At 46.3% G+C, this 72,089-nt stretch overlaps 1 protein-coding gene and 1 pseudogene across 1 annotated transcript; one reads left to right on the forward strand and one right to left on the reverse strand.

The window, feature by feature from the left end:
* The first annotated feature begins 27,735 nt into the window (after window positions 1–27,735).
* LOC123170485 (respiratory burst oxidase homolog protein B-like) lies at window positions 27,736–44,981 on the forward strand (annotated as a pseudogene).
* Window positions 44,982–48,101: 3,120 nt separating this feature from the next.
* Window positions 48,102–49,375, reverse strand: LOC123170496 (uncharacterized). Its single transcript, XM_044588362.1, has one exon. It carries the CDS (start codon window positions 49,169–49,171, stop codon window positions 48,452–48,454), a length of 720 nt encoding a protein of 239 aa, XP_044444297.1. The 5' UTR covers window positions 49,172–49,375; the 3' UTR covers window positions 48,102–48,451.
* Between the last annotated feature and the right edge of the window lie 22,714 nt (window positions 49,376–72,089).

Genomic DNA, 72,089 nt, shown 5'->3' on the forward strand with positions numbered 1-72,089 from the left:
GTCCATTTTGAGAGAAGGCGCACTCGAATAATGACAGCCAACAAAGGCATTTTGAAAAAAATGGCTGGCACTTTAATATGTCAAACGTTTGTATAATTCAAACCGTGTGCGTTCGGTTAACCATTCACGTGACGCCAGTTGTCTTGTTTTTAATGGCTATAGGAGGTGCCGTGTGGATAGCTGCATGATTGAACAGGAGGCGTGCAAGCGCAGTCCGGTGCGTAGGCTCACCGGGAAGCGTACAAGCTGTTCAACGTAGGATCTGAGCATCTCTTCAACGCAAACGGTTCAGATTACGGTATGCAAATTAAAGCCAGACTTCGGCACTAAGCCAAGAGACACTGCGATTTGTCAAAATATGCAGCTAAAAATCAATAGCACTATCTATTTTTTGCAACTAAAATTCAGTAATTAAGCATAGATTTGATTCATCCTAGAGATTAAGCAGTCGTTCTCACCGGGAAGCGAGACAGCCTTGGACCGCCGCCCGCCTCGCTCCCACTGGTCAATATTAATGGCGCCGCCGAGCAGCCGCACCCCCCATCGTCGCCATACACACAATTCCTCTCTCTCCGCCCGCATCCTCGACGCCACTCTGAGTCCTCAAAGCCGTCAATGTACGAGGATGCCGCCGAAGCGCCCCATCGGAGGGACTGGCAACGCCGGGGCTGCTGAAGCACCGGAGCACGGCGTGAATATGGAGACAGAGGTTTCCGTCCCTGCTGACGAGGTGGAGAACGAGGCTGCCAACAAGCGGAGGCGGGTTGAGAAAGAACCGCAAGCGACTCCAGCGGGCCTAGACTTCATCAACAACCTCCCCGATGATATGTTGATAGTCATCATATCCCTCCTCCCAATCAAATATCGGGCGAGGACAGCCGCCCTTTCCCGGCGGTGGCGCACCCTATGGCTCCGCACCCCTATTGACCTCCTCGACGCCCACAAGCTCTGCCATGGCTATCGGCAAAGCTTGGATGCGTTCTCCCAGATCCTCGGCAGTCACGATGGCACAATCAAAGGCCTTATCACGGGCAAGTTCCGTTCCAATGGCAAGGAACGCGCCAAGCTTGACGAGTGGTTCTGATCCCGCGCCGTAGATCAGCTCGAGAAGCTAAGTTATAATGATGGGCCTATGCGCTTGCTGCCAACGTCCGCGCTCTGCTTCACGCCCACGCTGCGCCTCACCAAGTTCATGAACTGCCATCCCCCCTTAATGACGCGCCCGCTCTTTTTCTACCATGACTAAAGCACCTCGAGCTCGTTGTCATCCGCATCCCAAAGGATGACATGGAGCGCCTGCTCCGCCGCTGTACTGCACTCGAGTTCCTTCGCCTTCAGGTGATGAATTGGTCGAGTACCTTGCACATCACCTCCAGGACTCTCCAGACTATTTATGTGTGTTGCTGGTGCTGCAACGAGAGATCACAAAGGTCGACCACAGTATGGTCATCCAGGACACACCTTCACTTGAGAGATTACTTGTAGTTGATCAACAAGCTCCAACAAGAATCAATGTCATTTCTGCGTCAAAATTGAAAGTGGTGGGCTATTCGTCTGTCAAATACTACAACTTTCAGGTACAACAGTCGCCTTATATACCTCTCCTTCTTGATATCAACGTTATTTCTAGTTTCGAAGATGTATGTTCGTCTGTCATCCAGCGAATCTTCACCCAGACTCTGGACACAATGAAGGTCTTGGCACTAGAATCTGTCATCCCCAACCTGGACCAAGTTTTCAGTTGCCTGAGATGCTTTTCGTGCCTAAAGAAGCTGTATATCGAGGTGATGTTCCTTTCCTGTTAAATGTTAACCATAAGGGAGTTCAATTTTTTGCACCTTTTCCCAAGTTTACAATGACAATGTACTACGATTTCTGAAGGAATTTTGGAGGATTTTAGGACATACACCCCCACCCCATATTGGTTGCTTCATTCATATGGTTACAATCGTCCATAAGCATTTCTCCTTTGGATTCATCTGTACTAGTTTTCTTAGGGAATTTTTCATCCAATCCAACCTCTTGTGAAGAAGGCTACATGTTTCTAGATTCTAATCAAATGCCCATGTTAATCATGCCAGATCGAAGATGGCACGTTGGTGCATTTTATGAATCCTGCAAACCAAATGGGCGTGTAGCAGTGTTCAAAACTGCATGCAGGCACTAACACGTTCTCTTCTTTTGCAGAGCATATTAGGTCCGGTGGATGATGTTTATAACGAAAATCACATCGAATGCCTGGATCTGCATCTCTCAAATATTACTTTGAACTCCTACCGAGGGACCCCACCGGAGATTACACTCGCCAGATTCTTTCTTGCCAGAGCAAAGGTGCTGAGAGTACTGAGGTTGAACACGCATTTAATTAGGAAAGATCAATGGTATGATTATCAGAGCCGGCAGGTACTGCGGAATGGAAGTGCCTCCAAAAATGCCAAACTTTGTATCGGAAGAGCATATGGCAAAGCAATTGGAAGTTATTGTGTCAAACCCATACATGAATTGTAAGCGGCTGATCCCTTTTCAGAAATGACGCAGCTTGCAATGTTTGAATTTGGGCATTGTAATCTTTGAATTTGAACCTTGCAATATTTATGGTATTTGTTATATTGAACCGTTTATGTTCTCTTGTCTCAACGCAAACAGTTCATCCGAGTGAACCGCATGTCGTACATCGCACACACCTTGATCTGGCTGACCATTTCAATTGTGTTGCCTAATCACAAACAGTTCATCTGAGTGAACTGTATGATGTACATCGCACACACCTTGATCTGGCTGACCGTTTCTTTTGTGTTGCCTAATCACAAATAGTTCATCCGAGTGAACGATATGCTATACATCGCACACACCTCCATCTAGCTGCCCGTTTCTTGTGTTCCTCCTCATCAAAAACGGTTAATTGAACTGAACCGTATGCCATGAATCGCACACGCAACTAAAATCTGAACCGTGTTTGATGCATCCGTCATCGCAAACATTTTGCACCTTTTTGACGGTTTTTACACCACCGTTTGCGATTATTGCATCGCACACAGTTTCGTCGAAGGGTCTCTGATCCTAGTGTCGCGTTAGCAGCATCCTGCAGTAGTGAAGATCTATAGAGATAGATCAAGACGCTTAATTGGACTTTCAATACCTTGATAAAGTTTTGAAGAAGTTCAAAATGGATCAAGCAAAGAAAGGGTTCTTGCCTGTGTTAGAAGGTGTGAAGTTGAGTTAGACTCAATGCCTGACCACTACAGAAGATCGAGAGAAAATGAAAGTCATTCCCTATGCTTCAGCCATAGGTTCTATCATGTATGCAATGCTGTGTACCAGACCAGATGTGTGCCTTGCTATTAGTCTAGCAGGGAGGTACCAAAGTAATCCAGGAGTAGATCACTGGACAGCGGTCAAGAACATCCTAAAATACCTGAAAAGGACTAAGGATATGTTTCTCGTTTATGGAGGTGATAAAGAGCTCGTCGTAAATGGTTACGTCGATGCAAGTTTTGACACTGATCCGGATGACTCTAAGTCACAAACTGGATACGTATTTATATTGAATGGTGGAGCTGTTAGTTGGTGTGGTTCTAAACAGAGCGTCGTGGCGGGATCTACGTATGAAGCGGAGTACATAGCTGCTTCGGAAGCGGCAAATGAAGGAGTCTGGATGAAGGAGTTCATATCTGATCTAGGTGTCCTACCTAGTGCATCGGGTCCAATGAAAATCTTTTGTGACAATACTGGTGCAATTGCCTTAGCAAAGGAATCCAGATTTCACAAGAGAACCAAGCACATCAAGAGACGCTTCAATTCCATTCGCGATCAAGTCAAGGAGGGAGGCATAGAGATTTGCAAGATACATACGGATCTAAATATTGTAGACCCGTTGACTAAGCCTCTCTCACGAGCAAAACATGATCAGCACCAAGACTCCATGGGTGTTATGTATTAACCGGAAACTTAGTACATGTGTGAATACATACACAAACAGAGTGTCCCTAGTATGCCTCTACTAGACTAGCTCGTTAATCAAAGAAGGTTAAGTTTCCTAGCCATAGACATGTGTTTTATTTGATGAACGGGATCACATCATTAGAGAATGATGTGATGGACAAGACCCATCCGTTAGCTTAGCACTATGATCGTTTAGTTCATTGCTATTGCTTTCTTCATGACTTATACATGTTCCTATGACTATGAGATTATGCAACTCCCGAATACCGGAGGAACACTTAGTGTGCTATCAAACGTCACAACGTAACTGGGTGATTATAAAGATGCTCTACAGGTGTCTCCGATGGTGTTTGTTGAGTTGGCATAGATCAAGATTAGGATTTGTCACTCCGATTGTCGGAGAGGTATCTCTAGGCCCTCTCGGTAATGCACATCACTATAAGCCTTGCAAGCAATGTGACTAATGAGTTAGTTGCAGGATGATGCATTACGGAACGAGTAAAGAGACTTGCTGGTAACGAGATTGAACTAGGTATGGTGATACTGACGATCAAATCTGGGGCAAGTAACATACCGATTACAAAGGGAACAACGTATGTTGTTATGCGGTTTGACCGATAAAGATCTTTGTAGAATATGTAGGAGCCAATATGAGCATCCAGGTTCCGCTATTGGTTATTGATCGGAGATGTGTCTCGGTCATGTCTACATAGTTCTCGAACCCGTAGGGTCCGCATGCTTAACGTTCGATGACGATTTGTATTATGAGTTATGTGATTTGATGTACCGAAGGTTGTTCGGAGTCCCGGATGAGATCACGGACATGATGACAAGTATTGAAATGGTCGAGACATAAAGATTCATATATTGGTAGGTTAGATTCGGACACCGGAATGGTTCGGGTCGTTTCGGATAAGTTTCGAAGTACCGGGGGTTACCGGACCCCCCCCCCCTCGGGAAGTTACTGGGCCTCATGGGCCTAGTGGTGGAAGAGACGAGGCGGGCCAAGGAGTGCCCCCCCCCCTAGCCCAAACCGAATTGGACTAGGACTAGGGGGCCGGCCCCCCTTTCCTTCTCTTCTCCTCTTCCTTCCCCCCTTCTCCTCGTGGAAGTAGGAAAGGGGGGATCCTACTTGGAGTAGGACTCCCCCCCTTGGGCGCGCCACCCCTGGCTGGCTCCTCCTCCCTCCCACCTTTATATACGGGGGAGGGGGGCACCCCATAGACACACAAGTTGATCTTTAGCCGTGTGCGGTGCCCCCTCCACAGTTTTACACCTCGGTCATATCGTTGTAGTGCTTAGGCGAAGCCCTGCGCCGGTAACTTCATCATCACTATCACCACGCCGTCGTGCTGACGAAACTATCCCTCAGCCTCAACTAGATCAAGAGTTCGAGGGAGGTGGATTCGTTCGTATGGCCACAAGCCGGACTCCTCTGTCGTCCGCGTCCCTCTACTTTGATCCGCCTTGGCGGTTTCCGCGTCCACGACCCGTGGCTGGTCTGGACTCCGCCTCCCGTCCGAGACGTTGTCGCGCCTCATCTCCCGTCCGAGTCGCCGTCGCGCCTCGCCTCCCCTGGGTCGCCATCACCAACCCGCAGCCACGCCTCTCCAACCCGCCACCGGTTCAGTCGCGCCTCGCCAGCCGGCCGCCTCGAGCTGCCCTCGCCATGCCCCCTCGCCTCTGCCTCGCGAGCCCCAGCCTCTGTCGCCGGCTGTTTTTCTCGTTGTGCCTCTGAGCACTTCCTCGACCCGCTGGAGCTACTCCCTTGAGCCGCCACTCCATCTACACTACGGCGGCGGGTCATGAATCACCGCGGCCTTGAGCCGCCGTCGCCTGCAAGTCTCTCATCTCCGGGCCACCGCGGATTCGCCGTGCCTCCCAGCATGCCGTCGCCACCGAGTCTTGCCTCACCACGAGTCCCCGCAGCCGCAGGCCACAGCCACTGCAACCTTGCCGAGCCATCGGCGGCCTCGCTCCTCTGTCACAAGTCGCCACCAACGCCGCTGGGTCAACAACGCGCCTCTCCGCTGGCCTCGGCCTCAAGCCGCCGTCGCAGGGTTGTCCTGGTCTCCGGGTCGCCACTCCGCTAGAGGATCTCCAAATCGATGTCGCCGTTGTCATCACCTCTGTGGCCGATTCTGCCCTCCGCCTCTGCCACGCATGGCCGTAGCTTCGTGCTGAGCCGCCTTTGAAGTCCGGCTGCTCTGTTTTCTCCAAACCGAGGCTGCTGCCGGCTTGCCTCGTGCTGGAGTTGCCGGAGAGCCGGCCTGCTGCCGTTTCCGTGTAACACGCCACTGTGAGCCGCCGCTGGAGAGCCGCCTCTGCCTCGTACTACATGCAGGCAACTCCTCTCTGTCGCTGCGATGAACCACGGCCCAGAGCCGCTTCGCTCTCGTTGCTCCATCTGTGAGTCGTCGTTCCGTTGGGCGTCGCTTCTTCCTTCAACTGCTCGCCTACGTGCTGCTTTAAGCCGCCGTTGTGGCCGTACCGAGCCGCCCCGTCCAAAAGCGGCCTCGCCTCGTCGTCATCTGCCTATGAGCCGCCGGCCCACATTGGACCACTGACCGTTGTGGAGCTACCGGCCCTGAGAAGCCCTTGGGACCTCGCCGGGTGCGCCTTCTCCGCCTCAGCCTCACTGGCCATGCGGCCCACCTCTAGGTTGCCTCTGCTGAGACCCGTCGTGTCGTCCCTGCCTCGTTGCCAGGGGCTCGCTTCCGCCGTAGAGCCAGCTCTGCCGTATCCACATCGGTGCGATGAGCCGGCCACACCTTTGTTGAGCCGCCACACCTCCACTCCCACGGCTTCGGCAACCCATCGCCGTGGTTCACCTCTGCCGCCGTGGTTCTGCATCAGCCGTTGCCGTAACCCGCTACGGGTGAGCCGTCGCCGTTGACCCACTGTGCCTCGCCTCCCCCAAAGTCCGAGCCGCCTCTACCGGCTTCAAGACGCCGCCGTCGACCCGCGGCCTATGTAGACAGTGAGTCGGCCCAGTTTTGCGCTCTCCACCCACCGGCGACCGTGCCATGAGCCGCCCACCCCTGCCTCCGTTTTGGCTGGCCTGAGCCGATGCAGCCGCGAACCGCCTTCTATCCTCTGTTGTAAGCCGCCACTTTGCTCCATTACAAGTCGCCGCCTTGCTACAGGGGTTCCACCCGTCGAGCAGCCGGCCGCTCCAAGCCGCCGTCGCACCAGCGTTGAGCCGCCCATGCCGCGCGTTGGGCCACTCCCACGACATGTTTGAGCCGGTTCTGCGCCGGATCGAGCCATCTCGTGGGCCATCATCTCTGCTTGGCCTTGCTGCGAGTCGCTTCGGAGCCGGCCCAGGCCACCTTGCCGGTTTGCTCCTTCTGCCTTGAGTCCGCCTTCCTGCTGCTTCTGCCGTGGTTGTCCACGAGTCGTCGCCTGAGCCGCCGCTCGTCGCTACCTCCACCTCGGCAATCTACTGCAGTAACGCGCCGGCGACTCCCCGTATGTTCCTCTGTAAAAAAAGGGGTCAACATGACCCGGAGGATCATTTCTGAGCCGCTCGATGCCGCGTTTTAAGCTGCCACCTCTGCTATCATTGCTGCAACCTACGGCTGATAATTCTTTATAAAACATATCAGGTGAAATCCATCCTGTCAATTTTCTATTGATACATCTTTATTTTCATCGAGAACAATTACTCTTGTTTGTGCTAATTCTTATGCATAATTCATAATTGCAAAGGAGATAATCAAACTATGGCCCTTGCCTACATCAGATGGATCAATTGACAGGGTCATTTATAACCCGTCGAGATTCAACATATTTCAGTAATCCGCTGTTCAACTATATGCCATTTCATATCACGGTCAAGTATGAAGAATCTCAAGCCAACTCCTCGAGTCGTCTTAAGACTCGGGGGCTATAATGACATGACTCGGCAGAATCCGCCGGTTTCAGTGAATTCAAGAACTCCGTGTCATTGGAGGGAAAAATGACCCGATCCCAGAGGCTGCTGTTATATTGAATATATTTAAAGGCCGTCAGAAAATTTTCGGCCCAAATGAAGATTCTGGTTTAAAATCCGGTTCAAGGGAAATCCGTCTCCCACAAATCTTTGAAGCTCTCAATATTCGGTTTAAAATTCTGGTTCAAAAAGAATTCATCTCACGCAAGTTCGAGTTCTCAGAAAAATTAAAGGTTGCCAAAGAGAACTTGTTGCCTTGATACGCGGTTCAAACATGGGTATCCTGCCTTATGGGCTCATCTTATTATGGTCTCTTGGGGGCTTCCTACTTAGTGAGCATAGCTATGCTTACCCTCTTGATCCGGCTTACACGCCTTGTTACAAATAACATGGGGGCTTCCTTCTCATTGAGCATAGCTGTGACTACCCTTTGATCCGGCTTATACACCCTATTACAAATTACATAGGGGCTTTCTGCTCACTGAGCATAGCTATGACTACCATTTGATCCGGCTTATAGGCTGGGCCGTAAAAATCACTTGGGGGATTCCTGTTCAAACATAGGTGTATTCACCAAAGAGAACATATCATTACTACCCTCTTGACTGGCTTGGAACACCAGGTGTATTCACCAAAGTTTCCAGGTTATCCTGTTCAAACATAGGTGTATTCACCAAAGAGGACATAACCTTTTAACTGGCTTGGAATGCCAGGTGTATTCACCAAAATTTCTGGGTTATCCTGCTTTGTAGAGTCTGTCACTCTGCCCAGGTAATCCTGGAATGACCCGCCAAACTCTTGACAGTCAATCTTATAGACCCTGAACTTGTCAACGTTAAAACGGCGGTTTGTCATGTGAGGCCCGATTTACAAGGTGTAAAAGGTTATCTCAGTGGCTTGGCGGCCCATGAAAGCATTTGAGATTTAGGCTTGGCGGCCTATGAAAGCCTTCTTTTTCCTGATTTGTTATTTTCTTTGAACATTTTTTGGATTCATCAACCACGTTACCAAACACTTCTGCTTTCGGTCTACGAGGGTACGTGGACACACTCTCCCCGCTCATTCCTATGCTTCTCCTAGATAGATCTTGCGTGATCGTAGGCAATTTTTTTGAAATACTACGTTCCCCAACAGGTACGACCCCCCTCGGCGGCAGGCCCAGCTCCCCCCGGCTAGTCCCAACAACCGCAATGGCCGCGGGGCTTCCGCGAAGAAGAAGAAGAAGAAGAAGAAGAAGAAGAAGAAGAAGCGCGCCGCTCAGCAACAGGTGACCGCGGCGTCTGGCCCAGCGTCCTCCGTGTCCAACCGGCTCCCCGGCCACCGGCACCGTTGGTGACGTGCTTCAACTGTGGCGTGGAGGGGCATTGCCAGGTGGACAGCAAGCAGCCCCCCGCATGCTTCAAGTGCAAGAGGTCCGACCACCCCGCCGCGCTTTGCCTGGACCATCAGGCTCCGGGGTGCTCGGCCTCTTTGGCTATGCCTTGGACGACCTTGGTTTCTTTCAGATGGACCTTCCTGTACCAGTTGCCTCCTCTGCCCTGACTGCTCTCATCTCGGTCCTCGACGGCAAGACGGCGTCCCCTACAATCATCTCTAAGGAGCTCCGCCACCTGTTCAGGCCGGACTAGGATTGGGAGGTCACCCCCATCTCGGACCGGGAGTTCACGGCGGTGTTCCCGGATGCCGCGAGCCTCCGCTTCAGCACCCACAGCGCCCAGCTGACCTTGGCTCTCAACCAGCTTAAGGTCCACATTTCTGTGCCATTGGTGGATCCGCTTGTTGTGGCCTCCTTGACCTTGGTCTGGATTCAGATTCGTGGGCTTCCTCCTATTGCCCGTGCGGAGAGCGTCATCCAGGGTATGTCCCGGCTCCTGGGCAAGATCGTGGCGGTGGATACCCTCTCTCTGGTCAAGGGGCCAGCTGTTCGTGCTCGGAACAAGACTCCAGACCCCTCCAAGCTTCAGACGACTCTGTGAATGTTCTTCAACGATGCGGGATATGACCTGCACATCTCGGTGGAGGATGATCTCTCTGCCTTCCCTGCCAATCCCGGTGATGGCGCTGACTCTGATGGGGAGGATGGTCCCAGGGAGCCGGGCGACCACTGCTCACGCAGCCGGTCCCCGGGCTCGGATCGCTCCGATGGCGACTCGGGGGACCATGAGGACCCCCCGCCCCAGACCGGCACAGCTCCTCCTCCGTTGTCCAAGCCGCGCGACGCGTTGATACGTCTCCAATGTATCTATAATTTTTTATTGTTCCATGTTGTTTTATTATCAAACTTGGATGTTTTATAATCATTTTATATCATTTTTTGGTACTAACCTATTGACATAGTGCCAAGTGCCAGTTGCTGTTTTTTCCATGTCTTTTACATCACAGGAAATCAATATCAGACGAATTCCAAATGCCACGAAACTCCACAATGATTTTTATGGGCCAGAAGGAAGAAGTTGGGCCCTGGTTGCACTTGGGGGGAGTCCCGAGGAGGGGACAACCCACCAGGGTGCGCCAGGAGGCCCAGGCGCGCCCTGGTGGGTTGTGCCCACCTCGGGTGACCCCCGGACCGCCTCTTTGTTCTATAAATACCCCAAAAATACCAGAACCCTAGAGGCGTCGACGAAATATTCATCAAGCCGCCGCAGAGTCCAGAACCACCAGATCCAATCTAGACACCATCTCAGATGGGCTTCACCACCTCCATTGGTGCCTCTCCGATGATGCGTGAGTAGTTGTTTGTAGACCTTCGAGTCCGTAGTTAGTAGCTAGATGGCTTCCTCTCTCTCTCTCGCTGAATTCTCAATACAATGGTCTCTTCGAGATCCATATGATGTAACTCTTTTGTGATGTGTTTGTTGAGATCTGATGAACTTCGAGTTTATGATCAGCTATATCTTTTTGTATCCATGAAAGTTATTTGAGTTTCTTTGATCTCTTATATGCATGATCTCTTATATGCATGATATCTTATAGCCTCGTATTTCTTCTCCGGTATTTGGATTTTGTTTGGCCAACTTGATCTATTTATCTTGCAATGGGAAGAGGTGCTTTGTAGTGGGTTCGATCTTGCGCTGCTTGATCCCAGTGGCAGAAAGGGAACCGACAAGTATGTATCGTTGCTACTAAGGATAAAACGATGGGGTCTATCTCTACATCGATAGATCTTGTCTACATCATGTCATTGTTCTTATTGCATTGCTCTGTTTCTCCATGAACTTAATACACTAGATGCATGCTGGATAGCGGTCGATGTGTGGAGTAATAGTAGTAGATGCAGGCATGAGTCGGTCTACTAATCTTGGACGTGATGCCTATATAATGATCATTGCCTGGATATCGTCATAATTATGTGAGGTTCTATCAATTGCCCAACTGTAATTTGTTTACCCACCGTTTGCTATCTTTCTCGAGAGAAGCCACAAGTGAAACCTACGGCCCCCGGGTCTTCTTCCTCATATATTTGCTTGTGATCTACTTTTCCTTTGCATTTTTATTTAGATCTATTAAACCAAAAATACAAAAATATTTTTCTGCACTTTATTTATTTGCGATCTATTATTCCAATCTACTATAATTTTCTGGCATCGCTACCCGAAAGGGATTGACAACCCCTTTAACACGTTGGGTTGCGAGGTGTTGTTATTTGTGTGCAGGTGTTGTTTACGTTGTGTTGCTTGGTTCTCCAACTGGTTCGATAACCTTGGTTTCTTCACTGAGGGAAATACCTACCTTCGCTGTGCTACATCATCCCTTCCTCTTTGGGGAAATACCGACGTAGTCCTAGCAGACAGGAGCTTTTCTAGCGCTATAGTCAGAGAGCGATCAAAAGGAATTTCTGGCGCCGTTGCCGGGGAGGATCTTCAACATATACGAGGTTCCTAATCACAAATCTCATCTCCTCGCAATTTACATTCTTTGCCATTTGCCTCTCGTTTTCCTCTCCCCCACTTGACAAAAATTTGTCGTTTTATTCGCCCTCTTTTTCGTTCGCCGTTTTCTCGTCAGATCTAATGTTTTCTTGTGTTGCCATGTGTCTTCTATTTGCTTGCATCTTCGCTTGCTAAAAATCTATTGATATGGATCCCCATCCACTTGCTACTCTTTTTAAAAGATCCAATCATGATGAACCAATTGCTAGTGAGTTGAGTGCACTAGATTATCTTTATGAAGTTTTGCTTGAGAACCGTGAATCTGAAAATTGTGATGAAGAAATTTATGAAGTGATTCATGATAGCTCCTTGAATGAAAATCACGATTACAATGATTTTACTATAAATTCTATTAATGTCAATTATGCTAATAATATGCGAAACCCCAAGCTTGGGGATGCTAATTTTGCTATGTCCACTACTTGTTGCAATGATCATGATTGGGGTTATTCTTCTTATGATCTTGGAAATTTATTTAAGCCGCATGGTGAATATGTTTGCAATAATATTGAAACTGGGTTTGGAAGAGCATCAACTTTAGGTAAAATTAATCCCACTATTTTGGAAGAGTGACAACTTTGCATGCATGTGGATCATAAAGAGAATATTGTTTATGATAGCTATATTGTTGAATTTGAGTATGATCATACAGGTAATTATTATGAGAGAGGGAAATATGGTGGTAGAAATTTTCATGTTACTAATTTTCCTCTCGTTATGTTGAGATTGTCTATATTTTATTCTTCTTCCTTGCATATGCTAGTCTTTGCTTGTTTTGATAACTTGTTTGCCTATAAAATTTCTATGCATAGGAAGTATGTTAGACTTAAAAGTGATTTTCACATGTTTCATGATGCTCTCTTTGTGTTTCAATCTTTATCTTTCGTGTGAGCATCAATAAAATTCCAAGCCTATCTTGATGGCTATAAAGAAAGAGCTTGTTGGGAGGCAACCTAATGAATAAAAATTATTTTTGCTTTCTGTTTTTGGGTGTTAGCACAGTTATGTTACTGTGATGATTGTGTTTTGTGTGTTTTAATTAGTGTTTGTGCCAATTAGAACCAATAGGATCTTCTTGGGTGATAGTTGTTTGATCTTGCTGAAAAAGACAGAAACTTTGTGCTCACGAAAACAATTGTCAAAATTCACCAGAACGTGATAAAATGCCAATTCTTTTTTAATAAGATTAATATACAAATTACCCAGGTTGTCCTAGTTTTTCAGAATGTTTGGAGTTCCAGAAGTATTCTAACAAATCAGATTACTACAGACTATTCTGTTTTGACAGATTCTTTTTTCTTTGTGTTGTGTGCTTATTTTGATGGCTCTATTGTTTTCTTTGATGAGTTTTTTCCATACAAAAGCTGGAATACAATAGATATAATACAAAAAAATATATGAATTGGATTGATACAGCACTTATAGTACTGATTTATTTTTCTTATACTAACGGATCTCACGAAGGTTTTGTTGAGTTTTGTGTGATTGAAGTTTTCAAGTTTTGGGTTATCTTACGATGGATGAAGGAAGGATAGAAGATACCACCTAGCAGCTGCCACATGATACGTCTCCAACGTATCTATAATTTTTTTATTGTTCCATGCTGTTATATTACCAATCTTGGATGTTTTACATTCACTTACTACCAACGTTATATCATTTTTTGGGACTAACCTATTGACATAGTGCCCAGTGCCAGTTGCTGAGTTTTGCTTTTTTTACTTCACAGAATATCCACATCAAACGAAGTCCAAATGCAGCTAAACTTTTTGGAGATTTTTTCTGCCCAGAAGACACCCAGGAGGCCCAAGAAGTGCACCAAAGGGGCCCTATGGGGCCCACTAGGCACCAGGGCGCGCTAGGGCCCCCAAGCGCGCCCTGGTGGGTAGTGGGGGCCCACGGGCACCCCTCCACCGCCTCTCAGCTCTATAAATACTATAATATTCCAGAAACCCTAGGGGAGTCGACGAAACACAATTCCAGCAGCCGCAAGTTCCAGAACCATGAGATCCAATCTAGGGGCCTTTTCCGGCACTTTGCCGGAGGGGTCAATGATCACGGAGGGGTTCTTCATCGTCACCCTTGCCCCTCTAATGATGTGTCGCTAGTTTACCACAGACCTACAGGTCCGTAGGCAGTAGCTAGATGACTTCTTCTCTCTTTTAGATCTTCAATACAATGTTCTCCTCCATGTTCTTGGAGATCTATTTGATGTAACGACTTTTTGCGTTGTGTTTGTTGGGATCCGATGAGTTGTGAGTTTATGATCAGTTTTATCTATGAATATTATTTGAGTCTTCTTTGAACTCTTTTATGCATGATCTTTATAGCCTCGTACTTCTTCTCCGAAACTTTGGTTTGGTTTGGCCAACTAGATTGATTTTTCTTGCAACGGAAAGAGGTGCTTTGCGATGGGTTTGATCTTGCGGTGCTCATTCTGAGTGATAGAAGGAGACATGACACGCTTGTATCGTTGCTATTAAGGATAAAAAGATGGTGTCTATTCCTACATGAATAGATCTTGTCTACATCATGTCATCGTTCTTGTTGCATTACTCCATTTTTCCAAGAACTTAATACACTAGATGCATGCTGGATAGCGGTCGATGCATGGAGTAATAGTAGGAGATGCAGGCAAGAGTCGGTCTACTAATCTTGGACGTGATGCCTACATGCATGATCATTGCATTGGATATCGTCATGATTATTCGCTTTTCTATCAATTGCCCAACAGTAATTTGTTTACTGTCAATCCCTTCACGGTTAATTGGAAGGATGAGATCTGATAGAGATAGGTATAAAAGGTAAATAAAAAAGGCAAAATAAAGTAAAGTTAAATAAATTGCAGCAAGGTATTTTTGTATTTTTGGTTTTATAGATCTGAAAACATATGATGGGAAATAGACCCGGGGGCCATATTTTTCACTAGAGGCTTCTCTCTTGAAAGAAACATATGATGGGTAAACAAATTACTGTTGAGCAATTGATAGAAAAGCGCAAACATATGACAATATCTAAGGCAATGATCATGAATATAGGCATCACGTCCGTGACAAGTAGACTGACTCCTGTCTGCATCTACTACTATTACTCCACATATCGACCACTATCCATCATGCATCTAGTGTATTAAGTTAACAAGAACGGAGTAACACCTTAAGCAAGATGACATGATGTGGAGGGATAGATCCAATAAATATGGTTAAAAACCCATCTTTTTATCCTTGATGGCAACAATACAATACGTGCCTCGCTACCCCTATTGTCACTGGGTGAGGACACCGCAAGATTGAACACATCACAAAGCACCTCTCCCATTTCAACAAAGATCAATCTAGTTGGCCAAACCAAATCAATAGATCGAAGAGAAATACAAAGCTATCTTAATCATGCATAAAAGAGTTCAGAGAGGACTCAAATAATATTCATAGATAATCTAATCATAAACCCATAATTCATCGGATCTCAACGAATGCACCGCAAAAGAAATTACATCGAATAGATCTCCAAGAAATCGAGGAGAACATTGTATTGAAGATTAAAGAGAGAGAACAAGTCATCTAGCTACTAACTATGGACCCGTAGGTCTGTGGTAAACTACTCACACATCATCGGCAGGGCAGCAAGGTTGGTGTAGAGGCCCTCCATGATCAAATCCCCCTCCGGCAGAGTACCGAAAAAGGCCCCAAGATGGGATCTCACGAGAACAAAAGCTTGCGGTGGCAGAAAAGTATTTTTTGCGTGCCCTTGGTATACGGAGAATATTTGGGTATTTATAGAGCTGGAATTAGGGTTAGGGGAGCTGCAAGGGGCCCACGAGCTTGCAGGGCGCCCCCCTGGAGCGTGCCCTGTGAGCTTGTGGCCCACTCGTGGCTCTCCTGGCCTCCTCCCGGAGCTTCGTGGTTGTCTTCTGGTCCAAGAAAAATCCTTAAAAAGTTCCATTCCATTTGGACTCCGTTTAGTATTGATTTTCTGTAAAATACAAAAACAAGGGGAAAAACAGCAACTAGCACTGGGCACTAGGTTAATACGTTAGTCCGAAAAATGACGTAAAATAGCATATTAATGCATATAAAACATCAAAGTTAGATAATATAATAGCATGGAACAATTAAAAAATTATAGATACGTCGGAGACGTATCAAGCATCCCCAAGCTTTATTCCTGCTTGTCCTCAAGTAGGTAAATGGTAAAAACAGAATTTTTGATGGGGAATGCTACCTAACATGTTTATCAATGTATTTTTTCTTGTTGTGGCATGAATATTCAAACCGATAAGATTCAAAACAAAGGTTTAATATTGACATAAAAACAATAATACTTCAAGCATACTAATAAAGCAATCATGTCTTCTCTAATATCATGACTAAAGAAAGTTATCCCTACAAAATCATATAATCTTGTCATGCTCTATCTTCATCACACAAAGTATTTATCATGCACAACCACGATGACAAGCCAAGCAATTGTTTCGTACTTTTAATGTTCTCAAGCTTTTTCAACTTTCACGCAATACATGAGCATGAGCCATGGATATAGCACTATATGGGAAAAAAATATGGTGGAGGTTGTGATGAGAAGACAAAAAAGAAGAAAGTCTCACATCAACTAGGCAAATTAATGGGCTATGGAGATGCCCATCAATGGATATCGATGCAAGTGAGTAGGGATTGCCATGCAATGGATGCACTATAGCTATAAGTGTAGGAAAGCTCAAAAGAAAACTAAGTGGCACTACAAAAATAAATACACTTCCGTGATGATACGTGTTTGTCACAGTAGGTCACGTTTTCTGTCGTGCATGTACATCCATGACAATTTTATGACAGAATCAAGATAGTCATACATGTGTTGTCATAGAAATGTTTCATGACGTTACCAAAATTATCATCACGGCAGTGTCCACTTCCATGATGATAAATCGCGCGTCATAGAAGTGCTTTCGTCAAGGGTGACTGAGACGTGGCATCCACCGTAATGGGTCGTCGTTAACCTATCGAGTTCTGGTTTGGATTCGATAATCCGTTAACAGCCCCGACCAATGGGGATTTTCCAAGTGTAAAATTATCATTGGCTATAATAACCACGTGTCAGCACCCGAAAAGGACAGTTGTCAACCGCCCAATGGACAGGAGGCGCCTATGATACGTCGACACGTGGCAAGGCCCAACAACGGCCCATTTAGGTTAAAAAGGCTAGCTCGGTCAAAATTAGCGGGCTGGCCCATTAACGACTTGCCCTCTGTGATGCATTCTTGCGTGAATAAATCTACTATATGTTATGCTTAAGCTTCCCTTACTTATGTGATCTATGGTCATGTGAATTTATCTTGGTCAATCAATATTGCAAGCTTATAATTATCGAAAGTAACCATGTGCTTGCTGTGCTGCAGCCTCCCGAAGGTACTGATCGACGGGCCGTACGGTGCGCCAGCGCAGGATTACAAAGAGTACGACATCGTGCTCCTGGTGGGACTCGGAATTTGTGCAACGCCTATGATCTCGATCATCAAGGACATCATCACCAATGCAAAGCGGCTCGATGGGGACGTCGAGTCCGGCAACGGCAACAACGCCGGTGACGCAAGTCCGTTCCGGACCCGCCGGGCCTACTTCTACTGGGTCACCCGGGAGCAGGGCTCCTTGGAGTGGTTCCGTGGGGTCATGGACGAGGTGGACGAGGCGGACGAGGCGGACGAGGCGGACGAGAAGCACATCATCGAGCTCCACAACCCTGCACAAGCATCTACGAGAAGGGCGACGCCCGGTCGGCGCTCATCACTATGCTCCAGTCCCTCCACTATGCCAAGAACGGCGTCGACGTCGTCTCCGGCAGTCGCGTCATGACCCACTTCGGTCGGCCGGACTGGGACCAAGTGTAACGTACCAGATCTTAGGGAGAACTGGGAGGGTAAGGAAGGGAGAGCGCAGAGGAGGAAGAAGGGGGTCTGGATTAGGAGGAGGGGGTAGGTTTAGGAGATCAGCTCCATCAGGTCATATTACAATGCATAACCCTCACACACGCACCCACTAGCATATAAGAAGCGCCCAGGCCACGCTGGCAGATTCCAGCCAATCCCCGTCCAGCGCCTCGTCATTCTCCTTGGTTCACGCCTTGTTGTCTTCATCAGGCCCATCCTTGCAGGTGCACGGGTCCGTTGAGGCTCTGCCCCATCACCAGGTTGCCTGAGTTGGTCAGGCCTAACATTCTCCCCCTGCCCCCTTGGAACAGGGCTTGTCCCCAAGCCTGTGTAGCTGGAAACCGCCGGCCCAGCTCTATTTTGTCTTCCCAAGTGGCCAAGGAGGCTGGCAATTTCTCCCAGCGCACCAGCACCCGTAGTTTGTTCCCTGTTGCCGTCTGAACCATTTTCTCTGCTAGGGGCGCCATCGGCCAGTGTTCCAAGCGGAGAACTTCAATGTTTGGAGGCAGGTCTGTTTCCACGAGCACGTTGTCTCCAATTGCTTTCTTTAGCTGGGACACATGCACCACAGGGTGGATCTTGCTGTCGGCTAGCAGTTGTAACTTGTACGCGACTTTCCCCACGCGCGCCATGATCTTGTATGGACCATAGTACTGGAAGGCCAGCTTCTGGAAGGGTCGCTGCGCCACTGATGTTTGAATGAACGGCTGGAGCCGAAGAAAAACTGCATCCCTGACCTCAAATTCTCGATTCGTGCGCCTTTTGTCTACTTGTTTCTTCATCCGGTCTTGAGCTTGTTTCAGTTGTTGTTGAAGCGGTTCCAGCAATACTTCGTGTTCCTTGAGCCAAGTGGCTAAATCCGGAACAGTACTTGCATCAATTTGATTGACCCCAAATTCCCTTGGCATTGTACCGTAGATCACCTCGAACGGAGTTCTTCCCAATGCAGAGTGGAAGGAGGTGTTGTACCAGTACTCAGCCAGAAACAACCATTTGTACCAGTTCCTCGGACACGCGTGCACCGAGCACCGAAGGTATGTTTCAAGACACTGATTCACCCTCTCCATTTGCCCATCCGTTTGAGGGTGGTACGAGGAGCTCATGCGCAGCTGAGTCTGAGCCAACTTGAACAGCTCCTGCCATAGTGCACTTGTGAAGATTCTATCCCGATCTGATATGATTGCCATCGGAAGGCCATGGAGCTTGAAAATGTTCTGCATGAATGTGGTTGCTACTGACAGGGCTGTGTACGGGTGTTTCATAGCCAGGAAATGGCTATATTTCGAGAACTTGTACACCACCACCAAGATGACATCAAATCCTCCAGACTTTGGTAGCCCTTCTATGAAATCCAGTGATATTAGTGCCCACGGTCTTTTGGGTATGGGCAGCGGTTGGAGGAGCCCTGCTGGAGCGATTCGCTCAGTTTTAGCTTGCTGGCAAGTTTGACATTGTCGCACAAACTGTCGCACCATGTTCTTGAGCCCTTTCCATGCGAACAACCGACGCACTTTGTGATATGTTGCATGGAACCCGGAATGCCCACCGGCTGCGCTGGCATGTAGAGCTGAGATGAGAGATTTCTGAGTGTCAGGGTCCTCACCAATCCAAATGCGACCTTGGAATTTAATGACTCCGTCGTTGATCTCAAAACCCACGTCGCTGTTTTTGTCCAAGGCCAATCGAGTCATCAGTTGTTGTGTTGCTGCATCCTGTTGATAGCTCTCGCGTATTGCTGCCAACCATGCTGGCTGTGCTATGCCAATTACTGCTAATTCTTCTGCCTGCCAGTGAACTCGCCTGGACAGGGCATCTGCTGCTCGATTGCTCACTCCCGCCTTGTGCTGGATCTGGAAGCGGAGCCCTACCAACTTGGTGAACGCTCTCTGCTGAATGGGTGTATTGAGGCATTGATCCGTCAAATTGAGCAGGCTGCTTTGGTCCATGCGAATAAGGAATTCGGAGTACTGCAGGTATGGTCGCCAATGGTCCACGGCAAGAAGAAGCGCAAGACACTCCTTCTCGTACATAGACGGGCCCAAATTGCAGGGAGCCAGGCTCTTGCTCAGATATGCGACCGGGTGACCAGCCTGCATCAACACCGCGCCGATGCCCGTTGCGCTGGCATCAGTTTCAACTATGAATTGCTTCGAGAAGTTGGGCAATGCGAGCACTAGGGCTGAGGTTAGTGCTCTCTTGAGAGTTTGGAAAGAGGCTTCTGCCGTCGGCGTCCACACATACACTATGTTCTTTTTGAGCAAGTCATTCAGAGGTCTACTGATGGGTCCAAAATTCTTGACGAACTTCCTGTAGTATCCAGCCAACCCTAGAAATCCTCTGAGTTGTTTGACATTAGTGGGCTGCTCCCAATCTTGCACGGTCTGAATATGCTCTGGTAGGGTGGCCACCCCTTGTCCACTGATCTGGTGGCCTAGATAGGTGATTTGGTTCTAAGCAAATGAACACTTTTAGAGCATTTGGCCACAAGCTCGTTATCCTTGAGCAATTGCAGTACTTGCCGCATCAGTTCTAGGTGTCTTTCCAGCGTGGCCGAGTGCACCATGATATCATCCATGAAGACCAAAACTCCCTTGCGCAAGAGTGGTGACATCACTATGTTCATGCCTCCTTGGAAGGTGCTCGGACCCCCTGTCACCCCATATGGCAGTACGCGGAACTGGAAGTGCCCTTGATGAGTTTTGAAGGAAGTTTTCTCCTCATCCTGCTCGGCCAGTCTGATTTGATGGTATCCCGCCCGTAAATCAAGCTTCGAGAACTAGTAAGACCCCGCCAACTCATCGAGAAGTTCGTCAATGATGGGCAAAGGATAACTGTTCTTAACTGTGATGGCATTCAAGTGCCGGAAATCCACACAGAAACGCCGTCTGATCTTTCTTCTTGACCAACAGCACGGGGGAAGAAAAGGGGCTGGTGCTTGGTACTATTAGTCCTTGCCTCAACATCTCTGCCACTTGTTTTTCAATCTCATTCTTCTACTCCGGTGTATAGCGATACGGCCTAATATTGACCAGTTTAGTGCCTTCCAGAAGCTGTATTCTGTGATCCCATGCTCTATGATGTAGCAGTGTAGTGGGTTCCGCAATTACCATCTCAAATTCCTCCAATAATGCTTGCAATGCAGGGTGCTCTGAATCATTTGAATCACTGTCCGTAGTGGTCGAAATGCCATAAAGGAGCACCATGTGGGCAACCGCATGTTGGCCTTCCAGTTCTTGTAATTGGAGTGCTGAGATCTGCGGAACAGCGGCCATCCGCGCTTGCACCCCCACCAGTTCCACCCACTGTCCATCATGTTGGAATTGCAGCAATTTCTGTTCCCAATCCACCCACATTGGTCCACAACTTTGGAGCCAGTCCATGCCTACCACCATATCGTAGCAGCCGAGGTTCAACACCCGGAGATCAGTTGTGAAGGTTTGCCCTTGTGTTTGCCACGAGCATTTTGGAACCATACTGTTGCAAGTGAGCAACCCCCCATCTACTATTTTTACTGTCGAACTGGGCGTTTGCTATACTTGAGAGGGCATTGCAGCTGCCGCGGCATCGCTGATGAAGCTGTGTGAACTGCCCGAGTCAACGAGAATCAGCACTTCTTTGTCCTGGATTCTGCCCACCAATCAAACGGTATGAGGTGTAGTCTGGCCGGTTGTGGCTAGCTTTGAAATTGACATCAGTACCTCGTCATTTGAATCTTCTGCGGGTTGTGCTTGGAAGTGATCATCGGCTTGCAGTAGGTCAAGCAACTCCTCGACCACGTGAAGTTGCACCGTGGCGGCACATTGATGCCCTTGCCCCCAGCGCTCTCCGCACTTGAAACAGAGGCCGCGGGCGCGTCCATAGTTCCGAAGCGCGGCCACGCGATCATCTCCAGCCCGGGTGCGATCAGGGGGATTCGCCGCCTCGATTCCCCGTCGATCCTCTGCAGCGCGAGCTGGTGGTGCTCCCAGCGCTACAATTGGTCTTGCTGCCACTCGGGGCGGCGGCGCCCTGCCTCCTGTACTCGCGCCGAGGGAGCGCTTCCAACAGCTCTTCCTGCATAGAAGCCAAGGAAAACGCAGAGTCCAGGTCCTTTGGTTGATGTAAAACGACACTAGCATGAATTTCATGTCGCAATCCTTCTAAGAATTTACGACCAGATGTAACGTACCAGATCTCAGGGAGAATCGGGAGGGTAAGGAAGGGAGAGCACAGAGGAGGAAGAAGGGGATCTGGATTAGGAGGAGGGGGTTATGCGCGAGTAACTGATGCATAAGTTCCTCAAACTGCAGCATATACTGATGGACTGTGCTAGTCTGACGGAGCGTGCGAAACTGTCGCAAATGGAACTGATATTGCTCCCTGCCAAATTTCCCACTCAACGCCGCACATAGCTCTTCCCATGACATTGAAGCACTCTGTGCTTCGTGCAATTGCAGCCACCTTGCTGCATTGCCGGAAAAATGCAGAGTGGCCACTCTCACCCATACTTCAGGCGGAACCCCATGCACCGAGAAGTATTTCTCACAACGAATCTTCCAGAACTGTGGATTCTCCCCATCGAAGGACGGGAAATCCAGCTTTGGAAGCGACCAACTAAGGGGAGTGGCGTGCAAGGTGCGCTGATCGAATTCGACTAGATGCGATGGTGTAGGTTTGAGAACTGCAGATTGGAAATCAGTCAGGGACGTATCCTTGACCGGAGGTGGCACATGGGTGGTGACCACGCCATATGCCGGACCCCCGGTGTCGTTGATCTCGCCGCGGCCTCTTGGCCCGTGGTGCTCGGGGGCGTCGTGGTTCGAAGTCGCCTCCGGCCGCACCACCGCGTCGCCCTCCGGGATCGGATCCGGGGGCACTGCCAGCACGGGGTGAAGGGCGATGTGCCCCACCTGCGCGCGCAAGTCGTCCACCTGCTTCTGGATGTGGGTGACGGCAAGACGACAGAGCTCCAGGGAGGTCTGGATCGCATTCAGCCTCGCCTCATTGGCGATGCGCCTGTCGTTGACCGCCTTGGCCAGGGCTGCGATCTGCTCCTCCATCGCCATTGCTTGTCTCGCTTGCTTCGTCTGATAGCGGGGCTGGGGGTAGGCGGTCTCCAGGTCGAAGGATCGCTGGACCTCTAATACCAGATGTAACGTACAGATCTCAGGGAGAATTAGGAGGGTAAGGAAGGGAGAGCGCAGAGGAGGAAGAAGGGGATCTGGATTAGGAGGAGGGGGTAGGTTCAGGAGATCAGCTCCATCAAGTCATATTACAATGCATAACCCTCACACACGCACCCACTAGCATATAAGAAGCGCCCAGACCACGCTGGCGGATTCCAGCCAATCCCCGTCCAGCGCCTCGTCATTCTCCTTGGTTCACGCCTTGCTGTCTTCAGCGGGCCCGTCCTTGCAGGTGCACGGGTCCGTCTGAGGCTGGGCCCCATCACCAGGTTGCCCGAGTTGGTCAAGCCTAACACCAAGTCTACCAACGCATCGCCGACGAGAACAAGCAAAAACGCGTCGGTCAGTACCATACCATTACCGAAACTACCTTCCATTTTGCAATACAGCCATAGCAACTTTTAGCACCACACGCTTTGTTTGGATAGCATGACTAGCATGCTCAAGAAGACGAGAAGTTGCGCCTTTGAATCCTCAACCACTGCAGAAAATTTGTTTACTGCTCCTTCCGTTTCAAAATAGATGACTCAATTTTGTACTAATTTGTACTAAAGTTAGTACTCCCTCTGTAAACTAATATAAGAGCATTTAGATCACTAAAGTAATGATCTAAACGTTTTTTATTAATTTACGGAGGGAGTACAAAGTTGAGTCATTTATTTCGTCATTTATTTTGGAACGGGTGGAGTACTTGCCGGTGGTTACGACCACCTCTGAAATTTGAGCTGTCAAGTGTAGATAGAAGCATCAAGGTTCTCCACAAATTAGTTGAGCTCAGTTATATATATGCATATATATAGGACTCCTAGATTATTTTCCCTTACCTAATTGAGTCATATCAGTCAAGGCATGATAATCTTCTCGCCTCATTCCACTCAATAAGAACAGCAGAATCGATCGGTCAGCAACATTTTTAGTGCATGCATAGCATTACTTTTCTGAACTAACACTAACTCTGTGTTTCTCAGATATCACAGGAGTGTTCTATTGTGGCGAGCCGGTGCTCACGAACAAACTGCGCGGCCTCGCAAAGAAATTTTCAAGAAAATCAAGCACACAATTCGAGTTCCACAGCGTGAATTTCTAGTTTTGCAAGCCATCCAGCCAGAAGAGCTTTCTCCTTCTTTTTTCCCCGCCAAAAAAAGACAAGGTTCCTCCTTTTGCGGAACCCGTGTTAATAATGTTGTGGCTTGCCTTACTGTGCCTACCATCCTTTTTTCTTTGCGAGAAAATTTCCGATCTATTCATCTTCATTTAACATCATCTACAGTTTTCTTTTTTGCTAATTAACATCATCTGCAGTTCTGCACCATTGTGAACAAACTAAACTGACCACTGGACGAATAAATTATTAAAGGGCATCATTTTCCCGTTTAGTGCCTAGATTAATGATAAGGCACCATGAGTGAGCATTTGGATTAATAATAAGGCACCATGAGTGAGTATTTGGATTTCGTTTCTTTGAGAGACATGTATGGCTCTTGAAGCCCATGACCAAAGGCTCTCATGTTCTCTCTCAAAAGACAAGATACAATAATCACCTCAGACAGCAATTTGTCAATCTTCGTCATTGTTTTTTTCTTCTAAAATGGTGGCAAAAGATTTGCACCATCTACAGATTAAGAAGAGAGTTATGCAGTTAATTAACGAAAAATCGGGCAAAAATCGTCACAAACACATAAGATACCCCACAAACACCACTGTGGGAAAGGCCTCGCCGATGCAGCACGTTGGCGTCATCATCATCACTTCTCCTCAAGCAAGCATCATCCCGTCCCTTCTTCCCAGCAAACGACTCCGACTTCACCAAAAATGACCGCCGACCCAACACACACCGAAGTGGTCTTGCGAAGCCACATGAAGACCATGCCAAACTCTCAGCCACCCACAACGGAGACATCGCAGCTTAGATTTTGACGGGGATCTGCGAAGAAGTATGCAAGGTTTGGCGCCACGAAACATTTGTGACAGGTTTTGAAAATGGACAGCCCATATTAATTAAAGGGTGTCACGCACATAAAACATCTTTTTTTAATATATGAAATTTTGCAACCATATGCACACAAATTTCCTTCGGTGTCAATAAGAACGAACCAGACATGAGGCACCACCAAATTGGGACTAATCAACTCAGGTATAACAACCCCCAAAAAAGAAAAACTCAGCTGTAACAGAAGGTTTCCCAATCAAATGGCAATGAGATCCGCGTGCCCTGTAGAGCATGTAAACCGCGTACCACCTTTCTTTTATTTCCGAAAGCATCACGTAGCTTCCTCCTCCTAATGAACATGATTTTCTAAGACGCAACAAGACTTGTTTCACAGCAAGGACTAAAGGAACAAGACTGATGAAATGGCATCATCAACTAAAAATTTAATCTTGAGATAGCAAGGTGCGGTTTCACGCGGGGAACACAACGTCCGGTATTCAAATCTTGCAGTCGTATGAACAGGCATGATGATGGATTAAAATAGCTTAGTTACTTATCAGATAAGATCATAAAAGATGCTTGTTTTGACAGAAGTGCAGTTGACTCGACCGCTCTTGATGCCGATGCTCAACAAACTTGCGAAGCAGTACACTTCCACGCATCGAATTGATGGTTGTTGTGTTGCGGATTGAAATAATATGATAGCTTAACCGGCCTGCAGTTGGTACTACCCAAGTCCAATATAGGATGCGGTCTTAACCAACGTTATAAATTGAATAGGAAGACTTCGCATAACACTCAAAGTCTTCAAGTCTTCAAGTATAGTAGCTGCTGCTAGCTGTCATCTATAAACAACAAAATCTTTCAGAAACTCTCAGTTGTCCTCTCTGGCTTTATCTAACTGGGAAGTGCTACAAAGCAGGTGCGCATGTCAAAATGTTCTGAAGTTGTTGTATTTGAAGAGTTTAAGACATGTACTAGTAGCATTATGTAATCACTAAGCAATCAATTCTAGCTAGCTTGAAAGACATACAGGAAAGGATCAAAGATTTAGAGAAATGCTATGTGTATTAGCAGCTAATGTTATTGGGAAACTCTTAAATGGCTGTACAGAAATGTCATATTGCTTAACCAAAAGTTATAGTTTCTCTGGTTAGAATAATGCACGACAGAACGCATGTTTGTGCAGGTAGGTTGCAACTGTCGTAGCAGAAAACCATATGAGTCAACGCACTGAGAGTCTGGGACACTTGTCATCTAAATGGCAGAAGGGAAAGTAGTGGCTGAACCCCACATCGGTGCACCCACGATGCACCCACGCAAGAAAACATACCAAAACATTTCGAAAAAATCTGAAACTTGTGGAAATGATCATCAACAAATGTTAGAGAAGCTTGTCAGAATCCTAAGGTAATGCACTTTAGGTGGATTTTGTCATCGGCTGGGTTTCTTCCATTTGCCTCTGTCCTTTGGACTGAGACTGGAGGAGATGCCCGCGGTATGAAGAACCTGCTTGGATGTCAATAGGATAGTTTGCTATATATCCTACCTTCAAGAAGTTATTAGGGCTTGCTCTTTTGGCTTTCCCTTTTATGGTGCATGTTTTAACAGGCATGTGGATGTGTTACAAATAGTTTCTAGTACTCCCTCCGATCTGGAGGGTAAAAATGGAATCACAAAGGGCAGTTAACGTGTTAATCTTTTATCTGACCTACAATTCGTGAATAAACTTAATCCTTAATTAAATGGGACGACTAGATCATGTGATGGACATGCAGCGACGGCCAGGTTCGACGGAGCCATCTCTTTCTGTATATAGTACATACTATGGACCCCGTTTGATGTATATCCATGAATTGAAATATTCTTCTTCAGAGATTTATAAAATTGGATGCTACTCCAGAGATGCGCATAACTGGGCTATGTGAGACAGAATTGTGCCGCTGGCGACATGGGGGTGTAACACGCCGCCGACGGCGGCTTAGATGCAGCATGGTTGAAGTTTTTCTTTTTTTGCAGGGAGGAAGAAGATGATGATTGACGGTACGTGCGCATAAACAGGAAAGACAGTTTCCTATTACCCCGATTACCGGAGTATATTAAGGAAATATTATTAGATATAGAAAATACTAAACTACCCTATCAAAGGAACGTCCACATTTACTCGGTACTCCCATCTATGCTCGGGGAGTACCAAGGTACAGTAAAAAAAACTCCCACCACTTCATCGCTGCCTACCCATTTTTTCTCACTGTATCAAGTTGTTGGTAGTGGTATTACATGCTTTCTGGGAAAACCGGCAAGTAAAATAATACCGTATCTAAATAGGGATTATTAAAAAATTTCTTTATTTCAGGAAATTGTGTAAAAATCTAGTAATACGCATGCTAATTCTAGACGCTATTTTATGGGGAGTTTGTTTTACTGTACCTTGGTATTCCTAGAGCTGCGGTTTCAACATAACTCATGGGTGTGGATATAAAATACATATTCCCTCCGTTTCAAATTAGTTGACTTGAATTTGTCTAAATACAATGTATCTATAGTTGTTTAGTATTTAGATACATTTATGTTTAGATAAATATGAGTCAAGTAATTTGGAACGGAGGAAGTATGTGAACTAAAACACGGATTATGCCACTTGGATCATGTACTTTATTCAAGCCAGTCGGAACATTCCGTTGTAATCATGAAGCAACAAGCAACAGACCACAACGACGGGTCAGCATCCAGTTCCAACCAACAGTTCACACCGTGCCACTAAGCTGCACCATGGCTAGCAGGTCAAGCACCCGTTCCCTATAAATAGCCATCTCCCACCCGTCCCTTCCGGTCTCGTCACACGCATCCAAGAAATCTCCGCATCCAATCCCTCTTCCAACTACTGCTTCGGCTGCTGCTGCCGCCCGAGCGGAAACCAAACCCCCGGCGGCGAATTTCCGGCGCGCGTGCGCTGGCTGAATTCTGCCTCCGCATTAGCTGCGGTTTCTTGGAGGCCGGGTGCGTGCTTCCGTCCGCTGGCTGACTTCTTGGGGACGAGCTAGAACCGGCGGCCGGACATGCCTAGCCGGGTGGGCGCTGACGACACCGGGGGCGGCCCCGGAGTGGCGGAGATCGTGGAGGCCAGCGGCGGCGCGCACGAGAGAGCCGTGCCTCCGGGGAGTCGTTCCGCGGCGCGGAAGACCGCGCGGTTCGCCGAGCCCGTGCCTGCGCCGCGCGGGGGCGGCCCGAGCCGCCTCGACAGGTCCATGTCGTCCGCCCCCGCGCAGGCGCTCGAGGGTCTCAAGTTCATCAGCGAGACAGACGTCTCCGACGGATGGACCCGCGCCGCCGGGTTCTTCGACAGTAACTCCCAGAATGACCTCCTCCCCCGGTCCATGTTCGGCGAGTGCATCGGTACGTAAAACACGTCGCCTCGGTCCGCCTTGTCTCAGTCGAAAACACAATTCGCTCGTGCCTGATTAGTTGTGCATCACTGTGATCAAACAATAATTTTGCAGGTATGAAAGAGGTCGCGTCGCCGGCGAGCTGTTCGACACGCTGGCAAGGCGGCGGGGCATCTCCGGGGACAGCATCGACAAGGCGGAGCTGCGTGAGTTCTGGGATCAAATTTCAGACCCCAGCTTCAAGAGCCGCCTGCAGCTCTTCTTCGACATGTACGCTAATTATAAACTACGCCCCACCGCATTAGTTTTTTTTTTTTTGAATCGCCCTCCGCATTAGTTAAGAGTAAACCTGATCATTCACCGGGCCCAAAGCAAAAATCACAAGCCCCGGCCTGCCCCGGCCTGAAACACATGAACAGTTATACTTACCAATTAAATAAATAATATCCGGGGTATTAACGTAACAGCATATACCTATATTTTAAGTAAAATATACATTCATGATCATTTTGGGCTTTTGGGCTGGGCTTCAAGCAAGAAAATGGAGCCGGAGCCCGAGCCCGACCTGTATCCACATGTCTCCGGGCCGGGTTGTCTATGCACAGGTCTAGTTAAGAGAACTCTTAGTTCATCCTTCGCACTTTACTTTCAAGTTTAGGTTGCTGATATAAGTTAGTATAAAGTTGAGTCACTTATTTTGGGACGGAGGGAATACTGCTTATGAAATATGTTTTACAATGTTTAAACATTTTTTGAAATGTTATGTGCCTTTTTTTGTAACACATTTAAATGTCACAAACACAAGAATATAAGTTGGTTTCTTACGTAGAACAAGAAGGACTAACAACATGAAAAATGTTATCCCTTTTGGACATGTTGTGTTGTTGTAGCATGGTGGTAATCTTAGTTAACGTTTACCACGAGGTCACACGATCAAGCCATAGTGCTCCCTTTTTTCGGGTTACATTTCTTTTAAAATTTATTTTTCGGTCTGTATTTATATAATGAAGGAATTAACCGTGCTATCATAACAAGAATGATCATCGGTCTCACGGTCTGGTGTGGTTGTCCACCCGGCCCTACTAGGGGCAGGTTGCGGCTTTGAAACCCCACCATTCATGTTTTTCTTTTTATTTTAGGGGTTTAATACGTAAATAAAAAACCTAAGGGCTTTTCTGTAAATCTATCATGAGACAACGGCTGACAGCAAGCCCTGGCCACGCTAGCATGCCATGTAGGCCACGAATACACCCACGTATGGGAAATGTGACCGTATATGAATGCCCGTGCAAGTTTGATGGCCAGAAACATATATTTTGCAAGTTTGTGCACTATACAGATTATCGCGTGCAAGTTCTACGACTACCGGTCTATTTACCTCTTTCGGGTGCATAGTGTATATGTTATGAATTTAGATAATTTTATTTATTGTCATGCATGATATCAAGTAGTGCAGATTATTTATTACTCCCTCCTTTCCATAAAGTAGTTCACATAGTTTTTCTAAAAGTCAAACCTTACCAAGTTTGACCAAGTTTATGGAGAAAAATATTTACATCTAGAATGCCAAACACATGTCCTTAAATTCCTCATAACATGCAGTTTCATATTTTATTTTTTATTTTTTTATTTTTTTGAAACGGAGGCATAAGCTTTGGCTCATCTATTAATTAAGGAGGAGAAGAGTTTGTGTTACGAAAACACCCTTACAACCCAAATTGTAACTCTCCCAAAATGAAACTCCCTAACTTCTTTGCTCCCGCTTTGGCCCAAAGCTTGGCCTCATCTTGAATTAAGCATAAAGGATAGGTGGAGGAGCGCTTTTTTGTCGGAATATGCAGGTATTACGCTCGTTCCAAATCATCCAACACACAATTAAGCATGGTGAGGAAAGCCATAGCTTTCCGGTTAGGTATGTTATCGCCCGAAGAGTTGATCCACCAATCCTTCACGAAATCTTATAGGTGCCACAAAGAGGTGTCAATGTGTCCAAGTTGCAGCCAAGCCTTGACAAGGTTCCAAAGGCGAAGGGTGAAAGGGCATTTTTAGAAAAGATGTGGCTCGGATTCTTGTTCCCACCTACATAGAGGACATAGACCGCAATTTGGCCATCCCCGCTTGGCCAAGCGGTCGACGTCCCAAATCCTATCTTGGATTGCCAACCATGCGAAGAATTTTGCCTTGGGGGAGCCTTCCAAACCGCATGCTCCATAGGTGAGAAAGTGAAAGTGAGTCCCAAGAATTGGGCATTGTAAGCGGACGCCGCCGAGTAATGGCAACTAGCGTGTGTCCTTTCAAGAGATATCATCCTCCACGAGCTCATCCAACTGAACGCCATGTATTAGGGACCAAAGCACCACAAACTCATGTTAGTGGTTCCACGAGAAAGCGTTGTTGAGCTTGTGATAACCCACAAGTATAGGGGATTGTTTGTAGCCCTTTTTGATAAATAAGTGTGTCGAACCCAATGAGAATCTAAAGGTAGAACAAATATTCCCTCAAGTTCTATCGACCACTGATACAACTCTATGCACACTTAATGTATGCTTTACCTAGAACAAGAATAAAACTAGAAGTACTTTGTAGGTATGAAGGGATAAGTTTGCAAGATAATAAAGAATGTAAAAGTAAAAAGTATGTGCTGCTTAGATAAAGAAACAGTTAAATTAGTATAACGAGTGTGGATTAGTGTGGTAGAATTTGATGAATTGTCCCTTAGCAATTGACTACGTTACTAGACCGATAGCAAGTTTTTATGTGGGAGAGGCCACTGCTAGTATGTCGTCCCTTACATGGAATTCTATGCACTTATGATTGAAGCTATTAGCAAGCATCCGCAACTACTAACGTTCATTAAGGTAAAACTCAACCATAGCATTAAGATATATATTTGTCCCCCTTCAATCCCATATGCATCTATTTCTATGTTTAGGAAGAAGCTTCTCTCACCCTTGACCTCCAATGCATAGTCCTATCAACATACAATTAACCCCATGGCGTGATCCACACGCGCGCTCATATGATGGCCACCAAAGGACAGCAACATAACCACAAGCAAATTAAATCAATCGTAGCAATTCACCAATTACCGGTAGGACAACAAAAATCTACTCAGACATCATAGGATGGCAACATATCATTGGATAATAATATGAAGCATAAAGCACCATGTTCAAGTAGAGGGTACAGCGGGTTGCGGGAGAGTGGGTTGCTATAGATAGATGGGGGAAGGTGATGAAGATGTTAGTGAAGATGACGGAGTTGTTGGAGTAGATCGCCGTCACATGATGATTGCCCCGACGGCATTCCGGCGCCAACGGGAGAGAGGGGGAGAGAGCCCCCCTCCTTCTTCTTCTTCATTGGCATCCCCTTTAGATGGGAGGAGAGTTCCCTATCTGGTCCATGGCCTCCATGGTGGCGGAGGGGCAGGAGCCCCTCCGAGATTGGATCTCCCTCTCTGTTCTCTTCTGTTTCGCACTCCCAGATCTGGCCAAAAACCGTTTCTTAAATATCCGGAGATCCGTAACTCCGATTGCGCTGAGATTTTAACACGGTTTTTTCGGATATAAGCTTTATTGCGCCCGAATTAGAGCTCCAACCGCCTTACGAGGTGAGCACAACCCACCACCCCGCGCCTGGGCCCTGGGGCGCGCCCTGGTGTCTCGTGGGGGCTGTGAGCCTCCTTTTGCATTGATTTCACCTCCCAAAAATCACATATATTTCAAAATAATTCTCTGTAAAATTTTATTGCATTTGGACTTCGTTTGATATGGATATTCTGCGAAACAAAAAACATGCAAAAAAAAACAGGAACTGGCACTGGGCACTGGATCAATATGTTATTCCTAAAAAATAATATAAAATGTTGCCAAAAGTATGTAAAAGTTGTATAATATTTGTATGGAACAATCAAAAATTATATATATGACGGACACGTGTCAGCTTGATTTTTGAATCCAAGCATTGTCTTTGAGAGCTTCCCGAACTTTCTGTGTTTTCCTTGTCGACGCCTCGAAAATATGCGGAGCTATATCCTTTGGCTTGATCCCAAAGTCCCAAAGGGAGTCCCAAAAGGGGGTCTTGGCGACGTTCCCAACGATGATGATGGTGGATGAATAGAAGAAGTCAAGGTCTCTCTCATCACAAGGGTTGCACATGCCCACCCAAACTTTGCTCGGCTCTTTCCATTCATACCAAGGCCATCGTAATCTAAGTTCCTGCGCGAATTTGTTGATGTTGACGACTCCAAGACCCTCATAGAACAAGGGGTGGCACACGTTGTTCCACATTACTTTCATTTTGCTCCGGTTGTCTTGCCTGACCCGGACCAAAGAAAGGCCCTCTCAAGCTTGTTAGTGTTGCGAAGCGTGCTTGGCAGAACGATTAGAGGTGTAATAAAAAACACCACTTGGGAGGTAAGCACTGACTTGACAAGACTCGTGCGGCCGATGGTAGTGATGTTTTGGCCCTCCCAAGGGATGAGCTTCATGGCCACCTTGTCTTTCAAAAATTGGAAGTCCACTTTTTCAAGTTTCCAAACCGAAAACGGGAGACCCAAATATCGCATAGGGAAGGATGTCTTCGCGGCCGGCAAGCTTCAGAGAATGCGATCCATATTAATGTGGTTGCACCGGATGGGAACTACCGAGCTCTTATGGACGCTGGTGCACAAGCCCGTGACTTGGCCGAAGTATTTGAGGATGCCGGAAAGATTGCCAATGTCATTTTTGATCGGTACCATGAACACCGCCGCATCATCCGCATATAGAGAGGTCCACACCATGGCGCCCCCTTGCTCGTGGCCAATTGGAGGATCTTCTGTAGAGGGTCAATAGCAATGACAAAGAACAAGGGGGAGAGCGGATCCCCCCGGCGAAACCTTATATTTCAGTGTTGCATATATAAATAGTTTTCTCTACACATTTGGTTAAATTTTACAAAGTTTGACTTTTAGAAAGTCCATATTGCCTTTTATACGTCTAATGGGGAATGTACCGGAGATGGGCTCTTTTATTATATAGCAAGGTAAACATTAGTCCTTGATTGATGCGTCGGGTAAATCATTTATTAACAAAACCATTTTGTGTCGTGTATCTCATGTATTTTGTCGGTCAATGTCAAAGGTGAAGTACATAAATGAATGTCTTGACTAACCAACAGGGTGGACAAGAACGCTGACGGGAGGATCAGCGATGTGGAGGTCAAACAGGTGAATTCCAACTACTCTTTCACTGGTTCATTTAGGCGTCTCCATTATCCAACAACAGGAATGGAGGGGGTGTGTGTTCTCTGATTTTCAACGATGAATGATTCTCGCTCAAAAAGACTGTCACTGGACATTTGCACATCAATGAGGGCTATTCTGATCTGGTCTGCAGATCATCACATTGAGCGCGTCCGCGAACCATCTAACAATAACCGCACAACAGTCCGAGGAGTATGTCAAGCTCATCATGGAGGAGTTGGACCCCCACGGCCGTGGCTACATCGAGGTAATTAACTCTGATGCGACCAACCAGTGGCAGACCTAGAATTGTTCTATTAGGCCTTGTACAATGGAAGATGCTTAGGGTGGTGCTTAGAAAAATAAACCGGATTTTTCTAAAGTACCGGTGCCTATTTCTATAGGAGAGACGCTTAGTTAAGGGTCTACCCTGTACAAATAAGCACCGGTGCTTAAGAAATCCTGATTTATTTCTCTAAGCACCTCTCAAGCACCTCCCATTGTAGAAGGCCTTAGAGTGCTAAATACTACTACCTCTCATCTGGTTTATAGCGTTCAATTCAAAAATCTCACTAACTAAAATAGATGATGAATGGTGAAATATTTTTTGTACTTTACAAAAGTACTCAATTAATGCAATTACTCTTACCAAAAAATGTGTTTACTAATGTATTAATTGCAATGCATGCATGCGTGAATAACCAAAAAATATTTATGTGCATCGATGAGTTTCTCTTAACCCTCGCATAGAGTGATTTAACGTACCTTCAAATTTGAACATGTGATGGGGAGCAATAAAAATAAAACTTATAAAATAGAAAAATAAAAATTTTAAGATAAGCCGTATAAAATGGAAAGAAGGTAGTAGTGTAATTTGATTAAGTATCATCATAATCCTAGCAAGACTCTTCAAATAGCATTGTGTTGTTCGGAAATTAGTGTCCAGTGTATATTAGTATAAAGTAGACTGCACCCTACACTGGCACCCACTAGATTCGCCCCTGTGACCAACAATGTTACTGATGCAAAGAATTAATGGTGAGAATTAATTTGCAGCTGCACAGCTTAGAGATGCTATTACTGAAGCCGTTAAGCGAGACGATGACCAAGGGCGGTAAATTGGCGGAACCCAATTGGCACAAGCAGTTGTACCGCCGCGCCCGATACTTCCTGAAGGACAATTGGCGCCGCTGTTGGGTGATGCTCCTGTGGCTATCCATCTGCGCGGGGCTATTCGCTTGGAAGTTCATGCAGTACCGCCACCGCGCTGTGTTCAAGGTGATGGGCTATTGCGTGTGTGTGGCCAAGGGTGGCCCCGAGACACTCAAGTTCAACATGGCGCTCACTCTCCTTCCCGTGTGCCGCAACACCATCACGTGGCTTCGGAGCCGCACCACGCTCGGACGGTTTGTGCCATTTAACGACAACCTCAACTTCCACAAGATGATCGCTGTGGGGATCTCTGTCGGCGCCGGGCTTCATATCATCTCTCACCTGACGTGCGACTTCCCGAGGCTGGTGCACGCCACCGATGATGAGTATGAGCCCATGAAGCCATTCTTCGGCGACGTGAAGCCGCCCAACTATTGGTGGTTCTGGAAGGGCACAGAAGGGTGGACCGGGCTAGTGATGTTGGTGCTTATGGCCATCACCTTTACACTCGCCACGGGGCGGTTCCGCAAAAGAGAGCTCTGACGCCCCAAGACAAAGAAGTCTAAGAGCCTCGTTGAGTCCAAGAATCCAAATAGCCTTCCCGGGCTGCTCGGACGCCTCACCCGGTCCGTGAGTGCCTCGCACAACCGCCTCACTATGCTCATCAACACCTCGTTCAATCGCTTCACTGGGTACAATGCCTTCTTGTACACACACCATCTGTTCGTCATCGTCTACGCGCTGCTCATCGTCCACGGGCACTTCCTCTACCTCACCAAGAAGTGGCAAAAGAAGACGGTATACGTTAACACATCAATCTTGTGGAATGGGGAGCTCTTGTAAAATTTTCAATACATAAAATCTCCATATATCTTTAGAAAAATAGTTAATTCTTTGAATTTGTGCGAGAATTGTCCAAGCCAAAAAAATTGCTTCCACTCAAAAGGATAAATCTCTGGGTTTGGCCATGGCTGACTGACAATTGAGTATTGATTGGAACTATTTGCGGTGCGTGCAGACGTGGATGTACCTGACAGTGCCAATTGTCGTGTACGCGTGCGAACGACTGACGCGAACACTCCGATCGAGGGTGCGGTTGGTGGAGAAGATCAAGGTGGCCGTGCACCCGCACCCCGCAAGCCTGCTGTCCCTGCACATGTCCAAGCCTGAGGGGTTCAGGTTCAAGGGCGGACAATACATCTTCATCAAATGCCCAGACGTCTCAAAATTTGAGTGGTAAGCTGCAACAAACTTGCAAACATCTCCGGCTGGCCGGCTCACTTAGGGCATGTACAACGCGGCCGCTTAGCTCGGGCGCCAGGGTTGATTTCCTGGCTATTTTGCCTGGTTCCCGCCCGTGACCAGGATTTGGCCTGGCGCCGAACGCTCCAGCTCTTTTGCGTTTATTTTTTTAATCACTAAGCGTATATAGACCTCTACTAGCGTTGGACAGACGGGGACGCTACGCTTAAGATCCCATTTTCTCCTTTGCTCAAGCGCCTGAATAAGCGCCGCCCATTGAAGATGCCCTTAGGGGATGTTTGGTTTTAGGACTAACAACATCACACTTTTTTATATAATTTTATTAAACTTATATTTCATCCGTCCCAAAATTCTTGTCTTAGGTTTGTCTAGATACGGATGTATTAGTATTTGATATATCCGTATTTAGACAAACCTAAGACAAGAATTTTAGGACGGAGGGAGTATAACGTAGTTTAATAATATTAAAGTCACAAGTTCGCAGAACTAAGAGAAACTAGCTACCCTTTGTAAGTGTAGATGGCATTGGGATCTTACGGTGTGTTGGATTGCCACCAATGTCTACCCTGCCAACTTTTTGGTCATGGCCGAAGTATTGGTCTTTGTTTGGATGATTGCGAATGTTGGCCAATTTATTGGCAAGCGAAACCTCAATCAATTTTTTGGCTTGCCAACTTTTTTGCCATGGCAAATCTTTGGCACAAATCAAAGATATTGTTAGTGTGGCAAAAAGAAAAACATCTATCTATAGAGATACTAAGAGCATCTACAAGCAGAACCCTGAGTAAATATCATAAAACTACTACTTTACAGGTTAGGGTTTCAAAAAACTACCGAATTTATTTTTTCGCTAATAACTACCAAGTCAGGGGTTGGTTGTTTCAAAAAATCCCAAATCCTCTTTGTTAAAAAATTAAACATGTTTATGACAGGTCGGGCCGTCACTAAACTCACCGTTTGGTTGACCGGTTGTTTGACTGTTAACTAACTTGTGGGGGCCACATGTCAGCGCCTCATCCACAGATTTTTTACAGATTAGCCCCTATAAATATTTTTAAAAAGCAATCGGGTCCCTGGAATCATTTAAAAAAAGCAATCGGGTCCTTGGACCGTCGCCGCCGTGCCTCCAAAGGGCTGTGCCCGTGGTCGCCGCTGCACGCCACCATGGGTGGTCGCCACCGCGCCGCTGGCCATGGGGTTCCGCCTGCGGTCACCGCGCGCCATGGGGCTTCGCCCGTGGTCGTCGCCGCGCGCCATGGTGGGCTTGTGTCCAGGCCGCCGCCTCCCCTCCCAAGCCGGCGACGACCGCGTCGAGCTTGAGGAGCTCGCGGCAGGGGATAGCGGAGGCCGCAGGCGAGACACGGCGCGGCGGCAGGCGAGTCACCGCGTGGTGCCGGCGGCAGGCGAGGCATGGTGTAGATCCGGCAGGCGAGGCATGGCGGCAGGCGAGGCACGACATGGCGGCAGGCGAGGCACTGCTCGCGCGGCTCGTCGGCCGGTGCAAGCAGCTCGGGATCGAGCAGGCTGCTGCGGGCGCCTCTCCTCTGGAGACCCGATTGCTTTTTGCAAAAACCTTTAGGGACCTGATTGAAAATTCACAGGTGGGCCCCCCTTGTAAGCAAACGGTCAAAGTAAACGGTCAAACAAAAGTGTGGGCCCCAACTGTCATAATCGTGATCAACTACTAAAGACTCGGTGATTTGAGTTTTTTGAAACAGCCAACCACCCACTTGGTAGTTATCAGAGAAAAATTAAAATTTGGTAGTTTTTTGAAACCCTAGCCTTTAAAGTAGTAGTTTTATGCTATTTACTCCAGAACCCTCAAACGTCCCATTGGACAGCCCGGTCACTGTTCGGACAAGAGAGAGGCTAAAAAAACCACCCAACCGTAATTCTTACTTTGTCCGGACGTCTCCGGACAGTCCACAAATCCCCATATCCAAGTCATACATGGGAAAGATATGGGGATGTCCGGGCGTGTCCTGGAGGATGCCACGTAGGATTTGGCCCACCGCGGACCACCTTTTCTCTTTCTTTACTCTTTCTTTCTTTTCTCTCTCTTCCTCTCCATCAATCATATGCATTTGACTGAACAATATATCAGGATAATACGAGGAGTGGTTGTTTTGCAAGGAAAGTGAGAGTTCAAAACGGACGTGACTAGGCGCTGACCGGGGAAGCCAATTTAAGCAATTGTGATTGTAGATGCTCTAAGCTCTCTTGATTCGAAGTGTCATGTTGCTCCAGGGGTTGTGAGGTGCTGAGGGCCTCGCATGTGAGGATGTTTGATGTTTAATTTTATTAATCCTTCTCCTTTTAATTTTTACTTTTCCCATGTCTTAATTCATGACGCTTATTAAAATATGTGAACATCAAAACATAAACATTTTTTAAAATTCACCTTTTCAGATTCATTAATATTGATTAAATTCACGGATATTCTTGAATTTTGTGATCATTTTTTATGTTTGTGAACATTACATAAATCTAAAATTATATTTAATTTGTGAACATTTTTCAAATCCATGAATAAATTTTAAATTCATGAATGTTTTCTAAAACTCGTGATTTTTTAAAATTTACAATATTTTAAAAACCCTTGAACATCTTTTAATTCTACCTTTAAAAAAAGATAACTGGTTTTTTGAGCTAGTAGTGTGGCGAGCTAAAAAAAGCTAAACGAGCGAGAGATGCGGAGAGCCGAGCTGAACAAGCGAGACCTTCGTGCGCTCGCCCATGTGAAACAACAATTTCACGGGTTTAGCATGGAATACGAGCTCCCAAGAGGCTCAAACAACCATCACCGGCTGACCCCGAGACCGAAACATGTAAAGACACCACAACCACACACCAAACAACTTCACTCTCCTCTCGGAACAAATAATATCTCAAACAGCAACCCAATATGATATATATATAAAAACACTGTCAGAACATAATTAAGACACAAGCCAACAGAGAGAAAATCAAAGCAAAACTACTTATTGTAAGAATATTCTAGATATAAAAGAGTTAATCCCACAAATGAAGAGTGGCGCGGTGAAGCGCGCCTTAGCCTCTAGTCTGGACTAAGGTATAACTTGAATCAAACACTTACTTTTTTTCGCGAATACGCAAGGATACATTGAACCAAACACTCACTTAAGTTGATCATCTTTTTTTCTAGATCTCATATGTGACAATTTTATTCTCAAACAAAACAACCCCTCAATGAAATAGCGATTTGTCTAATGGGTGAACTGAACGCTTGTTCAGGCACCCGTTCTCCATCACATCGGCGCCGGAGGACGACTGCGTCAGCATCCACATCAAGGCGCTTGGTGACTGGACCGAAGACCTCAGGGACGCCTTCCTTAAGGTATTGTTGTGATTAGTGACATCGATCTCATCATCGTCAACCCCAAAAGCTCCAAAATCACATCTATGCCTAAACGTGTGTGTACAAATTGTAGGTTTGCCCGAACACAGAGGGGAAGAACGAGATTCGATCGCCAGGTAGAGTATGACCGTGAGGACGCCAAGTCCGACCCAAGGTATGTACGTATGAGCAAAAGTTGACTTTTTCCCGTGAAATTCGGTCCCATTTTCTCCTCTCGGGTCATGAGTTCGAAATCGATTCGATCGGACATACCTTTGTGATGCAATCTTTAGCTACCCTCACCCTTTGGATGTATAGATCTGTAGCAAGAGAAGGGCTTCAAAGCGAGCATGATCTTCTAGAATCTCCGGATCAACAAGACCTTGAAAAAAGGTCGTCGATGCTCCCATGTATCTTCCTTGGCCATCCATGCAAATTGTCGCGCAACAACCTCTCTCACTATGTTGAGAAACAACTACATCAACATTTATCTTTGGCCCTCCATCTAGGGATTTAATCCACCTTGGTTCTCTCGGCCTTTAAACAGCAAAATAAGCCATCTTCTTCTCCAGGGTAAGCTCGAGATCCTTCAAGTATCTCAGAACGAACAGCCTTGTGGACAGTGGACTCTGAAAGATTTGTTCATGCTTCACCTTCCGTCTCTCCCACCATATCACCCACAAGGTTACGAGGAGATTTGCAAAGTTTTATATGCTCCACAAGCTCCTCCTTCATAAGTGCCCACACACACTTAGACATATGGCAATCGAGTAAAGCGTGATGCCATACTGATGCATTGCATATCACACATAGATTATCCTCGGATATATTCCTCCTCTTTACAGTGTGTTTGGTTCGGGGGAATTAGAGATGGAGAATGGAAGTTAAAGGATGAGGAGATTAAAAGTCCACTGTTTGATTAAAGAAAATGGGAGTTTCAGTGGGAAGGAGAATGGGAGTTGAGGAAGCCAATTCCCACCGATTTCTTTCCATGGATACCCAGTTAATTCGTGAGCTGAGTTTTATCCCACGTCAATTCCCACCATATACCAAACAAGGAAATGAAAGTAAAAATTTACTTCTCATGCCTAATCCCTCCATAAATATCATTGTGCAAACTCCCATTCCTTTTCCGGAATGTTCACCAAACAGGCTTAGAGTTTCACCGGTAGGGATGCTTTATTTTTAACTAGATGCCATGCAAAGGATCTGACCATTGCCGGCACCTTGGCCAACCACAGTTTAGTCCAATGACTTTGGGACTTTCCTGTATCCGACTTGCTAGGCCCATCTTCCAGTATCGATGGATGATTTGTTTGATTGATTGATATGTTCTCTTTTCTCAAATGATAAGTGTCACATGTGTGGCATGAAGTAACAATGTCCTGACGTTTTTATAACTAAAATTGTCATCCAAAAACGTAAAAAAAAATCTGAAACTTACCATCCAAACAGAAAGTTGACATGCTTCACAACTAAAGTTGCCATCCTTAAAAACTAAATTTGCCATCAAAAAACATCAGGACGGAATAGCTTCGTGACACATGTGTGGCACTTATTACGGTCCTTCTTTTTATGGATTGATTGATATATGGAAAATATTAAGGTGTAACTGTCCGATGGGTGGGCTGGACTACTATAGTGGTGATGGCATGTTCCGTGGCATCTCCCGGTTGTTGCTTTTTAGGGGCCAAGCTTAGGCTACAGTTTTAGGTCCAAACGCCAAGCCCGAAAGTACGAAATAGCTCGAAACTAGGGTTTTAGTGAAAATAGCAGGCTAAATAGTTAAATTGATATTTTTATACATGAAACTGTCATTGCTTATTTATTTTGGGCTGAGTTTGGACTTTGGATTCCAAGGACGAGTTTTTAAAAGCTCGGTCAGAGGATTCCCGGGTCTTGTCAGGAGGGTGAACGGCCATATATAAGATACAATAAGAATAAAAAAAATCAGAAAATTTTCAATCTATTCATCTTTAATCATAGTAGTACAACAAACTCTAGAAATAATAAAAATTACATCCAGATCCGTAGACCACCTAGCGACGACTACAAACACTGAAGCGAGCCGAAGGCGCGCCGCTGTCATCGCCCCTCCCTCACCGGAGCCGGACAAACCTTGTTGTAGTAGACAGTCGAAAAGTCGTCGTGCTAAGGTCCCATAGAACCAACGCACCAGAACAACAACTGCCGCGGATGAAGAGTGTAAATCAAAAGGATCCAACCTGAAGACACACGAACGAAGACGAACGACGAACAGATCCAAGCAAATCCATCAAAGACAGATCCGCCGGAGATACACCTCCACACGCCCACCGATGTTGCTACACGCATCACCGGAACCGGGACTAGACGGGGAGACCTTTATTCCATCTTTAGGAAGCCGCCGTCGTCTCGCCTTCCTGAGCAAGACACAAACCCTAATAAAGCTCGAAAAAAGATATGAAAAGGGAGCCCTCCCACCGGCAAGGGCCAAGATCTACTCCGCCTCCATGGCCCTAAGGCAGACGGGACGGACCGGCGCCGGCGCCAGTGGGAGGCAAAGAACCCTAGGTTTGGGGAGGTGGCGGCTGGCTACGTTGGAGGCGGGGGTGGCAGATGTTTATGTGTACAATAAGAATAATTCTATGGACCGGAAAGAATATTTTCCCTTCCTACTGCAACTATCTCTACTCCTAATGGAGCAGTTGGTAGTCTCGCTTTCAGGTTTTTTTCGTCCCACCTCTCATGGTTTTTTGGTACCTCCTCCCACCTTCGCTGGGTTTTTTCGTCCCTTCCCTCACTTCATTGGTTTATTTTCGCGTCACCCTTTCACACAACAAAAGAAATCTGAACAGATCAGAAGTTTTCATACTGGCGCAAGTTATTTAGTAATGTAGAATCAATCACGAACAATCTCTAAAGATCGAAATTAATTAACCTTATCTTAAATCACTCAATCACATTAATTAGAAAATAAATAATTGATTTTCAGAAAAATCGCTCAATCATATTAACCTTACCTTAACTCACGGATGGTAATCAATCTCCAAACAAAGGAAACAATACATCGAGGGAGCAGTAAATAAACTCCCTTTCTTATGACATGTATATGATCTTCCCTTCCCTCTCCTTTGTCGAGCGTTCTTGATTCTCGAGGCCGATGCTTGGGCTGCGTCACTGGGTCGCGACGGTGCCGGAGGACGAGGACGGCGAGGCCGGGTGCCGCGGCACCGCATTGGCCGCGGTCGGTGAAGGGGGCGAAGAAGGGCGGCTTCCCTGGCCGTGGCCGTGGCCGTGGCCCTGGGAGTTGGTGCGGTGGAAGCGACACTTGAAGGACCCGGCGTGGGTGGCCGGCGCGCAGACGCACTTGGAAGCGGGCCTGTGGCCCGTGCCGGAGGGCGCCGACGCCGACCCGGGCCACCTCCTCCGCGTATTCTTGGAGCTGTGGCTGGCCGATTTACATGAAATTAATTTTCTCAGTTGTGGTGGCAAATATAATACACATAATCCATATTATTATGCACTAGCGCGTGCGTGTGTGAAATAGATGGATTATGGTCCCGTATCTAATAAGATGGATATGTGTGTGTGTGTGTTAGAGAGAGAGAGGGAGAGGGGGAGAGAGAATGAGGAAGAGGGAGGGAGAGAGAGTGTGTGTGAGGATTTGATGGTGAAAAAGGTCGCCAATGTCACTTGATATGTATGAAAATATTAATATTGAACTCTTAAAGTTAATGTGGCCCCGTTGCAACGTACGGGCGTTCTTCTAATGCGTTAATAAAATCCATCTGCTACCCATATGTTTTCCTCACGCAATTGCTGTCTTTGGTCATGTGAATCTATCTTGAAAAGTAAAATACCATCTTAATCACTGGAAGTAAATTGTGATAAGCAAAATGTGCTCGTGCTGCAGATTCCCCAAGATACTGATCGATGGGCCGTATGGTGCACCCGCGGAGGATTACAAGCGGTACGAGGTTGTGCTTCTGGTGGGACTCGGCATCGGCGCTACGCCCATGATCTCGATCATCAAGGACATCATCAACAACACGAAGCGGCTCCCCGGGGACATCGAGTCTGGCAACCCCGGCGACGCAAGCGCGTCGACGTCGTTCAAGACTTGCCGCGCCTACTTCTACTGGACCACCCGGGAGCAGGGCTCCTTCGAGTGGTTCCGTGGGATCATGGACGAGGTGGCCGAGACGGACAGGGATGGCATCATCAAGCTCCACACCCACTGCACCAGCGTCCACAAGGAGGGCGACGCCCGGTCGGCGCCCCTCACCATTCTCCAGTCCCTGTACTATGCCAAGCACGGCATCGACATCATCTCCGGCAGTCGAGTCAAGACCACCTTCGGGCGAGCGGACTGGCGTGAAGCCTACGAGCGCATCGCTCAGGAGAACCAAGGAAAACGCGTCGGTCAGTACCGTACAGAAACTAACTACGTACTACTCCTTCTGTTTTGCAATACGAAACTACTGCACGTACGATTATGGGTTTGTCCGATTAACATCTAACGGTTGCAGACAAGTGGGGCCATGCTCACGAATACGATGCTGGCCTACTGACATGCAGGGTCATCCAGGGAAATTGCTCAAATACACAACATTTGGGGCTTAGTAAAGAAGTACTCCCCCGTAATTAATATAAGATCTTTTAGATCACGTAAGTGGTGATCTAAATGGTCGTATATTACTTTACAGAGGAATACATATAAAATCAGTCACGGCAATTTCTAGCACCACACACTTTCTGTGGGTAGCACAATTAGCATGCTCGAGAAGCTGCATCTTGGAGTTACAACCACAGTCTGGATAGAAATGATCAATACACGCATACTTAGTTGAGCTCGGGTATATGCACATAGAGAAAATTACACAAATATACAACATTTGAGGTTGAGGTAACAAAAAACTACAACTCTGGGGTATTTTAACAAAAACCACAACTCTAGGACTAATGAGAAATATAACAGATGGGCCCTTTCAAAGTTAAAAAATCAAAAATTTCAAAAAAGAACTGAAAAAAACGTAGTAATTCAGTCCATCTTTGTTGATCAATCTGGGAAATTTTCAGCCTATTTTACTTAGCCATTTTAAGTTTGGACAGTTTTTGTAAGTTAACTCATTCACGTTCATACAAAAATTGTCCAAACTTTAATAAGGCAAAGTAAAATAGGCTGAAATTTTCCCAGATTGATCAACAAAGATGGACTGTACTACAATTTTTCTTGTTTTTTTTTACTTTTTTGGATTTTTTTGTAAATTTTGATTTTTCTTAAAGGAACTTTAAGTATTATAATTTTTCTAGATCAAGCCGAACTGTCTCGCTAGTCACACATGAGACCCGCACGTCATATTTCTCATTAAGTGACTAATCAAAGCAATCTGTGTTTTTTGTTACTGGTTAGTCCTAGAGTTGTGGTTTTTATTAAAATCCCTTAGAGTTGTAGTTTTTTGTTACCTCGGCCCTGAATATTGTGTATTTGTGAAATTTCCTCATGCACATATATACTATTCGTGGATAATCTCTCTTACCTAACTATGACATACCAATCAAGGCATAAGCTTCTCATCTCAATCCACTGCTAAGAACAACATGATCAATCAACCAACAACACTTTTGTGCATAGATAGCATTGCTTTTCTGAATTGACACTAACTCTGTGTTTCTTGGATATCGCAGGAGTGTTCTACTGCGGCATGCCGACACTGACAAATGAATTGCGCTATCTTGCAAAGGATCTCTCGAGAAAAACAAGCACACAATTTGTTCCACAAGGAAAACTTCTAGCTTTGCCAGCCATCCACCCACAAGGAGTTTCTCTTTTTGCGGAAACCATGTTAATTTAGTACATACCACATTCGCAAAAGAAGAAATTTACTACATACCAAGTACTAAATTATCATGATATATTATCTTCTCAGATACGGAGTAACATGTACGGACACTTGTTCATTGTCATGTAACTATATATGGTGTCTATATTATTATTTTTTTGAAAACGGATATGGTGTCTATATTGACTACTCTATTTATCATGCGTTATTATATAATACTTTACTTATGGTACCATGCTATGAGTGTTGGTATTTGACCTTTCCTTAGCCAGTCAGACCTTCCTCTGTCATGGGAAGAATTTCTCTTCATTTAGTTTAAATGTAAGTGGTAGGATATGGATACTTCATGCTATCAGACCCTATGTATTCAAAAACCTGTATAAAGTACCTGTGTCTTGCTGCTTTTGGTTAAGTACTTGGAAATTCTGTCGACTTTCTTGGTTTAAGAAAGGATGCTAGACAAAAAAGGTTTTATGATGTCACCTCTATTGCGCTGAGTTTGGTTTCATGGTTAGAATAGATCGACTGAACCCTTTGGAAAATATGATTGGTGTCGGTTGACAATATTTCCGTTGTGTTGGAGGGAGGTTTGGTGCCTGGGCTCACATGCACCTGATATGAGCAGTAAATTCAAAATAATTCAAGAAAACTTATTTCCTTTGGCATTGAAGATGCTCGAGTGTGCTAGAAGCATGCAAATGTTTTGGGACAAATGATATTTGAGTAGCTCTAGACAAAAAAATAAGGCCCCTTAGATATCAACGAAAATATAGGCATTTTGAAGGCTTGTTTTTTTTGTCTATTCTTTCAAATTTATTGTTCATGCAGGAGTAGATGAGCCTGAGCTCATCTGTGGATTACAACTTTTTTTCACGAATACGCAAAGCTTGTGTATGTTTCATTGATAGAAGAAGTTGAAATGAGAATACAATGGGGGGACATCACAATGCACAACCAAAGATCGCGTAAACATGGTGCCGAAGCAGAGTGACATGGGATGCTCAGCCTAGACTGAAGCTACAACACAGCATTAAACTACCCAGCCCAACAGAAACAACCCTAACCAAGACAATGCCCCAACACTCGGAATCGAGCAGCAGACACGGCACGAGCAGCAAGACGATGCCATCATGAAGGGGAACGACGCCGAGGCGCCGCCGTCATCCGATTCGAGGAACTGGATCTGGGGTTTCCCCCAGCGCTCGAAGAGGGGCTCGGAGAATAGGCCGTAGCAGCGCTTTCAAGAAGGGTACGACATCCGCAGGTGTCGCCGCTGCCAGCATCAAGCAGGGATTTCGCCCCGGCCAATGTCCGAACAATCCCAAAGCCGTCGGAACTAGATTCAAGGATGGGTAAGCTTGGGGCGCCATCGCCGGATGGGGAGCTATGCCACGGAAGCACGAGCATTGGACCTGGCGGGGGAGGGGCAAGGCAGGGGTGGCGGTAGAGGTTGGAGAGGCGACGACAAGACGTAGAGGAACCAACACACGGGATGCAATGGAATCTGGCAAGTCGACGAGCCAGGATCCGGAGAACGCAGACCTGGATCGACGAAGCCGGAGCCGCCAAAACACCGGTGAACCCATGAAGCGGGAAAGAGCGCAGCTTCAGGAGCACCGGGCCAAAGCCGCTACGGGAGGACGCCGGCAAGCTGGACCCTGGAAAACACAGGTTCCAAAGCCAGTCGGGGGATCGTAACAGCAAAGGCGAGATCCACCATGTGCAGGCCGCCGCGTCGAAGGTGCATATGGCTCCTAGGTGCATATGCACCCATTGTCTAAATACACATTTTGAAAAGTTGAAAAATTCCGAACAAAAAACCCGCGTGTATATCCGGACATTCTATGTGCGTGCACAAAGTTTTCGGTGAAAAACGAGGTTTTTTGTGGCTTCCGTAAAAAAGACAATTTCTGATGCTTCATTATAACTATTGACGAGGCATTTCTTTATCTTTTTTACACAAGCCACAAAAAACGTTGTTTTTCACCGAAACTTTGTGCACACACATAGAATGTCCGGATATACCCGCAGGATTTTTGTTCCGAATTTTTCAACTTTTCAAAATATGTATTTAGACAATGGGTGCATATGCACCTAGGAGCCAAAACACCGCGTCCGAGGACGAAGAAGAGGGCGCCCCACACACCGCCACGCACGGCCAGCGCGTCACACCCGCAGAATCCCTCCGCAACGGCCCCCATGGCCAGATCCGCCGAGCTCGTGCTTGTAGCTAGGGAGAGGATGCAGCTGGGGACTTGAGAGCCGGCTGGAGAGGGGTGGCGCCGCCGCACGCAGAGGAGCTCCGCCGCGGAACCACCCCGCGCCGACGAGAGGCCTGGCCCCACCTGAAGACGCCGCAGGATGCAGGAACGCCCCGCTGCCACCCTCCTTGGGCACGCCCGGACTTCTCCGGCGTCCCCTCCGGCGGTGGCGACGCGAAGGAGGCAGATCTGGGGTGCTGCCGGCGGCGCTACTAGGGTTCCCCCCGAGTCGCCAGGAAGGCGACGCGGGGAGTGTGGGGGGGGGGGGGGGGGGGGGGGTGAGGGGGGCTGATCCCTGGATTACGCCTTGTGTTGGTTGTCCCTAGTTTTATCATATCTTTTTAACTACTCCCTTCTTCTCATAATATAAGATCGTTTTGCAAGCTGGGGACAAAGGGGACATTGCCATCTTAACGGTTTTCTTGGAAGAAAGATGCTCTTCCGCTATGAATTTCCAGATTCTACTACGTGGAGAAGTTCACGTCGTCACGTGTGCCAGAGCTTCGACCAGCCATGGAATCAGTCGGCTGCTTTGCTTCTTTACAGGCCTACTAGGTGTAGGGATTCAAACAATCACGATGCTGCCAAGAGGACAACGAATGCTCCGCGTATGGAGCTTGTCAGTCTTACAAAGAAGTAGTTTGGGAGAAACATGGTACTGTAATTAGCTGCGGATGTTACATGATTTTTCTTTTTACGAAAAGCAACCACGGTACATAGTCAATATCGAAATACCAAAACATCCTATATTTTGGAACGGAGTGAATATTATTTATTTATCTTCATTCTTGCAAAGAAGTCATTTGGGACAAACATGGTAGTTAGCGGCGGACGTTACATGTTGGAGTGGAGAATGGACGGAGGAGATCGCTTGATGCTCGTTGTCGGCACCGGATCCGCCTCGCGCTCCTCGGACGACGTGCTCTTGCGACCCACTCACGTATGCGTGCATGATTAAAAGCAGCGTACATGTCCGGATTCTATGACATGAGACTGACTAGATTCTAGACGTGCCAAATGGCAATAGCCATGGAACATGAAAAGCACGTAATAACTACGTAAAAGTACCTTGTTTATTTATCGCCACATGGACTTTCTTCCACGATGAATGGTAATAAGATCGATCCAGACAGACACGAACTCAGAATCACCAGCCCGGCGGCTACACGAGGAGGTTGAGCAGAGGAGGGTCGGACGATCCGGCGGAACAGTCTCCTCGGTCGTCGCCGCCACGATGATCCTCCAGCGGCGGCGGGCAGTTCAAGTCCAGCGCCTCCTCCTCCTGCTGGTGGTGCTCATCCTGCACGCGCGGCGCCTGTGCCTCGGCCTGCTCGTGCCAGCGCATGTGCCCGCCTGGCGCCTCCTCCTCCTCCGCACGCGCCTGAGGCGGCTGTGCGCCGGCCTGCTTGTGCCCGCCCAGCGCCACCTCCTCCTCCACAGGCACCTGCGTGCCGGCCTCCTTGTGCCGGCGCATGTGCACTGCGCCCAGCGCCTCCTCCACGTGCGCCTGTGGCTCAACCTGCTTGTGGCGGCGCATGTGGCCGCCGAGCGCCTGGCCCATGGAGAACTCGAGCCCGCAGACGGCGCACTCGTGGTGCGGCCGAGGCTTGCGAGTAACCGGCCGCTGCTGGCGCGCCTGCAGCCGGGTGTGGCCCGTCCGGTGCCCGCCCAGCGCCTGGAACGTCGGGAACCGCCGGCTGCACGTCCGGCACACGAACGCGCCCCCGTCACCCTCGCCGCCGCCCCCGGCCGGCCGCCTGCGGGAGCCGGTCGCCGCCCGATCGTCCGCGCCGGGCGTGGCGGGCGGCGTGAGCTGCTGCGCGTCGGCGTGCGCGCTCTCGGCCCCGGCGGCGGCGCCCACGTCCCACCGCGGCAGCTTCATGGTGTCCCGCGGGAAACGTTCCTCCCGGGCGATCTTTTTAACGTCGCGGCTGGCTTCTCCTCTCTCTCTCTCTCGGTGGGTACGTGCGTGCGTGACCGGCCCGCACCAGCACACACGCGCTGCTCTCCGATTAGCTAGGAAGCAGCACGTAGTAGTAGTAGTACTGTGGTAAGCTAAGTAGCGGACGAAAAGCGATCCGGGCGGGCGAAGTCGGCTGGGGAGATATGCGTCCGATCCGACCGGACGACTGGGCGCCGCGCATGTAAGGGATGGGATCTTTCGTGGCGGGCGGGGGCGATCGGCGTCGTCGGTTCGATCCCGGGGGTGGTGGAGACTGTGGCCCGGGCGAGCGATCGACAAGGCGTCGCTGTCGGGCAACAGCGCGCCTGCTCGCGTGTCGAACGGCCCTTCGTCGCCGCAGGCCCGCGCACGTATGTAGGCGGGTGGTTTGGTGACGACGCCAGATATTAGCAAGCGTGTGCTGGGAGTGACTTTTCTTCGTTGCTTTCCCATGGGTTCGTTCACTTCGTTGAGATAGAGGAGCTAGCGTGGCATGGTCGTTAGGCCAACTTCAACGCATGACCCCAAATCGTCCGATCGCGTTCGTTTGAAGGTAAACATACACAAATCGCGGCCAACACGCAGAAGCAAACGGATAAATGTTCGTTTTCGGTCCGCTTTCGACCCATTTTCGGCCCAAGTTTGGGCCGCGTTTACGGCCAAACGGATAGCGCGCGGACGGGCGGGACGCGCGCCCTTGTCCTCCCCTGGCCCGCCCGTCAGAGACACAACCCCATTTCTTCCTCCCTTTTCGTCGCTCCACACTCGGCCCCTCGCCATCGCCGCCGCCATGCCCGTCATCCACCTTGCTTTGCCCGTCGGTGGAGCAGCCCCTTTTCTTCCTCCCTAGTCGTCGCTCCGCCCTCCGCCCGCGAACGTCCACCTTGGTGCGAACCAACGGCCTCGACGTGCCCTTTCCAGTCGCGTCTCCACCACGCCCGCAAGGTGTTCGACGCTTTGCTCGCAAGGTACCATGGATAGCGGAGATGAGTACTTCTTTCACAACTTCATTTGTTCATCGGATGATTCATCCTCGGACGATGAGGACATAGTGGTGGCAGCATTGGTCGTTCATGACCACATCAGTAGGATGCGGCCTCGGTTCAGGGGATCAATCCCCGGCCATGCTCCGGCCTTGGACTGCAATAGGGAGAAAGGGCACCACCTCCTCTATTCCGCTTACTTTGAGAGAACCGCACTCTACAAACCACATCAAATTCGTCGCCGCTTTCGAATGAGGAGGCATGTCTTCAATCGTATTTGGGAAGGAGTGGTTGCATATGACCCATACTTTGAATGCAAAGAGGACACCCTTGGCAAACTCGGCTTCTCTTCTTACCAGAAATGCATTGCGGCTATTCGCATGCTTGCATATGGAATTCCCGGTGATCTTGTACATGTGTATGTGCGTATGAGTGAGTCCACATGTCTCCTCTCAATGTATAGTTTCTGCAAGGCCGTGGTGGCAGTGTTCGGTCCTGAATACCTAAGAGAACCAAATGCCGCTGATACAGAGAGGTTGTTAACGATAATGCCGAGAGGGGCTTTCCGGGCATGCTTGGTAGTATCGATTGTATGCATTGGAAGTGGAAGAACTATACATTTGCTTGGCAGGGGCAGTACAAGGGACATGTGAAAGGTGCCACTGTCATACTTGAAGCTGTGGCTTCACAAGATCTGTGGATACGACATTCTTTCTTCGGCATGGCTGGTTCTCACAATGATATTAGCGTTCTTCAGCAGTCTCCAGTGTTTGCAAGGCTTCCAGAAGGTCACTGCCCGGAGGTCAACTTTGAGATCAATGGTCACCACTACAAGAAGGGATATTATCTAACTGATGGTATCTATCCCTAGTGGTCCACTCTTGTGAAGACCATACCCCATCCGCAAGGAGAGAAGAGATAGAGGTTTGCCTAAATGCAGGAGAGTGCTAGGAAAGATGTGGAGCGTGCATTTGGTGTGCTTTAGTATCGATGGGGTATTGTTTGAAACCATGCATTGACATGGAGCACTCAGAAGCTTTGGGAGGTGATGACTGCTTGTGTGACCATGCATGACATGATCATTGAGGATGAGTGTGATGGCAGTATCTACGACCAATGGTTTGATTTCCAGGGTGAGAATGTTGAGCTTGAGCACCCACCTCCTTCAACCTTTGAATAGTTTTTCCAATTTTATCGTGAGTTGCGTGATCGAAACACTCATACGCAGATGCAAGATGACTTGGTTGAGCACATGTGGGATCACATTGGCAATCGGTAGATTTATCGGTTTAATCACTTTTCCTGTGCACAAACTTTGAGTGGTTTTGTAAGACTATTTGATATTTTTAAAATTTTAATTGGATTGTAATAAAAGACTATTTCGAACATGTTGTTATGTTTGATTTAAACTATTTTTGCTATGCTTCATTTTGTTGTACTTGGCCTCCGGCGAACGAGATGGGGCGGAAGATGCGTCCGCGTGTTGGGCGCCCGGCCGATGCAAACCCAAATTCAGGCGGACACGGCCCCATTGTCAACCCCAAACGGACAAAATCCAGACAAAACAGACGTCCGTTTAGGGTCGTGTGTTGGAGTTGCCCTTAGAGCAACTCCAACGCGCCGACCAAAACAGACACGTGTTTTATCCGCATTTTGTTCATTTGGATCGGCTACCCACTCGTCATCTGCCTGTGTCGGACCGTGTGTTTTATCCGACCCAATTCTCGTCCACGCAGAAAAAATTAAACTTAAAAAAGGCCCGTGAAAAAGTGTTGCCATGCCATCTTGGTATTGCGTGAAGGGGCCGGTCGTGCCTCCATGAACTTGAGCAAAGGTGTCAGCTGTGCCCTCGTGGCCGGCCATGAATGGGCCTCGGCCGTCTTGGCTTTGGGTCTTGTCAACATCGAGGGCGGTGCCACCCCCACCGCCTTCGAAGATGATGTTCTCTATGATGAAATGGTTGGTTGTATCGTCGTCTATGGCCGCATTGTGTCGAACGGGTTGCGAGCGTCGGGATGCATGCCGGCGGGGATCTCCCGCGGTCGTTTCCTCTGGCCCCCGATGGACGATCCACCAGCCACATGTGTGGCGTTGAGGTCGATGGCCATGGCAGCGTGCGTGGCCGGTGAGGGAGTCCTGGATTATGGGGTCCCCGGGCGTACGGGCTATGTGACATGGGCTAGACTGATGGGCCGTGAAGATACAAGATAGAAGGCCTTCCCCCGTGTCCGGATGGGACTCTCCTTTGCGTGGATGGTAAGCTTGGCGTTCGGATATGTAGTTTCCTTTCTCTGTAAACCGACTCTGTACAACCCTAGGCCCCTCCGGTGTCTATATAAACCGGAGGGTTTAGTCCGTAGAGGCTAAGATCACAATCATACATGCTAGACATCTAGGGTTTAGCTATTACGATCTCGAGGTAGATCAACTCTTGTAACCCCTATACTCATCAAAGTCAATCAAGCAGGAAGTAGGGTATTAGTGTATTACCTCCATTAAGAGGGCCCGAACCTGTGTAAACATCGTGTCCCCCGTCTCCTGTTACCTTCGATCCTCAGATGCACAGTTCGGGACCCCCTCTCGAGATCCGCCGGTTTTGACACCGACATTGGTGCTTTCATTGAGAGTTCCGCTGTGTCGTCAGCAGAAGGTTTGATGGTTCGTTTAAACATCACCAACGACGCTGTTTCCGAGGAAACCTTCCTCCCCGGCCAAGTTTTTGTGTTCGGCGGCTTCATGCTGTGTGCCAACTCGATTGGCCACCTCGAACAAATCGACAGCTACGCCCCTGGTCATCAAATCAGTTTTGGAAACCTGAATTATGTCGCTGATATCCGAGGAGACTTGATCTTCGAAGGGTTCGCGGCCTCGACCACCGCTCTAGCCTTAGATCCGGAGGAAACCACTGGGTCCGAAGAAGGGAGCTTGGAGCCCACCGGACTCTCTGCAATTATAGACCTCACCACCAGAGACCCAGAGGAGACTGTGTCATCGGCGAGCCCGGAGTCAAACCATATTCCCCTTATTGTTGGAAAGCCGGACTCGTCCTCGGACGCTAATCCCGAACTCTCGAGGTCTACGACAGGTGAGCATGGCCAGGAGGCTTTTGCCCCGCCTGGCGCCAAAGACCCTTGTCTCTCCGTCCAATCCTCACCTCTAAGCGAGGCTCTAGACTTAATGCGATCCCTCGCCATCACAGAGGAATCACTTCCGAACTACGCCCAGCCCGGACTAGGGGCTGAGAGCGGGGAATTTTACGTCCCACCCATCACCCACTTCATAGCCACTGTCGAAGACTTAACCGACATGTTGGATTACGCCTCCGAAGACATCGACGGTGTGGACGATGATGCCGGAGACAAAGAAGGCCAAGACCCGCCGTTTACTGGATGTTGGACGGCCACTTCCACATACGACGTGTATATGGTGGATACACCCAAAGAGGATGATGGTGAAGGCAGGAAAGATCCGATTGAGGACAGTACTACTGATGTACCACCGAAGCGTTGGCGTCAGCGGCGCCGCTCAAAATTGCGCCGTGACAAAGACAGCAATACCGACACCGGAGACAATAACACTCCGGAGAACGCCGAAGACCCCGAAGCCCCGTCGAGCCAACATCTGAACATGATGATCAGGAGGAGGGGCAAGTTAACCCTGACGATCCGGTCGGGAACGATGACTCGGAAGATAGTAACTATCTACCACTCTCCGAGGATGATGTGAGCCTCGGCGACGAAGACTTCATCGTGCCAGAGGAACCACTCGAGTAGGAGCGCTTTAAGCGCCAGCTAATCGCCACTGTGAGAAGCTTGAAAAAGAAGTAGCAAAGCTCCAAGTCGAACAGGATACACTCAATGACAGATGGACCCAGGTCCTAGCTGCCGAGTATGGCCTTCAACGCCCAGCAAGGAGTTATCCGAAGCGTCGGCTACTGCCACAATTTGACGACGAGGCCCTTGAGCCAATACCGTCAAAACACAACCGCGCTGATGAGCCAGATCAGCCACCGCGCGGACGAGACAGAGCGGCCACTCAAGCCGAACACCAACCCGCACCACCTCGCCGCAGAGGCAGAGAGACAGCGGCTCCAGGATACACCTATGACCTATGACAGGACTTGGACAATAGAGCCGGTCAGACCAGATCAATTTATGGATCGAGGGGGCGTGCCCTAACGCGAGAAGACGGCCATCAGGCCTGGCGCGATAAGCACAACCTCACCCGGGCCGAAAACCGTATACGGACGTCATCCGAACTCTGTCGTGACGTCGCCCGACATAGAGGCGCCGCACACCCCTTATGCTTCACCTATGAAGTAATGGAGCACCAGTTCCCAGAAGGGTTTAAACCCATGAACACTGAATCATACAACGGAACGACAGATCCCGCAGTGTGGATCAAAGATTTTCTTCTCCACATCCAGATGGCTCGCGGTGACGATCTTCACGCTATCAAGTACCTCCCCCTAAAACTCAAGGGACCAGCACGGCACTGGTTAAACAACCTTCCAGAAAACTCTATTGGTAGCTGGGAAGATTTGGAAGATGCCTTTAGAGGCAACTTCCAAGGTACCTATGTTCGGCCCCCAGATGCCGATGACCTCAGCCACATAATCCAGCAACCCGGAGAGTCAGCCTGGAAACTCAGGACCAGGTTCTTAATTAAAAAGAACCAAATTGTCGATTGTCCGGACGCCGAAGCCATCGTGGCCTTTAAACACAGCGTCCGGGATGAGTGGCTCGCTAGACACCTCGGCCAAGAAAAGCCGAAGTCCATGGCAGCCTTTCCGCACTCATGACCCGCTTTTGCGCAGGGGAAGATAGCTTGTTAGCTCGTAGAAGCAACAGTACCAGCGACCCAGACACCTCCGAAGCCAGAGACGGCAACGGTAGGCCACGATGCAACAAACATAAGCGCCGAAACAACAATAACGATACCGAAGACACGGCAGTCAACGCCGGATTCAGCGGCTCCAAATCCGGACAGTGGAAGAAGCCATTTAAAGGAAACAAAGATGGTCCATCTAGCTTGGACAAAATACTTGATCGGCCTTGCCAGATTCATGGCACCCCTGACAAGCCTGCCAATCATTCGAACAGAAACTATTGGGTCTTTAAATAGGATGGTAAGTTAAACACCGAACGTAAGGGAAACAGGCCGCCAAGAGAGGACGATGAGAGCCTCGCCCACCGAACACAGGGGACAGGAGAAATCCCCCCCCCCCCCGAGGTGAAAACAATGAATATGATATATGTTACACATATCCCCAAGAGGGAGCGCAAGCGTGCGCTAAGGGACGTCCACGCCATAGAGCCGGTCGCCCCAAAATTCAACCCCTGGTCGGCCTGTTCGATCACTTTCGATCGAAAGGATCACTCGACCAGTATCCATCATGGAGGTTCGGCAGCCTTGGTCCTTGATCCAACCATCGACGGATTCCATCTGACGCGAGTCCTTATGGACGGCGGCAGCAGTCTTAACCTGCTTTATCAGGACACTGTCCGCAAAATGGGTATTGATCCGTCAAGAATCAAGCCCACTAAAACCACATTTAAAGGAGTAATACCTGGTGTAGAGGCCCGCTGCACGGGCTCAATAACATTGGAAGTGGTATTCGGTTCGCCGGGCAACTTCCGAAGCGAAGACTTGATCTTCGACATCGTCCCCTTCCGCAATGGTTATCACGCACTACTTGGACGAACCGCCTTCGCCCGCTTCAATGCGGTCCCGCATTATGCTTACTTAAAGCTCAAAATGCCCGGACCCCGCGGCGTTATTACAATTAATGGAAACACGGAGCGTTCCCTCCGTACAGAGGAACACACCACGGCCCTCGCAGTCGAGATACAAAGCGGCCTTATCGAGCCGCACACCTTATCGGCCATAAAGCCACCAGACAGTGTTAAACGAGTCTGGTCGACTCTGCACGATGACAGCTCGGCAACTCCAGAGCTAGACTAGCAGTTCCGCCTCCGTCGATTGCCACACACATTCGTGGCATTTGTACCGCGTGTGCATAATTATGCACTCGAAATACCTTGGGCATCAACGGAGGCACAATATGGATAGGCCTATAGTACGGTTTGAACCTATATGACCTTGCCCTTTTTCTTTGATCATTTTTCTCCTTGTTCTTCAACACCATAGGTGCATTAAAACCTAGCTAGTCCACAGACGTACAAGGACTCTTTCCGAGCCCGGTTTCGTACAAACAACCGTGGGCCATTGATACGTCTCCAATGTATCTTTAATTTTTGATTGTTCCATGCTGTTTTATTATCAATCTTGGATGTTTCATAATCATTTTATAGTCATTTTATATCATTTTTTGGTACTAACCTATTGACATAGTGCCAAGTGCCAGTTGCTGTTTTTTGCATGTTATTTACATCGCATGAAATCAACATCAGACGGAGTTCAAATGCAAAGAAACTTCACGGAGATTTTTTATGGACCGGAAGGAAGATATTAGGCCCTAGTTGCACCTGGGGGGAGTCCCGAGGAGGGGACAACCCACCAGGGCGCGCCAGGAGGCCCAGACGCGCCCTGGTGGGTTGTGCCCACCTCGGGTGCTCCCCGGACCGCCTCTTAGCTCTATAAATACCCCAAAAACCCCAGAACCCTAGGGGAGTCAACGAAATATTCATCCAGCCGCCGCAGAGTCCAGAACCACCAGATCCAATCTAGACACCATCTCGGATGGGGTTCACCACCTCCATTGGTGCCTCTCCGATGATGCGTGAGTAGTTCTTTGTAGACCTACGGGTCCGTAGTTAGTAGCTAGATGGCTTCCTCTCTCTCTTTTGATTCTCAATACAATGGTCTCTTGGAGATCCATATGATGTAACTCTTTTTGCGGTGTGTTTGTTGGGATCTGATGAACTTTGAGTTTATGATCAGTTATATCTTTTTATATCCATGAAAGTTATTTGAGTTTATTTGATCTCTTATATGCATGATTGCTTATAGCCTTGTATTTCTTCTCCGATATTTGGGTTTTGTTTGGCCAACTTGATCTATTTGTCTTGCAATGGGAAGAGGTGCCCGGTAGTGGGTTCGATTTACGGTGCTTGATCCCAGTGACAGAAAGGGAAACGGCACGTATGTATCGTTGCTACTAAGGATAAAACGATGGGGTCTATGTCTACATAGATAGATCTTGTCTACATCATGTGATTCATGTCATCGTTCTTATTGCATTACTCTGTTTTTCCATGAACTTAATACACTAGATGCATGTTGGATAGCGGTCGATGTGTGGAGTAATAGTAGTAGATGCAGACAGGAGTCGGTCTACTAATCTTGGACGTGATGCCTATGTAATAATCATTGCCTGGATATCGTCATGATTATTTGAAGTTCTATCAATTGCCCAACAGTAATTTGTTTACCCAAAGTTTGCTATTTTTCTCGAGAGAAGCCACTAGTGAAACCTACGGCCCCCGGGTCTTATTTCTCATATATTTGCCTTTGCGATATATTTTTCTCTTGCATTTATTTTTAGATCTATTAAACCAAAAATACCTTGCTGCGTTTTATTTCTATTTATTTTATTTGGCGTTCGATCTATCAATCTACTACAATTTTATCTCACGTCCGCTTGCCTATCTTGAGGCGCCGTACCCCGGAAGGGATTGACACCCCTTTAACACGTCGGGTTGCGAGGTGTTGTTATTTGTGTGCATGTGTTGTTTACATTGTGTTGCATGGTTCTCCTACTGGTTCGATAACCTTTGTTTCATCACTGAGGGAAATACATACTGTCGCTGTGCTGCACATCCCTTCCTCTTTGGGAAATACCGACGTGGTGCTAGCAGACAGGAGCTTTCTGGCGCCATAGCTAGGGAGACATCAAAAGGAATTTCTGGCGCCGTTGCCGGGGAGGATCTTCAACACATACCAGGTTCCTAATCACAAATCTCATCTCCTCACAATTTCAATTATTTGCCATTTGCCTCTTGTTTTCCTCCCCCCACTTCACAAAAATTTGCCGTTTTATTCGCCTCTCTTTTTCCGTTCGCTGTTTTCTCGTCAGATCTATTCTTTGCTTGCAATCATGAGTGATTTCGGTATGGCACCAACAGATGATGGCCTAACTCCTATGATAGGACGTACGGGCAATCTGGATGCTAAAACTTTTATCTTGGGGCAAGGGAACATTATGGGAAAAGAACGTATCCAAGAATTCTTCAATTGTGTTGGAAATCTAAGTCTTGATGATGCTCCTGTACTTAAAACTACTAGATCTTATGCAGATGCTATTTCAGCACTAGTTCTGAAACTTGAAAGTAAATTTATTCGTACTCATCCTACTTTGCAAAGATTGTTTTTTAGCTTCCAGAAATAAAGAATTATAGGGCTAAAAAGTTGGCCACTCTCGTTCTTACAAATGAGTTTGACTACATAATACGGGATGCTAGGGAAATCTTTGATTTTTATGGCATGAATCGTGAAAAGCCTGTGATAGATGAAATTCTTTACAATAGTGACTATGCTTTAAGGCATTTGCTCGGGGATAATAATTTTTTTGATGAGAATCTTAAAAAGGAAGTCCCCATTCTAGATATAATCCAACAAGTTTTCAATAATGTTAATCAACATTACTCTTGGATTGTTGCGGGAAATCGAAGGGGTTATGATGAAAACCAACTAAGGCTTGCTAAAGTTTCCATGGATAATATGTTTTATGTTTTGTTTATAAAACCCCATGATGGAAACACCTCTAAGAAAATTTAGAATAAGAAAGATGACAAAACTTAGATCTTTGCTTTATGCCTAGCTAAGGGCGTAAAACTATAGCGCTTGTTGGGAGGCAACCCAATGAATAAAATTTACTTTTGCTTTTTGCTTTCTGTTCTTGTGTGTTTACACAATTATGCTACTGGTATGATTGTGTTTTTTGTGTTTTAATTAGTGTTTGTGCCAAGTAAAGCCTTTAGGATTTCCTTTGGGTGATAGTTGTTTGATCTTGCTGAAAAACAGAAACTTATGCACTCATGAAAATAATTTTCATAAATCACAGAAAAGTGCTTTTTCCCTGATTCGCTTTGCAGAAGATTAATATACAAATTACCCAGGTCTTCCTAATTTGGCCGAATTTTTAGAGTTACAGAAGTATTCGAAAGTATCAGATTGCTACAAACTGTTCTGTTTTGACAGATTGTGTTTTCTTTGTGTTGTGTGCTTATTTTGATGGCTCTATGGTTTTCTTTGATGATTCTTTGCCATAGAAAAGTTGGAATACAGTAGATATAATACAAAAACAAAATATGAATTGGTTTGATACAGTACTTATAGTAGTGGTTTGCTTTCTTATACTAACGGATCTCACGAAGGTTTTGTTGAGTTTTGTGTGATTGAAGTTTTCAAGTTTTGGGTTATCTTACAATGGATGAAAGAAGGATAGAAGAGCCTATGCTTGGGGATGCCCCGACATCCCAAGCTATTACCCAAGAATGAGCAACCAACTAAGCTTGGGGATGCCCCCGAGTGGCATCCCCTCTTTCTTCTAACGACCATCGGTATTTTACTCGAAGCTATATTTTTATTCGTCACATGATATGTGTTTTGCTTGGAGCGTCTTGTATGATATGAGTCTTTGCTTGTTTTATTTTGTGTTTTAAGTCATGAATCCTTGCTGGACACACTTATTTGAGAGATCCAAAATTATGTCATGACTTGTTAGAATTGCTCTCTGTGCTTCACTTAAATCTTTTATGGGCTAGGACTTGCTCTAGCGCTTCACTTATATCTTTTTGAGCACGGTGTGCTTAGTATTTTTGAAGAAATGCTCTCTTGCTTCACTTAGATTTATTTGAGAGTTAGTAAAATTTTGAAGAAATTCTCTCTTGCTTCACTTAAATTATTTTGAGAGAAATAATTTGTTTATGCTCATGATCTTCACTTATATTTGTTTGACCTTATGAAAAGCAACACATGAAAATTAGTCCCAAAGTGATAGATATCCAAGAAGGATAAGTAAAAAAAATCATGAAGATCATTGGACAAAATAAACTTGATTCTTAGTAATAGTTTTGAGATATGATGATGTGATATGTGAGTTGTGTTGATGAGTAATTATGCTTTAGTAAGAATATTGTGTTAAAGTTTGTGATTCCATATGCAAGTACGAAAGTCAATAGTCATGCAATGAAATTATATCCTACTTGTGGTGCATTATTCGGTGTTAATTATGCTTAATGCTTGCTTATGAGATTATTCGTTTCTTGGTTGGTCGCTTCTCAATCTTTTGCTAGCCTTCATTTTGCACCAAGTATGATCTCTACTTGTGCATCCAAAATCATTTAAACCAATTTTGCCACATGAGTCCACTATATCTACCTATATGCGGTATTCTTTTGCCGTTCTAAGCAATTTTGCATGTGCCATCTCTAATTTTCAAAATAAACTTCTCTTTTATGTGTTCGTTTCAATCGCAGAACGGTGACGGGTGGCTAATATTTTACATGCTGGATGTATTATTCTCACGATGAGTGTTTATTCACTTGTCATTGCACGAGAGTAAGGCAAAGGTTTTAGGGATGCCCAGTCCCGAAATGCAAAATTGAATTTACTTTATGTTGTCAAATAACAAATTCTTTTGAAAGTGTTGGTATGGAGGGCAACCGTGGATACGGCTAGCCATGGAAAGTGAAAGAATGGTGGAAAAAGGAATAAACTTTATTTTCTGTTTGGGAACCGCCTATGGCATATCTAGCATGGAAAGTGTTCGGAACTCTAAGTCGGTTTTGTTGGTGGGATGGATACACCTTCCAAAATGTTTTTATCTCTAATTTTTCGCTTTGAGCTCTCGCACCTCTACAAATCCCTACTTCCCCTCTGCGAAGGGGCTTTCTTTTACTTTATGCAATTTTTATTTTTGAATTTGAGTCTCCATCTTCTCTTACAAAAGCACCAACTAAGAGGCAATATGATCGTACTTAAGTACTGGGTGTAGCTAGTATGCGAGTGTGTTTCATGAATGGGTCAATGTTTGAGCATGATGGGCTAGGGATAACTTATTTTAGCGTTGATATTTTGAAAGACATGGTTGCTTGTTGATATGCTTGAGTATCTAAATTATTATGTCAAAACTAGACTATTGCTTTGAATCACATAAAAGTCCAGATGTCCATGCTATAAAGAAAAGAATATGATATGACATGATAAACAACACTCCACATCAAAAAATCTGTTTGTATCACACACCTACTCGAGGACGAGCAGGAGTTAAGCTTGGGGATGCTGATACGTCTCCAACGTATCTTTAATTTTTGATTGTTCCATGCTGTTTTATTATCAATCTTGGATGTTTTATGATCACTTTATAGTCACTTTATATCATTTTTTGGTACTAACCTATTGACATAGTGCCAAGTGCCAGTTGCTGTTTTTTACATTGCAGGAAATCAATATCAGACGGGGTCCAAATGCAACAAAACTTCATGGAGATTTTTTATGGACCAGAAGGAAGATATTAGGCCCTGGTTGCACCTGGGGGTAGTCCCGAGGAGGGGACAACCCACTAGGGCGCGCCAGGAGGCCCAGGCGCGCCCTAGTGGGTTGTGCCCACCTCGGGTGCCCCCCGGACCACCTCTTTGCTCTATAAATACCCCAAAAAACCCAGAACCCTAGGGGAGTCGACGAAATATTCATCCAGCCGCCGCAGAGTCCAGAACCACCAGATCCAATCTAGACACCATCTCGGATGGGGTTCACCACCTTCATTGGTGCCTCTCCGATGATGCGTGAGTAGTTCTTTGTAGACCTACGGGTCCATAGTTAGTAGCTAGATGGCTTCCTCTCTCTCTCTTTTTATTCTCAATACAATGGTCTCTTGGAGATCCATATGATGTAACTCTTTTTGCGGTGTGTTTGTTGGGATCTGATGAACTTTGAGTTTATGATCAGTTATATCTTTTTATATCCATGAAAGTTATTTGAGTTTCTTTGATCTCTTATATGCATGATTACTTATAGCCTCGTATTTCTTCTTCGATATTTGGGTTTTGTTTGGCCAATTTGATCTACTTGTCTTGCAATGGGAAGAGGTGCCCGGTAGTAGGTTCGATCTTACGGTGCTTGATCCCAGTGACAGAAAGGGAAACGACACGTATGTATCGTTGCTACTAAGGATAAAATGATGGGGTCTATCTCTACATAGATAGATCTTGTCTACATCATGTCATCATTCTTATTGCATTACTCCGTTTTCCATGAACTTAATACACTAGATGCATGCTAGATAGCGGTCGATGTGTGGAGTAATAGTAGTAGATGCAGACAGGAGTCGGTCTACTAATCTTGGACGTGATGCCTATGTAATAGGCATTGCCTGGATATCATCATGATTATTTGAAGTTCTATCAATTGCCCAACAGTAATTTGTTTACCCACTGTTTGCTATTTTTCTCGAGAGAAGCCACTAGTGAAACATACGGCCCACGGGTCTGATTTCTCATATATTTGCCTTTGCGATCTATTTTTCTCTTGCATTTATTTTAAGATCTATTAAACCAAAAATACCTTGCTGCGTTTTATTTCTATTTATTTTATTTGGCGTTCGATCTATCAATCCATTACAATTTATCTCACATCCGCTTGCCTATCTTGAGGCGCCGTACCCCGGAAGGGATTGACACCCCTTTAACACGTCGGGTTGCGAGGTGTTGTTATTTGTGTGCAGGTGCTGTTTACGTTGTGTTGCTTCGTTCTCCTACTGGTTCGATAATCTTGGTTTCATCACTGAGGGAAATACCTACCGTCGCTGTGCTGTACCATCCGTTCCTTTTTGGGGAAATACCGACGTAGTCCTAGCAGACAGGAGCTTTCTGGCGCCATAGCTAGGGAGACATCAGCCGTTCCTCTCAAGGAATCTCCCTCAAAGGCGAACGCGAGGCAGACGTGTGGCAGGGTTTACAAAGGATCTTCAAGACCACCTCTTCTTTTTAGGACCTGTATACAGCTTTCCCTTGTTCACAAATTCTCGGCATGTAAAATAGCCTTGATGCTTATGGCATCCTCTGTAATAACACGTTTTGACGTATCAATCAGACTATAATACAAACGGTTTCGCCTAACCCTATTCGGTATTGGCTTACTTCCTGATACGTCTCCGTCTTATCTACTTTTCCAAACACTTTTTCCATAAGCATGATTTGAATGGAACTAACCCGGACTGACACTATTTTCAGCAGAATTGCCATGGTGTTATCTTTGTGCAGAAACAAAAGTTCTCGGAATGACCTGAAACTTCACGAAGATTATTTTTGGAAATAATAAAAAATATTGGTGAAAGAATCAAGGCCAGGGGGCCCACACCCTGTCCACGAGGGTGGGAGGCGCGCCTGCCCCCTGGGTGCGCCCCCCTGCCTTGTGGGCCCCCTAGAGCTCCACCGACCTCAACTCCAACTCTATATATTCACGTTCGGGGAGAAAAAAACAGAGAGAAGGATTGATCGCATTTTACGATACGGAGCCGCCACCAAGCCCTAATCTCTCTCGGGAGGGCTGATCTGGAGTCCGTTCGGGGCTCCGGAGAGGGGAATCCGTCGCCGTCGTCATCATCAACCATCCTCCATCACCAATTTCATGATGCTCACCGCCGTGCGTGAGTAATTCCATCGTAGGCTTGCTGGACGGTGATGGGTTGGATGATATTTATCATGTAATTGTGTTAATTTTGTTAGGGTTTGATCCCTAGTATCCATTATGTTCTGAGATTGATGTTGCTATGACTTTGCTATGCTTAATGCTTGTCACTAGGGCCCGAGTGCCATGATTTCAGATCTGAACCTATTATGTTTTCATGAATATATGTGAGTTCTTGATCCTATCTTGCAAGTCTATAGTCACCTACTATGTGTTATGATCCGGCAACCCCGAAGTGACAATAATCGGGACCACTCCCGGTGATGACCATAGTTTGAGGAGTTCATGTATTCACTATGTGTTAATGCTTTGGTCCGGTACTCTATTAAAAGGAGGCCTTAATATCCCTTAGTTTCCATAGGACCCCGCTGCCACGGGAGGGTAGGACAAAAGATGTCATGCAAGTTCTTTTCCATAAGCACGTATGACTATATTCGGAATACATGCCTACATTACATTGATGAATTGGAGCTAGTTCTGTGTCACCCTATGTTATGACTGTTACATGATGAACCGCATCCGGCATAATTCTCCATCACCGATCCAATGCCTACGAGCTTTTCACATATTGTTCTTCGCTTATTTACTTTTCCGTTGCCTACTGTTACAATCACTACAAAACCCAAAAATATTACTTTTGCTATCGTTACCGTTACTTCCATACTACTTTGCTACTAAATACTTTGCTGCAGATATTAAGTTATCCAGGTGTGGTTGAATTGACAACTCAACTGCTAATACTTGAGAATATTCTTTGGCTCCCCTTGTGTCGAATCAATAAATTTGGGTTGAATACTCTACCCTCGAAAACTGTTGCGATCCCCTATACTTGTGGGTTATCAAGACTATTTTCTGGCGCCGTTGCCGGGAGCATAGCTCTATTCTTTGAGTCACTTGGGATTTATATCTGCTGGTCACTATGAAGGAACTTGAAAGACGAGAAAACAAAATTTATCCCTCAACTACGAGGGGAGGTAAGGAACTGCCATCTAGCTCTGCACTTGATTCACCTTCTGTTTTGAGTAAGCTTGCGACACCTAAACCTGCTTCTGCTATTATTCTGATATGTCGCATGTTATTGATGATGCCACTTCTGCTATGCATGATACTTATGATGAAACTACTTCTATGCTTGATACTACTGTGCCACTTGGTGAATTTCTTGATGAACAACTTGCTAGGGCTAGAGAGAATGAAATTAGTGAAACTGATAATATTGATGAAAGTGATGATGAAGATTCTCCCCCTAGATATGAATTACATGTTGTGCCTAAGGGTTATGTTACGGATGAAGAAACTGCCAGGGACTTTCTTGCTTGCAATGATAGAAGTGATCTTAAGAAATTATTAGCTAAGCTGAAGGAAAAAACTCTGAATGCTAGAATGAAATATGATCCTGCTTATGCTACTTCACCTATTTTTGTTACTGATAAGGATTATGATTTCTCTGTCGATCCTGAGATAATTACCTTGGTTGAATCTGATCCTTTCTATGGCTATGAATCTGAAACTGTTGTGGCACATCTTACTAAATTAAATGATATAGCCACCTTGTTCACTAATGGTGAGAAAGCTCGCTACTATTATATCCTTAAAATATTTCCGTTATCATTAAAGGGTGATGCTAAGATATGGTTTAATTCTCTTGATCTTGGTTGTGTGCGTAGTCCCCAGGATATGATTTACTACTTCTCTGCTAAATATTTCCCTGCTCATAAGAAACAAGATGCTTTAAGGGAAATATATAATTTTGTGCAAATTGTAGAAGAGAGTCTCCCACAAGCTTGGGGGAGGCTTCTCCAATTACTCAATGCTTTGCCTGATCACCCTCTCAAGAAAAATGAAATACTTGATATCTTTCATAATGGACTAACCAATTCTTCCAGAGACCACCTGGATAGTTGTGCTGGTTGCTTTTTCAGGGAAAGAACAGTTGATCAAGCTGAAATTCTATTGAATAATATGTTGACTAATGAAAATAATTGGACACTTCCGGAACCAACTCCTAAGCCAACTCCAAAGAAAAGGGGTGTTCTATTTCTCAGTCCTGAAGATATGCAAGAGGCAAAGAAATCTATGAAAGAAAAAGGTATAAAAGCTGAAGATGTTAAGAATTTACCTCCTGTTGAAGAAATACATGGTCTTAATTTGCCGCGTGTTGAAGAAATACATGCTCTTGATAACCCGACACAGGTAGTAAATGTAAATTCTCTCTATAGATATGATAAAGCTGAAATCCCTCCTACTAAGTTTGCTAGCCAATGCTTAGATGAGTTTGATAATTTTATGGTTAAGCAAGAAAACTTCAATGCTTATTTTGGTAGAGAATTAAAACGCAATGCTTATATGATTGAACACTTGAGTGATTATATGTCTAGAGTTAAAGGTGAACTTAAACTCATTAGTAAACATGCTTCTAGGGTTACCACTCAAGTTGAACAAGTACTTAAAGCTCAGAATGATTTGCTCAATGAATTGAATAGTAAGAATAATGACTTTGTTGTTAGAGTTGCAACTAGAGGGGGTAAAGTGACTCGGGAACCTTTGTATCTTGAGGGCCACCCTAAGAGAATTGAGCAGGATTCTCAGAGAAATAATGTTGATACACCTAGTCCTTCTAAGAGGAAGAGAAAGAAAACTGATAGGACTGTGCATGCTTCTAGTGAACCTGTTGTTGACACACCTAAGAATCCCAATGATACTTCTATTTATGATGATGAAACACAATCTGGTGATGAACATGAACCTAGTGATAATATTAATAATGATGTTCATGTTGATGCTCAACCTAGCAATGATAATGATGTAGAGATTGAACCTGTTGTTGATCTTGATAACCCACAATCAAAGAATCAACGTTATGATAAGAGAGAATTTGTTGCTAAGAAGCACGGTAAAGAAAGAGAGACATGGGTTCAGAAACCCATGCCTTTTCCTCGCAAACCATCCAAGAAAAAGGATGATGAGGATTTTGAGCGCTTTGCTGAAATGATTAGACCTATCTTTTTGCGTATGCGATTAACTGATATGCCCAAAATAAATCCTTATGCTAAGTACATGAAAGAAATTGTTACTAATAAAAGAAAGATACCAGAAGCTGAAATTTCCACCATGCTTGCTAATTATACTTTTAAGGGTGGAATACCAAAGAAACTCGGAGATCCAGGGGTACCAACTATACCATGCTCCATTAAAAGAAACGATGTTAAAACTGCTTTATGTGATCTTGGAGCTGGCGTTAGTGTTATGCGTCTCTCTTTATATCGTAGACTTGATTTGAATAAGTTGACACCTACTGAAATATCTTTGCAAATGGTTGATAAATCAACTGCTATACATGTCGGTATTTGTGAGGATGTGCCTGTTGTGGTTGCAAACGTTACTATTTTAACGGACTTTGTTATTCTTGATATTCCCGAGGACGATAGCATGTCTATTATTCTTGGAAGACCCTTTTTGAATACTGCAGGGGCAGTTATTGATTGCAACAAAGGCAATGTCACTTTTCATGTTAATGGCAATGAGCATACGGTACACTTTCTAAGGAAACAACCTCAAGTTCACAGTATAAACTCTATTGGAAAATTTCCATCGATTATTTTTGGAGGTTTTGAATTCCCTCTTCCTACTGTTAAAAAGAGATATGATATTCTTATTATTGGGGATGTGCATATCCCTGTTGAGGTAACTTAGTGCTATTCGAAAATTCTCCGGTTTCATGCAATTCGTAATGAGTTTGTTAACAAGACCTGATCAACCTTGTTAGTGGATTCCTTTTGATGAGCATGAGATGGATGAAGTTAGAAAGCACAACCTTCTGTACCCTCCTTTTACTCTCTGTTATTTAGTTGAAATAAAGTAAAAATAGTATTTTCTGTCTGTTTTCTGAATTATCCGTGCAATGAAAAATACCCCGAAAATCAAAGTTCTCCAAATGCCTTGAAATTGAAATATGATTTTTTCTGGAATATTTGAGAATATCTGGCACTAAGAACACATCAGGGGGAGCTGGCACCTAGCCACGAGGGTCCAGGGCGCGCCCAGGGGGCGGGCGCGCCCTCCTGCCTTGTGGGCCCATGGTGGCTCCCCTCCACTTATTCCAGCCACACACACTCCTTCTTCCTCCCAAAAAAATCACTAACCAGCTCAAGCATGAGTTCTTGCTCATTTTGCTGCGATTTTTGATCTCCTTGCTCAAAGCACCTCTCACAAAACTACTTTGGGGGATTGTTCCTTGGTATGTGACTCCTCCAATGGTCCAATTAGTTTTTGTTCTAGTGCTTTAGTCATTGCAATTTTTTTTGCTGCCTAGGTGACCATGATCTTGAGCTTGCATGTCAAATTTATATGGTCCCAAGTAGTTCTAATGCATGATATAGTCTCTAGGCACTTGTAGGAGTAGTTGCTATCAATTTTGTTGAGTTTGGTTCACTTTTATTTTGAGTTACTAAAATTTTCAGAAATTTTCCAGAGGAAGAAATATGTTTAGGAAAATGTACCAAGATGGTCCTTCAAGGAAGCAAGGGCCCAGGCTCGCAATACGTGATGCGGACGATGAACCACCGAGGGAAGCTCAAGTGCGGGCTTGTGAATGGCCGTCAGAGGACTATGGATCGGGCAGGAATCAAGGAAGAATTTAATGCATATGTGCGTAACGCTGATCTTGTGAGCTTCGAGGCCGATAAGTGCCGTCAGTACCACTATCTCACTGATTCCTTTGTGAGAAGGTTTGAATTTTCATCTTCACGCAATTCTCAAACTGTCCTGTTTGATCTTTATGAAAATTCTTATACTATGGACTTAGAGGATTTTAGCACTGCTTGTAAACTCCCGCAATGGGGTAGTCCTAGTGAACCTCACAAATCTGAATTTAGAGATTTTCTTGCTAGTATAACTGTGGGGGAATCTAGAGATATAACACAAGCCACCATAGGGAGCATTTATTTTCCTGCTATACATTATTTTGCTCTCTTCATAGGTAGGTGCATCAATGGTAAAGATGAAGCATGTCACATGTGTGTCCCTGACCTCAGTGTTCTCAGGAGTGCTGTATTAGGAGATAAACATTATAATCTGGGAGCCATTGTTGCACGTAGGTTGCATAATAATAGGATTAATGGAGATTTCTTTGGTGGAATTTATGCAACCCGTCTAGCTAATTTTCTTGATATACCCATACGTGAGTATGATATTGAGTTGCCTCCTGTTTATTTAGATTATGAGGCTATGGTTCGTCATCAGTTTGTTGAGAGGAACAATCAGTTCCTCCAGTACCGACTAATCTTTGACAGACGACACACCTATCACGTCTCTCTCCCTGCTCCTACTTTCTTTGACTTTAAGGCAAAAGGGAGATATGTCATAACTAGGGAGGAGGCGAACGAGTACGAGAGGAGGACTGAGACAACTCGCCTCCAAGCTGTAGCCCACAATGCAATAGCCGCTGCATCTCAGTACGACCCGAGTTATAACTTTGGATATCCGCCAGGCCAGCCGTGGCAGTAGACCAACTTAGGCCAAAAGCCTAAGCTTGGGGGAGTACGTATTTCTCACCGACATTACATTCATATTCACACACTCATTGTCGATGCTCATACTTTTTCAATATAATATCCATGCTAGTTTATTTTCCTTTTTATGCCTTCTTCTTGTGTGTTTGATAACCTTTAACGAAACCAAAAAAATAGTTGTATCTTTTAGCTAGTTTACTTTCCATGCTTGTAGTAGTAGTAATTAAAAGAAAACCCAAAAAGATTTCATGTTCTTCTTTTGCTTGTTGGGAGCTTTCTCATGTAAATAGTTTTATTTCTTTTCTTTTCTTTGGGAGTCGATAGGAGAAGACCATGATGAAATTATTGAAGTGGATCTTATATGCATTATTGTTGATTTAACCAAGAGCCCATATTACCTTGTCTTCTCCTGTTTATTGAATGCTCGCAGATTCCAGCTTAGTCCAATGCACGTGCACTATTATTATTATCATCGTTCGGTCGTGCAGGTGAAAGGCAATAATGACGAGATATGATGGACTGATTGAGATGAGAGAAGCTGGTATGAACTCGACCTCTCTTGTTTTTGTAAATATGATTAGTTCATCGTTCCTGATTCAGCCTATTATGAATAAACATGTTTGCAATGACAATTAGAGATTATAGTTGCTTATGCCATGCTTAATTAGCTAGGAGTTTATAATGGTTTACCTTGGATGCCAACATGCTATTAGAATGGTTGTGATGTGGTATAGTAGGGTGGTATCCTCTGAATGATTTAAGTGACTTGACTTGGCACATGTTCACACATGTAGTTGAAACAAAATCAACATAGCCTTCACGATATTTATGTTCATGGTGGACTATATCCTACTCATGCTTGCACTCAATGTTTATTAATTTTAATGCATGTTCATGACTGTTGTCGCTCTCTAGCTGGTCGCTTCCCAGTCTTTTGCTAGCCTTCACTTGTACTAAGCGGGAATACTGCTTGTGCATCCAATTCCATAAACCCCAAAGTTATTCCATATGAGTCCAGTATACCTTCCTATATGCGGTATCTACCTGCCGTTCCAAGTAAATTTGTATGTGCCAAACTCTTTACCTTCAAATGAAATTCTGTTTTGTATGCTCGAATAGCTCATGTATCAACTGGGGTTGTCTGTATCTTCCATGCTAGGCGGGTTATTCTCAAGAGGAGTGGACTCCGTTCCTCACTCACGAGAAAATGGCTGGTCACCGGGATGCCCAGTCCCATGCTTTAAGTAAATCAAAACAAAATAATTGCTACAAAAAAAATACACTTCCGTGATGATACGTGTTTGTCACAGTAGGTCGCGTTTTCTGTCATGCATGTACATCCATGACAAATTTATGACAGAATCAAGATAGTCATACATGTGCTGTCGTAGAAGTGTTCGATGACATTGCCAAAATTATCATCATGGAAGTGTCCACTTCCATGACGATAAATCGCCCGTCATAGAAGTGCTTTCGTCAAGGGTGACCGACACGTGGCATCCACCGTAACGGAACGCCGTTAAGCTATCGGGTCGGATTTTGGATCCGATAACCCGTTACCAGCCACGACCAATGCCGATTTTCCACATGTAAAATTCTCATTGGCTGACGGATCCACGCGTCAGCTCCGCGTTGGCACAGGTGTCACTCATCCAACGGTCGAGATGGGCCTATGATATGTTGACACGTGGACTGGCCCAAAAGTGGCCCACAAAGTTTAAATGGGCCGGCCCAACCGAAGGCCCATAAGATTTAGCGGACCATAATGGGCCGGCCCAGCTAAAGGCCCACAAAATTTAGCGGACCATAATGGGCCGGCCCAGCTAAAGGCCCACACTATTTTGCAGACCATAATGGGCCGGCCCAGCTAAAGGCCCACAAGATTTTGCGGACCACAATGGGCTGGCCCAGCTAAAGGCCCACAAGATTCTGCAGACCATAATGGGCCGGCCCAGCTAATGGCCCAACATTCTCTGTCAAATCGGCCCGTCAACGGCCTGTCCTAAACTTGTCATCAACGCGGCCCATGGTCACTTCTGGCCCGTTAACAGTCCGCTAAGTAATTGGGCCGAATTACGGCTCGGTGTATTTCCGGCCTGTTAAAGGTCCGGCTTCATTTGGGCCCATTTACAGGCCATCAAAACTTTCGGCCCATGAACGACCATGAAGGATTTGGGTCATATTCGGCCATGTCTGACATTCGGCCTGTTAGAGGCCCACTATAGCTTTGGGCCACTTTCGGCCTGTTGTCATTTTCGGCCTGTGAATGTCAGACGTAAAGCATGGGCCATATGTGGCCCAACATCATATCGGGCGCATTAACGGCCCATATAAAAATGACGATAATCTAGCCTGGCCGAAGTTCCGGCCTGTTAAAGGCCCGTGTATTAGGTCGGCGCATTTACGGCCCGTCCGAATTTCGGCCTGTCAAAGATCCGCATTGTAAATGGGCCACCATTTCGGCCTGCTAAGTCGAGTGGGTTATTTGGCACAATCAGGGCCCAATCTCACTTTCGGTCTATTAAAGGCCCATGTTTTTATGGGCTCGAGATATTTACACCTGTAAACGGCCTATTTTTACTGAGGGCCCAAATTATGTTTAGGCCTGTTAAAGGCCCACTATGGGCACATGCCTACCAGAAAAATATGAAAGCTTATGCTGATTTAGGCCCAGATATTTTTAGTGGGCTACATGCCAATTTCGGCCCGTAA

The sequence above is a fragment of the Triticum aestivum genome, chromosome 1D, assembly GCF_018294505.1.
Source record: "Triticum aestivum cultivar Chinese Spring chromosome 1D, IWGSC CS RefSeq v2.1, whole genome shotgun sequence".
Lineage (NCBI taxonomy): Eukaryota > Viridiplantae > Streptophyta > Magnoliopsida > Poales > Poaceae > Triticum > Triticum aestivum.

Bases quoted from the DNA above. Each gene is read 5' to 3' on its own strand.
- LOC123170496 (XM_044588362.1), bottom strand. From the start codon at position 49,171: ATGAAGCTGCCGCGGTGGGACGTGGGCGCCGCCGCCGGGGCCGAGAGC.